The following is a 72,089-nucleotide window of genomic DNA, read 5'->3' on the forward strand; positions in this document are numbered from 1 at the left end:
TGGGCAAGCTAAAATCTCCAGCACCCCCTCTGTCCAACCAGTGCTTTGTGTCCCTGCCCAAGTAGCTGACACACACACACACACACTTTGAGATAAGAGGTTATGCAACCACACAAACACTTCTGGAGAAGGCTGGCACAGGTTCTTCAGCTGTGCCCCTTTTACCCAGACTGTACAGTAGTACCAGCTGCCACCACCCAGCTAATATTATCAGCTACCCAAAGGTCTTTAAAAGGGTGCCCAGTTATTACTGTGCAATATTATTATCCAATTGGTAGATGTGGCTAAACAGTCAGAGCTTATTTGGAGTGACCTGGACAGTAACCTCTATAAATATGCAATGTACTCTAGAGCTTAAACTATCTCTACACAAAACAGCCACAGTTACTAGGTTTTAAAATATTTAATAATAAATAATTAAAACCAAAAGACAATACTTTCTACTACACAGTGCTAGTCAAAAGAGTTTAGGGATCACATGAAAATACTTAAAATAAATCAGTAGTACAGTTCTGACATCACAGAAAAACACTTAGTCTAATCTTTATAGTTCTAGCTATCTCTAAAAGAAAACACACTTCTAAAATAACGTACTTATAGAGCGAGGCAGAGTGCTGTGAGTTGGATAGTCAAGGCAAAAATGCTTAATAATCTCTGGTTCTCACTGTTTAAATAGAAACTGCAGTTCTGATAAAACATTACATCATCTTTTACACTTTCCTTGTGTTCCCATGCTGACAGAAACTGCATTTACATTCTTCTACACTTAGAGCAATAAAGGACATTCCACATGTAAATTCTGGTCATTAACTTTGGCCTTAAAACAATAGGCAGGAAGCCTTCATCTAGCCTGACTGGAGCCGACTTGTAAAACGTCAAAGACGGTGATGAAATAATTTTAATTTCAAAGGACCAACAAGAAATACTTGACTTAGCTTTCTTTACAGCAGATGGCAATGTTGCCACATTGTTTTAAGTTTGACATTCATATTTACAAATGATAGAATTATCTGCACAATTCTGTCTGGCTAGGCTGGCAGCCTTCACTCATCTCTACTAGTCTTCACCCCCCCCCAAAGAACTCAAGCTAGTTTTTCAAGTGACCCTTGAGAAATACCGCTTGAGAGGGTTAGGTCTATCTGAGCATACCTATCCCATTCCCTGTCTTGAGAGCCCATCTGCATTGGCATTGCTACTCCCACTGACACTGACATATATGCTTGCAACCCCAGGCTCCATCTTAGCAACTTGGCATTTTGCTGACTGGATCTGTTTAACCATTTTAGAGGGTTGTGATCTGTCATAACAGTTATTTTTTTTCCCATACAGATAAGGCTGAGGTTTCTGCAGTGCTCACACATTCCTTTTCTACAGCTGCATAGCATTCCCCCATGGGTAGGAGCCTACAACTGAGATAAACCACTGGGTACTCTTCCCCCTCTGAAGAAACCTGGCTAAGTACAGCCCCCACCCCATGGTTCGAAGCATCCACCTTCACAACAAATTCTTTGCTGTAATCTGGACTGGCTAACACAGGGGGTCCTCCCAAAGCTTCTTTTAGCTTCTGAAATGCCTGCTCACATGCTGGGGTCCACACTACCTTATCTGGTATGTTCTTCCTTGTCAGATCTGTGAGGGGAGCAGCTATGGTACTATAACTAGGGACAAATTTTCTGTAGTACCCTGCTGTCCCTAAAAATGCCCTCACCTGCTTTTTAGTAACAGGTGCAGGCCATGCCTGAATAGCTTCCACTTTGGCAGGTTCTGGCTTTATCTTACCACTCCCCACTCTATGTCCCTGGTAGGAGACCTCTGCCATACCCACCTGACATTTGCTCAGCTTAATGGTCAACCCTGCCCTCTGTAGTCTGCCCAGCACCTCCCTGACATGCTGAAGGTGCTCTGGCCAGGAATGGCTGTAGATGGCAATATAATCTAGGTAAGCAGGGAAATCCCTCCTGCTCCTGCTAGGATATTATCTACCAGCCTCTGGAAAGTCACTGGGACATTCTTCATCCCAAAGGGCATCTTTGTGAACTCATACAAGCCAAAAGGAGTCAAAAAAGCTGACATATCTCTAGCAGTGGGAGTCAAGGGCACCTTCCAGTAACCCTTGGTATGATCAATGGTTATAAGATACTTAGCCCTACCCAGCTGCTCTAGGGCCTCATCTGTCCTAAGCATGGGGTAAGCATCTGTCTCGGTGTGACTAATTTCCTGTAGTCCACACAGAACCTGGTGCTGCCATCCTTCTTTGGCACCAGCACCACTGGGGAGGCCCAGGGACTGTTGGACTCTTGAATCACCCCTAGTTCCAACATCTCATGTACCTCCTCCCTCAGAGTCTGTCCAACTCTCTCAGGCACCCTATAAGGGGCCTGCCTAATAGGCCTTTGGGATCCTGTATCTACCTGGTGCTGCACCAGGTGGGTGCACCCTGGTTTCCCGATGAACATGTCCCCAAATTCCTGCAACATTGCTCAGATTTCTCGAACCTGGGTAGGAGAAAGCTGCTGGGACATTTCTACCTCTTCCACTGAGGTGTCAGCCCGAGCCTCACTGAGGAGATCAGTCCCCAGATCTCCTTCAGATTCCTCCTGCAATCCACTGCAAATGCTCAGCACAAGGCCTCCCTATCATGATAAGGTTTCATCATGTTAACATGGTACAGTTTGTGGCCCTGCCATCTGCCTAGCAGTTCCACCATGTAATTAACATCACTTACCTTTCTTACCACCTTATAGGGACCCTCCCAAGCTGCTTGCAGTTTGTTGTGTTTAACAGGAATGAGAACCATTACCTGCTGCCCCACAGCATACTCTCTAGCTCGAGCATTCCTGTCATACCACATATTTTTCTCTTGGTGGCTTCTGCCAGGTTCTCCTGGGCCAAGCCCATGAGTTCCCTGAGCCTTTCCTGAGGTTTAGGATGTACGCCACAACAGACTCCTTGTGAGATTCACACTCACCTTCCCACTCATCTTTAATTAAATCTAGAGGTCCCCCTCACCCTATGCCCATACAGCAAATCAAAGGGTGAAAACCTTGTGGATTCCTGGGGAACTTCTCTATAAGCAAACAACAGATGGGGCAAATATTTTTCCCGCTCCCTCTTAAACTGATCTGCAAATGCCCGTAGCATGGACTTGATTGTAGAGTTTAACCTCTCAACAAGACCATTAGTCTGTGGATGGTAGGGGGTGGTCTTCATGTGCTTCACCCCACAGGACTTCCACAGACAAGCCAGCAGGTCTGACATGAAATTGGCACCTCTGTCAGTCAGTATTTCTTTTGGGAAACCTACCCTGCTGAAAATCTCTAACAAAGCATTTGCCACCTTCTCTGCCTCAATGGAGGACAAAGCCACTGCCTCAGGGTATCGTGTAGCATAATCCACTACCACTAGGATATACTTGTTCCCTGTGAAACTTGGGGTAGTCAGAGGACCCACAATATCCATAGCTACCCTCAGAAATGGCTCCTCAATCACAGGCAAAGGCATCAAAGGGGCTCTCACCTTGTCTCCTACCTTGCCTACCTTTTGGCACTGCTCACAGGTCCTGCAGTACCCTGTTACATCTCTGGAAATTCCAGGCCAATAGAAGTTCTGCATAATATGCCTCTTCATATGTTTTATGCCCATATGACCTGCAAACGGAATATCATGGGTTATGGCTAGAAGCGCCAGATGGTAGACTCTAGGCACTACCTACTGCTGTACTCTCTCACCTTGTAGCCCTTCCTCAGGGGTCCATTCTCTGTACAGTAACCCTTTGTCCCAGTATACAGATTTCCCCTTCCCTTGAGAATCAAGTGCCTTCCTAGCTACCTGCCTCAAGCCTTGCAAGGTAGGATCTGAGAGCTGAGCCTGTCTCAACTCTGTCCTTGTAACCCTTCCCAGCTCCCCTTCCACAAGAAGTCTGGCATCCTCTGACAGTGGTGCCTCACTGTCAGCCTGGGTACTACTACTCACCTCTACCTTTGCAGTCACTCTGTCCAAGGGACCATCAGTACCCACAAGTAGCTGTGGCTCACCTTCAGTTTCACTGCTACAGAGTAGTTCCCTCCCTGAAGTAACCACCTCACCAGTCCTGGCTGCAAGTATGCAGTCTGTCTAAGTCTCCCCCAGGCTACCAGACCCACATGCTTGTCTCCTAGCCTGACCGTTTGTAACTGCATAAGCACATGGTACTGTCTCATCCAAATCCTTCAATATCAGGACGTCTGCAGGATGGTAGTTTAGTACCCCTGTTGTCTCAAGACAACTTACTACTGGCATTTTGACTTTCCCATTTACTGGCTCCCTCAACTTTTGTTCCCCACCTTGCCTCCATGGACACCTGTATGCCGCATGGCCCCACTGGTTGCATTCAAAACGTTTAACTCTAGCTCCTGGGTGTGTACCTGGGCTAGTGGCTTTCCCTGCTCCTGGCAGATTTTGTTGGGGCAGTCTGTGCTACCCACCATGGGTTCCTTTAGACCCATGAGCAGTACTGGGGGTCCCCTTCCTGTGCAGGGCTGCCCTGCTTGCCAGGGATAGGTCTCCCTCCTTCCCCAACTCATCTGAAGTAGCACATTGTCTATCAGCTAACCAGACCCTCATGTCCTCAGGCAAAGTGCTAAGGGCTTGTTCCCTCACCAAAAGGTCTGCCAGCCCTTCAAAAGTGGTGACCTGACATCCACTCACCCACCTATGGAAATAAGTGCTCAATTCAGCAACATATTCACACACACTTTTATCTACCTTGCGTCTATACTCACAAAATGTTTTCCTATATGTTTCAGGTGTTAGCTTAAAAAGTTTTAAAAGACATTTCTTTGCAGCAGTATAATCAAAACATGCAATGTCAGACATTTTAGCTAATGCAGTTACAGCTTTACCATGGAGTAAGGGGGTCAGGAACTGTACCCAAAGCCCTTGGTCAACTTCATATTGTTTACATACCCTCTCAAACATATGAATGAAACTATCAAAATTATCTCCCTCTTTAAACTGCAGAAGAATTTTACAGACATTTTGTGCTTCTGGGGTCCAGTTACTCCTTTTCCCATTACCTCCATGACTCTGGTGAAGAGTCAGCATCTCCTTCTCATGCTGCATCTGTCATTCTTGTTCCTCAGCTTGCAGATGAAACACTTTCTCATTCTCCCCAGCCTGCAAATGTCGCAGTCTCTCATTTGCATCTAATTCCACACGCCTGGCCTCCAACTCAAGTCTCTTTAGCTCCAGCTGGATTTTTAAGTCCACTGCAGAAAGATTAAGCTGTCCATTCTCCGAGGGAATTATAACTCCTCTGCCAGTCTGATTGTCCTCCTGGTTGATGTTTTCTGATGCAGCTGTAACCAAGGCTGCAATCAGGTCTGCCTTAGTTGGGTTTCCATGCACCAGTCCCCTAGCCTGGCACATCTCTGCCAGCTGGCTCCTTGTCAGCTTTCCATACTCCTCTGCTGACATGCTGCCTGCTCCCCCTGACTAACTAAGCTAACAAAAGAAATAAAACAATTGTGATCTGAACTCTGAGTATTCACTGCGTGGCTGTTTTAGAGTACAAAACACCTTCAAAGCTCACTGTACACAAGCTACATGATTCACTCTACCCACACCACTACAAGCCAATTAGTATTTGCCAACTAATTAATATGTGATGTGGATATCCCACCGCTGTCAAACAATTAATATGTGAGGATATCCCAACCACTGCCAAACACAAATGTGAGGTGGATATCCCAACCACTGCCACCAATTAATATGTGACGCCCGTGCCCTTGCCCAGCAATCAAGGAGCCTCAATCCTCACCATTAACACCAGTCTCATATATGAGGAAAGGATAACCAATACACACAGTAAAATGCAATTTCCCTTAAGAGCAAACAGAGATCACAGTCAGTCCGGGGCTGGTCACTCCCTTGTTGCCCAGATCCTCAATAAGATTCCCCACTGGCACAGCTAATAGGGTCCATATCTCAGCCTAGCTGGGCAAGCTAAAATCTCCAGCACCCTCTCTGTCCAGACAGTGCTTCGTGTCCCTGCCCAAGTAGCTGACACAAACACACACTTTAAGATAAGAGGTTATATAACCACACAGACACTTCTGGGGAAGGTTGTCACAGGTTCTCCAGCTGTACTCCTTTTACCCAGACTATACAGTAGTACCGGCTGCCACTACCCGGCTAATATTATCAGCTACCCAAAGGCCCTTAAAAGGGTGTCCAATTATTACTGTGCAATATTATTATCCAATTGGTATATGTGACTAAACAGTCAGAGCTTATTTGGAGTGACCTGGACAGTAAACTCTATAAATATGCAATGTACTCTAGAGTTTAAACTATCTCTACACAAAACAGCCACAGTTACTAGATTTTAAAATATTTAATAATAAATAATTAAAACCACAAGACAATACTTTCTACTACACTGTGCTAGTCAAAATAGTTCAGAGATCACGCAGAAATACTTAAAATAAATCAGTAGTACAGTTCTGACATCACAGAAAAACACTTAGTCTAATCTTTATAGTTCTAGCTATCTCTAAAAGAAAACACACTTCTAAAATAACTTACTTATAGAGCAAGGCAGAGTGCTGTGAGGTGGATAGCCAAAGCAAAAATGCTCAATAATTTCTGGTTCTCACTGTTTAAATTGAAACTGCAGTTCTGATAAAACATTACACCATCTTTTACACTTTCCTGGTGTTTCCAGGCTGACAGAAACTGCATTTACATTATTTTTCACTTAGTGCAATAAAGGGCGTTCCACATGTAAATTCTGATCATTAACTTTAGCCTTAAAACAATAGGCAGAAAGCCTTCATCTGGATGGACTAGAGCTGACTTGTAAAACATCAAAGGCAGTGATGAAATAATTTTTATTTCAACGGACCAACAAGAAATGCTTGACTTAGCTTTCTTTACAGCAGATAGCAATGTTGCCACATTGTTTTAAGTTTGACATTCATATTTACAAATGATAGAATTATCTGCACAATTCTATCTGGCTAGGCTGGCAGCTTTCACCCATCTCTACCAGTCTTCACACCTACCACTGGCCTAATAAACTATGACATTAAAATCCTCATCAAGACAGACCTGTAGCAGTCTGGCTTGTCCAGATAATGTCTAATGAATCTGGCTGCCTTCAATGAAATACTAACATAAGCTGTTGACAGCAGTCATAGTGTCCACATGGCATAGTTGAACCTGGAATAGGCCTTTGGTACCATACTCCATGCTAGCATAATTAGAAATATAAATACATTTCAAATAGATCTATAAGTGGTAGGATAGATAGCAAATTGGCTAAAGGACAGAACCCACACTATATAGGTAGTAGGTGCCTCATCAAAGAATATGATGGTAAGCAGGGGTGTCCAGCAGAGCTCCATGATGGGACCAGTTTAGTTTGGCATTTACTTTTCTGATCTTCATACCATGAACCTTGACCTCTGGTTGGCTGTAAACAGTAAACGAGGAGGCATTGTCAAGTCACCCATCGACACCCAAGTCCTTCAACAAGAATTTACACCTGCAAGTACCTAGTGTACTAAATGGGCTTAAATTAAATGCTAAAAAGTGTTATATTATCAAATTTGGTAAACCACCACCCCTTTCTCCAGTACATAATGTAGACAGTACTCCACTCCAAAATGAGAATATTTTTAGACACCTTGGACACTGGATTGCTAATTTCCTTTTCTTTGATCATCATGTAGTGATGGTAGTCAGAATGTCCTTCCACTTAGCATAGCTGATTGCCAGGGGAATATCATCCAGATCCAAAGAAGTCATCGTCCTTATTTTCAGCATTGATTAGGTCAATTATTAAATACAATGACCCCTTCAGAATGTTACCTTGTTAGACATATCAAAAACTAGAAATATTCCAAAGGTTCCTAACTAACAAGATCACTAGCTTAAAACTATAAGCTCTCCTGTATTCAGTATTGTATAGATTCCTGGGGGGAGATCTGTGCCTTGCCTTCTGAGCCATTATTGACCCCGAGGACCTGGATACTTTGTATCTTCACAAATCAAGTCATCCCACACATATCAGAACAAGGGATCTAAATCTTTCTCACCAGACAAATAAAACAAGGTGGAGGGAGAAATTCATTAGACAGTGCTTTCCCCATCTCTGGAATAGACTGCCACTACAAATTAAGCAGTGTGATACATTACCTTCCTTGAAACGGGAACTAGATATTTGGATGGGTGTCCACAAATTCAACACTGGCTTAACTGGCCTAGCCATTTACAGAGAGGAGGTTCAGTCTGAGGGTCACTACTGGCTAGGAGTAAATGGTTGCAAGACTCAATTGCTTTGTATTTCCTATGATCCTATGTTGAGAATTGGTCATTTTTTAGTATTTATTTGCAGTAAAATGTAGTGGATAAGTTTGCTGCAGTGAGTTATTGTTGTTGTTATTGTTATTATTATTATTATTATTATTATTATTATTATTAACCATCATCAGTGATGGGTTCTTAAAGGAGTACATGCCCTTTAGCTATCCTAAATATGCATTCATGTTGCTCTGTATTTCAGAGACCTAACTAGGGAAGTAACAATGTTTCCCTTATAGTAGACATGTTCATATATTTTTTTCTTTATCCTTTTAGTTATGTCCGTAACAGAGTTATAAATTTTGAGGTTTTGAGAGTCATACTGGCAGCCCATTTATTAAAGATGGCACTTTAAACTGGGTGAGCATATTAAGGCAGCTGACGAAGTTGTTTATATTTTATGTTGCTTAGGTTGGACTCCAAAAATAGATATAAACAATAATAGTGCAAAAATAATTATTTTATATGCTACAGGGTTAAGCTGGCTAATGGATAAAGCAGTCCCTTTATCATCAAAGAATAATTTATTAACGGAGTCTAAAAGCCATCATAAAAAATTAGGATTCATTAGGATATACCAGACTATCATAAACTCTACATAACAAATAATAAATGTCTTCTGTTAAGTTAATTAGAGATAAATAAATAAATCTCAAATACTATTAGAAAACCAAATCAGACCACTAAACTATCATTTAAGCCAGAGGAGCTAAGCGGGTGTTGAAGAAAAGTAAAGGATATATGACTGTATGTATAACATCGATCATAAGGTTGAAACAAATGCTCTATACAGATACAATAAGGATTGTATTTGTAGTTTTCTTTTTTTTTAATTCTTTACATTGGAACAAGTACTTTTTAATGCCAGGAGGGATCCTGGGGACTAGGAAAGACCATGGAGAACTTCACTGGCAGTTGAAATTGGACACAGGTTCTCCACCTGGCTTAATTGATCATATCTGATTTATGAGTGTTTTAAAAATGCAAGCAGCAAAGCTGTGCATTTCTGATAGGGTTTTTTTTTTTGTTAACACAGCTTTGAGCTCTGATTTGGTATTCTGAGAATATTTTATATTTATTCATTTATTTATCTAATTAACTTAACATTTTAATTGTATTACTTGTTTTGTAGATTTTATATTTTGTTATGTCCTAATGAGTTCTAATTTGATTGTGAATACTTGCAAATTTGTTTTTTTATTTTATGGGGAATTGTACCACGTGTTTTTGAACCAGTGGTATAATAGGAAGATAGCATATTTTGTTATTCTAATGAAGTCTTTGAATGCGTAAGATGAAAGCGCTTAATTTTTGAATAAATTGTGTAATTTCAAACACATGGTGTCCTTGTGCATTGTGTACAGTTTTGGTTTATTTCACTTTGGTTTACTGCCTACTGGACCATTTTATTTGGTTATTTATGTATCCCATGCTAATCTTGAAATCTGACAGTCTGCTGTCTGTAGTATATTTGCTAGAGGAATAACACTGAAGAATGATCAATGATAATATTTTTGGGAATTGATTAAAATGAATGAGAATTAAATGTAATGCTGCTAAACACTAGGAGTCTAAACATGAAACTGCACTCATTGCAAGCATTCTTAAACCTGGAAGATGCTGACATCTGTGCAGTCAGAGAAACCTGGTTCAAAGCTGCGGAGAGTACCCCAGCTGTACCAGATTACATATCCTGTCATACATTCAGACCCTAAACCGTGGGCAGCAAAGCAAAAGGAGGTGGAGTTGCAATATACATAAAAGACATACACACGTCCAGGTTTGTCAAACAGTATGATGCACAGTAGATACACCAGGAGCAGTTAACCATTCTTTGACTCAAGATGCCCTCAAGCCACCTATATAGACCTCTTTGAATCTATCAAGATTCAACCCTTTACCCTGATCCTGCATGACTTTAACTATCCAACCATATTATTGGAAGAACTACTTATGCCAAAACACAAAGATTCCTTGATTTTGTCACTGCAAATGCCTTGGACCAGCTGGTCGACACCCCCACAAAAGGTGATAATATCTTGGACTTGGTATGAACCAACATGAGTAACCATTGCCGCATCCCTACAGTGTCATCCTCCCTGGTAAGATCCAACCATAAAGGGGTCACTTTTGAAGTCACCATCTCCTCCAACCCCCCCCCCCCCCAGCTAGGGTCAAAGAAAAAACTTCTCCAAAGCTGATTACAACCTCATGAGGGAAGGTATAAACAGCTTCAGAGCCCCCTCCTCCTCCATAGGAACTGGCACATATGTCCAAATCGACACCAAAGTACTATACTATACAAGCATTTATATGGCCACATGGAATCAGGAATACCGACAGGGCATAATCATCCTCCTCAAGAAAGAGGAAATCTGTCTGGAGGATATCTGCATTAAATAAACTCTATAGTAAAAGGAAGAAATTGCTGTCCAGGAACAAGAAGAAGCAGGTGCCTAATTGGAAGCAATCTCTCCTTAGCCTGAACAAGCAAATAAGAGCAGTAGTCAAATCCTCCAAAGCAAACTTCGAGTCCAAACTGGCGACATCTTCTAAAGACACTCATAAGGCCTTCTTCACATATGTCCACAATCTCAAAGGAAAAACTCAGATCTGCTCAAAACATGTGGTCAAGGACACCACATACACAAATGCCATAGATATAGCCAACCTGCTGCAGACAGGTTCAGTGAAAACTTCACCCCATCTCCCCCCATCAGTAAATCAGGACATCCCCAGTACCTGCCCCCCTCCCCTTATCTCTAGGGAGCCAGTCATCACTGCTGTCTCAAAGGCAAAACATACAGCCTCCGTGGGACCTGATACCATCCCAGGCTGCATCCTGCATGAACTCAGGCAGGAACTTGCAGCACCATTAGGCACCCTATTCAACCAAAGCCTTTGTCCCAGCCAAATGGAGGACAGCCACTGTCATCCCTTTGCACAAAGTTGGCGTGTCCATCAATCCAGGAAATTATAGCTCCAGCAGCCTAACTAGCCTGATCTGCAAGGCCATAGAACAGATTATCATGTACCTCATTAACAAGGACATTGGCAACCTCCAAACACTTGACTTCACACAGTTTGGTTTCATCAAGGGGAGGTCATGCCTGTTAAATTTGGTTGACTTCTTTGAGACAGTCACCAAAGCCATGGATGAGGGGACGTCTGTGCACACCACCTACCTTGACCTGGCCAAAGCCTTCGATACTATTCCCCACATGGGTATAATAGATACACTCTGTCAACTAGGCATTAGTCCTTATGTTACCAGATGGGTAGCAAACTGGATAGAACCCACCTAGTCAAAACAGGGGAAGCCACCTCAAGTAGTAGATCTGTAAAGATTGGTGTACCCCAGGGATCAGTCTTGGGATCTCTGTTGTTTGGGATATACTTTTCTTAGGTGCAGGCCAAAACCAGTGGGCTATGACTGACCAAGTTTGCAGATGACTGCAAGCTGGGTGCTGTCATCAATTCCCCTAGTGATGTGGACATCCTCCAAGAGGGTCTTACCCAAACAAATATCTGGTGCCAGAAACATGGCCTCAAACTGAATGCCAAAAAATGAATCATCATCCCCTTTGCAGAGAGTGAGGTCCCCACAAATTATCACATTAATAACAAGGTCCTAAGCATGCAATCAGTTCTGAGGGACTTGGGCACCCAGGTTGATAGCAAACTGATGTTTGACCACCAATATTGCCTCCATTGTATAGAAAGCTTTCTACATGGCCCACCTCATTAGTAAGGGTATCTCATCCAGGGACAAGGAGGTCATAACATCCCTGTATTCTTCCCTTACAAGACTCAGTATTGAGTACAATGCCCCTTTCGGCATGTACCTCACAAAACACATGCAGCAGCTGGAGAGACCACAGAGGTTCCTCACCAGGAGAATCCAGGACCTCAGACATCTACCCTACACAAATAGGCTAAAAGCCTTGTCCCTCTACTCCATTTCATACAGACTCCTCAGAGGTGACCTCTGTCTGGCATACAAAGCAATCTGAGACCCCATCTTTATGGGACTGCTGCATATCTGCAAGTCAAGCTCCACTCAAGTAACCCACACACGTGACCTCAGCCTGGTCTGTGACATCAATAAGACTTGTTGGAGGGACAGATTTGTGTCCCAGAGACTCCCCCTTCTGTGGAACAGACTCCCTCTCCACATCAAGCAGAGTACCTCATTAACCCTTTTTAAGCGCATCCTGGATAACTGGATGGGGAACAGAAAATACACCCTGGGATTATACCTGTGTCCCTGCTGGACAGGGGCATCGGGTGCTGACTTGTTGGAACATGGGCTAAAGTCTTGGTTAGGCTTGTAAGGGCTCAGGGCCAATACCCTAATAACTTCTGTAATCCTATGAGAACTGTAAATTGCTGGAGGTAACTATAATGATTCATTTCAAGGTTCTTAAATATCCAAAGGTAAATGTTTATATATTCAAAATCAATGTTGAATATCTTGCATTCAAATCCAATGTTGATTTTTTAGTGCACAGTTTGTCATACACTCACTAAAGAAATATGCTTATAATATGAATAAAAGATGAGAAATTACATTTATTATGACTGCATAATGTTACAGTGGTATGAAATGGAAAATGTTCCTCTGACATTATAGTAATTAACTGTAATAATGAACGTACTAGGGGCACAGAAATGGATACATTTTAAGATACAAGTATCATGCAGCAGATAAAGGATTTGCAGTTTAATTCTTCAAGTCTATGCTTTTAGAGATGGAGTAAGGAAGTGTCAGTGAGATTATTGGAAGATGATGATACTGAGGATATGGCAGCCTGAGTGGTGATGATAGAAGGAACATAACATAGTGCAAAGCATAACACAGATGGATGGAGGCCAGTTCTGATAATTTTATCTTACTGACAAGAATCATAAGAAATGGTGGTATTAAAACAGAATTGACAAGTGGTTGATGATCTTAATACATATAATATAGTAATAAAAAATAAATGCCCTGGCAGGCCTGTTTGTTATCTTCTGATGGACAAACTAGTCAAAATGTTTGAAGATTTCAATGGTATGACCGACTGTTAGTCTGAATATACAGGAATTCTGTGACATGAAAGATAAATGGAATATAAGCAGTAAAATAGGGATGTACTAAGTATATCCTGAAAGAAACATATTCCAAATGAGCATTGCGGACACACATGGATGCTTTAGTGGAGATTGTGTTATCTTGCAACAGTATAATGTCTATGGGCAATAAGATGAATTTTCTGCACCTCTAAAAGAGGACTTAGAGAATGTTGGGTAAGAGTACATGCTGTACTTGAGTATCACAGTCTGAAGACATGATTGATAAATGAGGAGTATGCAAGAATGTGCAACTGAACGGGTAAAATAGATTTACCATGAAAGAATGAATGGTGAAGATGCAGGATACTGAGGTTTTGGAAATGGTTGCAAGGATTATTGTTATTTTGTACTAGTTTATTACTATCCATCTATGACTTAAGTTCTTAATTATTTTATTACAGACATGGATTAGATCAGTGATGGTGAATCTTCTGGGCTCGGCATGTCAAAAATTTGGAAAATACCTATCTTGACTCTGCTGGCATGTCACCCCCTCCCACAAACAAAAGAGAAACAATTCTTTGCACATTCATTAATTTAAAAAAAAAATACTGTCCAATCATGTGTGCTGCTGTGTATTATAAAAGTAAAATAAAAATCAGTGACTTACAATAGAGAAAATGATATGCACACACTGATAATTGGGCTTAAAATAGTGCACCAACAATTATTCTACTTTTAACAGTAATTTTGAACTGAACTGAAAAAAATATGGAATACATTACATTTGATTTGATTAACATCAATTAATGACATTTTTGTTGTTCAGTTTTAATAGATAAATGCAGCTTTACATATTTCTTGAATTTTTGTTCATTCGGTTTCTTTGGTAACTCGGGTGTTGGTGAACACTGGTGTGTCAACTAAAATGTCGTGGTGGGTCACGTTTGACACACGTGTCATAGGTTCACTATCACTGGACTAGATCAATAAGTACATTCTTATTTTTATAACATTTTTTCATTTTTGTGCAGTAAGAGTTAAATTTGGTAATATGATATACACTTAATTCATGGACATATGAATCAATGACTTGAATAAAGTTAACACACAGATATGAAAAGTGTGATTTTAAACAGTAGTAAGAAGAAGATCTTCATAATGGGTTTATATAGTAAAATATAATGCTGTGTTTAACACCAGTGAAGTTTTCAGGTGTGATTAGGAAATGAAGACTAAAACATTAACTCTAAAGTATGTGTGCTTATGTCTGTTTTAAATTTCTCCAAATATTTAGGATTTGTAATACAGTTACAGGAACCCACCTCAAAGTCAGGGTACAATTACAGTTCCTGAAACCAGTATTGCTTCAGTCTTTGATATTTAACAAGAATGCTTATTTCAACACCTGCAGCATACCCAGAACTGCCTCCTTCTTTTTTGTATAAAGTTACATGTATTAGTAGCATATTTAATTATGCTTGAAAGTTCTGTTTACTAGCCCTATTGTTACACCTACTATTGCAACTATCTTGTTATATTTCTTCAAGATTGCTGTTTTTACCTGGTATTTAATGATTTTGCATGTGCAAGTATGCAGAACACTGTAATCACTAGGTGTAGCTATTTAATTAATTACTCTTTTATTCTTTTTTTCTTCTGCTTTCTTGGCTTACTTGCTTCTGCTTTTTTGACTCTTGATATTGGATAATCCCATGTGATCTGAACAAATTCTTTTTCAGTAATTCTTTGTGATTCATATGTCTAATGTATCCAAACTACATGTATTTGCACTGTCCCTATATATTATTGTGCCTTTCAGTATGCAGACCCCCATTCATGAAAGTAATAATAACCAGCAACAAGATGTGCAACTGTTTCTACTTCAGTAAAACAGAACCTACATCTATCACTTTCCTTAGCCATTCATGTGTGAAGTCTTGATCGGAATCTAGTTGTTCCAGCAGTGCTCTATACTTGCTACTATTATTGTGTGTTTTTCGATTTTCTTTCTTTCTTTCTGGTCATATTCTTTACATCCTGCTTTTTGATTTTTGGCAGTTCCTACTACTACTTATTTTTTTTGTGAACATCTGATTGTATTTCTATTCCTGGTTGTTTCAAAAACCTTTCAGAAATGCTTCTGCTAATCTATGCTAGATCATCTTACTTTTGTTTTCTCCGTGGTATATCTTAGACTGTTTGGATCTGATGATGTCAACAAATAAGTATGCAGCTCCATGATTGCAGACCCCTACAAATAGTCAGCTTCAAGGAGGCATGTACCTTCTTCAGACAGACAGATGCATAATCATAACATGCGCTGTGATGTTCATATACTTACTAGAATATTCAACAGCTGTATATAAGAGAAACAATAGACTGGTAAAATTAGGCAACTACAGTCATCAGTCATTGGATGTGTAAATTACATGTATTAAATAAATCAGATAATATGTAAAGAGAAATATCAGTCGGTATTCAAGAGTCCAGGGTGTTGAATGCTACTCTTCAATAACTGCTCTGAGCAAGGACCATTTATGCATTGCTTTCTGCTTCACAGTGGGACCAGCCCAACCCAATCTCATCTCCTACAGATGGTAGAATTGTAGATTCCCACTTGTTAGAAATACATTTCTTAGCAACCACGAAGAGCAGATTATTCAAATGCCTAAAAGGGGGAGGTAAATTATGTCACAAACTCTAATTTTGAAATCCTAATTTGCCCTAGCCAAATAGGATGTATGCAGCTTCTTTAATAGATAAGAGCAGTCCCAAAAAAAAAGATGGACTCTATCTCTCAAGACCAGTGTCTGACACCTCCAACACTTTGAAATAACACATTGATACATGCTAGATATGCTAATCTTGTCTTTTGGCTTTTCCCGGTTAGGGGTCGCCACAGCGAATCACTGGTCTGCTAATGACTGGCAGTGGATTTTTACGGTGCCGGGTTGCCAGCCTGACACCCAACCTTCAAAGAAGGCACACCCATTCACGCACACACCTACCTGCATGTCTTTAGAAGTCAACTTGACCATGGGGAGGACATGCAGACTCCACACAGTAGGTGAGACCTTTGTAAAGTCTTATATCGTTTTAGGGACTGAAGACTGACTATCAAGATTATTGGAATCACCATTCAAAAACATTCTCCAATGCTGATATAATATGAGAAATAGGTATAGTATGTGGCATAACTGACAGGAGGAACCACAGGACCAGTAAATGTATCCAAATTCCTAATGATGGATAAGCCTGTTTGCCAGAAAGTGCTGTTGGAATGAATCATTTGGAAGGTAAGTTGTCACTCTAGTGTTCACAAGCAATACATACATTTACACTTTCCAACACAGTTCCTCAAATATCACAAAAGTGGTACACTTTAGTCCCCCACAATTCAGAAGTCCATTTTGACAGAAAATGCCATTGATTTAAGTAAAAATGAAGGTAGGTTGTTGGGAAGTGTACACAAGCACCAAAATGGATATATAAAAACATTGGAAATGAGACTTCTAGCCAAAAAAAATCTGACAATGTGTGAATGAGTTACATACCTTGTAGCCATTAATAGCCTAAAGCATTCTAAGCTGGAAAATGACATACCTAAGTTTCCCCCCTCATAAATCTTTCTTTATTTATTAAAATCTCCTTGGGTCTATGAGAATCTTATATAATAAGCTTATGGCCTCTTGGATGGCAAATCTTGAAGAGCTATTCTCAACCAATCAAGCAGCCCATCAGGGCTAGTCCTCTGTCTTAGTTTGATAAATCTTAGTGTACTCCAGCTTCTCTTTTTTATTTTATTTATGCATTTTATTTGTCCTTTCTTCTATAGGGTGCCCCTAATTTTTGCTTTTTTTTTTTTTTTTTTGATAGGCTGCTTCCCATGTAAGTCAGATTTCAGGTTATTAGCAATTATCTTGCTTACTAGCTTGGTATAGGGGATAGCTTCTATATGGGTGCTATTAGATGTTGTTATTGAGAATTTGTGTTTGATGTGTATAAGAGCTTCTGGGAAGAACAGCAGCAGATGTGAGTGTTTTTTTTTTTTATTTTTGGATTGCGTAGAAGTCGGGAATTACTGAGCCAGCTTCCAACTGATGAAAATTACTCTTGAGTGTGGTGTTTTAGAGTAATTATGTTACTAGCAGAACAGATTAATGTGGAGACATTAGGCAGAGTGTAGGCTGTTGGTCAATATGTTTTAAAGCAGTGGTCCCAGTATGGAACCTTGGGGAACACCTGTTTTTACTGGTAGGAAGGATGAGTAAGAATTACTCCATTTAACATACTGGAGTATACTGGAAAGGTAATTTGAGAACCAGTTAGTGGAAGTGTTTGATAGGCCAAGTGAAGAGGGTTGTTTTAGAAGAAGGCTAAGGGGAATAGTATCAAAGGCCTTGGATAGATCCAGAAACAAGGCAGAAACCAGTTGGTCTTTGTCTCTGGCTGGGTTAATAGTGTTGCTGAAGTTTAAGAGACCTGTGATAGTGCTGTGTCCTAGTCTGAAACCATGTTGTCTGGGGGTAACGAGGTTGTTAGTTTGTAAATGAGTCATTACTTGATTATGAATGCCTTTTTTTAAGGATTTTTAAAAGAGGGAAAAAAATAGCAGTGGATCTAAAGTTGTATATATCATTGAAGTTACCTCACTTATGAAATGGGATGATGTGAGATTTTTTCCATAAGGCTGGGACATGTTTCTTGTAAAGATTGATATTTTGTAGATATTTATATTGTTGAAGATTCCATTCTGTTTTATTATTGAGCCCTTCCAGGCTTTATCTCTGTTCCTCATTAATTTCCTGGTGGTAGGATTAAGCAAATGAGCAGGGTTTTAACTTAGTATAAAGTTCTAAATCTTGGTAACAAAGACCATGTCTGATCCTGAATTCCACCCAAGAAAGGGGTCAACCCCCTTCTAATAGCTGTTCACAGTATAAAAATGTATTAAATGTCTTGAAGGCCCTATGCAGATCCTGTGCATTGGGTTATCAATAGAAAGAACTTGACCTGGTATACAGCATAAGAAACACCAAATCATTCAGGAACCACTGCTAGGTTCATCTACAAGACCTTGAGTACTTATAAAGTATGTGCCTTATGAAAAGCCAGAATGGAGAAGACATTTGCCGCAGCACTCGGATTTGTCATAAAACATTAACCATTTATTAAAAATAAAAACAGATTAAGTGCTTTCTTTCCTGACCTGGAACTTCATCAGAATCTGTGACCTAATTACATGATGTTCTTATATACAAATCGTCTTAAAGAAACAGCTACATGTAATCCTAAATAATTGATCGTGTTCAGAACATAGACAAAAACTTTCAATAAATAATATAAAAAATTATTTAACTTTATATTTAAATTGTAATTAATTACATATTCAGTATTAGAAAATAAAAATTATGAGATAAAAAGACCTTCATTTAAAAAATGCTGTGCTTATAAAAACACTTGCATTGAGCTGGTTATAATCTGTGTAAAGCCATTGAAACCTCTTAGAGTTGTATTGATCTCAGTTTTAAGGCAGAGTAAATGGAAATTACCTTATTTAACCCTGACAAATTTATAGCATTTAATTTAAATTGCCACATGAGTTCTTTAAATTCTAACTTAGTTTCCAAGTCTCTACCTATATGGTCAATGGAAACTCTTTCTATTATACCAAATTTATATTTACACTGTCCTCTACAACTTAGAGAGTGCTTATACAATGCATTGCTGATGTTCTCAGTGATATCATACACATGCTCATTCATTCATTTGTACAGAACAAGTTCTGTCTTTCCAACATAAAAACAAGTACACCCTTCACATATAGCAATGTACACCACCCCAGAGGTTTTACAGTTATCTTTGGATAACTTAAGCTTACTATTTAAACCATTGTCCAGGGTAATTTGTAGTTAGTGCTTAATCTGTTTTTATTTTTATTAAATAGTTAATGTTTTATCACAAATCTGAGTACTGTGACAACTGTCTTCTCCATTCTGGCTTTTCTTAAGGCACATCCTTTATAAGTACTCAAGATCTTGTAGGCAAACTTAATTGTGGTTCCTGAGTGGTTATCAATAGAAATGACATCACTTGGCCAGCGAGATACTGATGTTATGTTAAAGGAAGACATAGAAGCTACAATCAAAGAGGTCAGCATCTTTGAGAGGGTCTTAACAATGCCTTTTTATATTTTAGCTTATCAAGTAGTTCACTAAGGCCATTCACATAAAACAAAAATAAAATATGTACTAAATTGCTGACTTCTCAGGGTTTATTAGCTGTCCAGACACTTTCAGTCATGTTCCAGTTGCTCACAGCTCCAGATCAGATAACATCAATCTGCACTGGGAAAGGGGAATGGAAAAGATGTTTGAGTTTCATCCTTAGCCTTATACCTACCCATACAAAATCCCCAAAGCAAGACCTTAATTTAGAACAAAAATGAATAGGAGGGCCACAAGCATGCCTTGGGAAGCATACAATATCAAGGGTAGTTTATGCCAGGAAATAGTGAATTCTAAGGGGCATATACAAATGTAAATACCTTTATCTTTGGCCACAGGATATAGACGTTCCCAAAATGTCATGACTTTCTATGCATGCTGCCAGCAAACCCTATAGCTGGAGACATGGGTATGTCACTTTGACCTTGGCAGATCTCTTACTGACTGGAAATAGAGGACATAATTTATTTTAACTGTCCTTGTTTTAATGGCATTAACATTATAACCTGAGACCTTCCCAGATCTCTTCAGCTCTCTAAAAAAGAAGTGTAAATTAATTTCTGGATTAGTGAGGTAAACCATAAAATCATCTACACATAAAGGATTGATTCACCCCAAAGAGGTACCTGTGAATTCAGAGTGCATTACGTATACTGAAAAAGGTATCAAATAGACTGCAAATAAAAGGGGGGGGGGGTTGAGCAGTCCTGACTAGTTCCACTACAAATTGGTATTGTTGAACACAGTCCTCAATTGACTTTCAATCTAGCCATAGTACATGTGTAAAAATTATTTAAGACTGCTATCAGCCTGACAGAGAACATTATCTGAGTGAAGGAATCCCATAAGAACCTCCACCTGACTCTCTTAAATACTTTCTTCACATTCAGTCTTGCCAGTAAAAGTGTACATTGCAATTACAATATGTATTCTTCAACTAACTGTACACTTATAAGTTGTCAACATTGTCCTGCCTTGGATAAAACCTAGTTTGGACTAAGTGCATAAATTTTGGTAGGGTTCTAGCAAGCCTTTTAGCAATTATTATTGTAGATATTTTATAATCATAGTTTGCAATTGAAATTGGTTTCTATGAGGATACCAACATGGGATCCCTGCCAAGTTTACAAATCATAACTATGACAACTTCTTGCCATGTGTATATGTGGGAATACCAGTCATTAAAATTGTATTTGCCAATATACAAATGACACTTCTGCACCCCACCACTTACATACTTTGACATGAATTCCATCCAAACATGGATTCTTCCCCATCGGAGCATGATCAAAGGTGTCCTTGACCACTTGTGGGGTAATTTGATACAGCAAGGCTTCTATAATTTCTTATTTAAGATTATTTAATGGTATGGAAAACAAGTAGTCTCTGAAATCTGTTAAATGAAGAGCTTATCCCTTCCCCTTCTGCATACAGTTTCTGGAAGTAGGTTACAACTGCTTTCATAACTTCTGATGGAAATAAAAAAAATGCTGTATCTGGGTCTTTAGTACTGATGATATGCCTGTCCACGGTTTGCTTACCCAGACAGAGATACAGATACTTAGTATTAGCAGGGGTAGGATTGAAGTGTACTAAAATTAGTACTTTTCTTGCCTGGTCTGCCTTATAAAAAACAAAAATGTTTTAGATCTCTAACTCTTTCATCACTACTTGCCTCCCATTCCCAGATAAGCTTGCATGACCAATCACTCTTTTTGAAGAGATTCTACCCATCAATGAAAGCTACACTGAATTCTACCCCATAGAAGAAGTCAGACCTCAGAAAAGGACCCACTGAAACCTTAAGTTTCTCCCGGTAGTTGAGTTCTACACCAGGACAATCCTCAGGGAACCATGCCCATGTATTAGTGAAGTTTGCAAACTCCTTTCTAAATTGGTCATCCTTATATAAGATCATATTTAACTTTGAAGGTTTAGGCAACACTTCTGTTGTGAGTTGCATTGTGCTTTCCAATGGCGTGTAGGTGAGGTTATCTTGGACCTGATATTGTAGATCTGTTTTTTTTTTTATTATAAAGTATCTATTCTGGAGAAACTTTCATAACCGGAAGAATAATGTGTATAATTGTACCTTGACAAATCTAAGGTTCTCTGCACAATAGTTATCCCAAACATAACTAAATTCTCTTGTACAATAAATTTAAAAAAATTATCTAGGTTCCTATTTTAGGTACACTCCCAGTGACCACTATGACAGATGTAATTTCCCCAATGTGTTCTTAGAAGGTCGGTGTTTAATAATAGTGTGAGTAACAACACTTTTAAATGTGCATTTATTATTACATTTAATAAGAACAGTTATCAAATGAAGAACATTTTACTTAAAAATTGGAAAATTTTAATGATAAAGATATTAGAAATTATTTAGGTGATAAATATAATTTATAAGAAAGGGAATAATTAAAAAATATTTGAGTGACATACTTGGTCTCGAATATTATGGGCAATGACAAAATGTGTGTCTTGTTCCTATTGCTCCTATATTTTAGAGGCTGAACAAGTTAATATTAATGGTATTAATGTGAAACTGCAAGGTAAATTTTCATGTAATTCCAAGAGAGTCGTTTACTGTCCCTTATGCTCGAGATGTTCTGTCTTTTATATCGGTAAGACCGAAAGAAATCTTAAGAACAGAATATATGAAAACATAAGGGATAAAAAAGCTAAAAAGGTCACAAATGCACTTGCCAAGCATTGTTTAGATAAGACGGATATTTTTTTTTAATTTTTTGTACTAGAAAATTTAATTATGAATGAAAGGAGTTGGTAATGGTCGTTAATGCTGGAAGGACGTGAGTTGCAATGGCAAATGCGGTTGAATGCAACTCACTGACTTGGTTTAAATGAACATGTCTCCATCTCCTGTTTGCTTAAGTTAAAAGCTTTAGAGAAATAATATCTATTTTTTAACAATTTCTCAACTTATTTTGATGTATTGCTTATGGATTGGATGTCTATTTCAAGTATAAGTTTTCATTTTTGATATGGAAGAATTTTATGAATGGGGATGGTTTCCTTTGATGTAATTGGCTGAGCTGAGGGTGTGTATAATCAGCTGTGATGACATTTTACCTTATGTTTAATTTAAAAGCGATGAGTTATATGTATTCCTTATCTGATGAAGTTTCTGAATGAACAGGGAAGAAACGCTTATGTGTTTTTTAAGTGTTTTATTGGATTGGTGAATTAAAGTGTTCTTTATCATATGTGGCTGTGGTCCTGCTTTCTACTGGATGGCATTTGCATTGCATAGTTTAAGATAAGACTCATGTCCCAAAGATAATATACTTTTCAGTACAGAATTAATGTCAAAAATTCCATATCTGAAAAAGATATAGTGAATCCCCTTTTCAACAAAATAGACTATTGTAGAAATTTTAATTTCAAGAATTAAAGAATATAAAACCTTTGGAATTAACTATATACACATCCCATAAACACATCTACCATAATGTAGAAACAAGGCTGTTTGTCAACTACCAGCCACTCCTCCTTCCCATTCATTACTAACAAGTTTGACTCAAGCCGTTGAGCTGAGCAGGTAAATGAAAAGTGATACAAGATTCAAATGCACAAACATCAAGTCTGTGTCATCATTCCAGGAAAAAAAAATATAGCAAAACTGTGAGAAAAAAAAAAACATTTCTCAACTGCAACTGCAATTATTAATTTGGAAATTGCTATTGAGCAAACTAGGCTGCAATAAGAGCTGTTTATCTATGTGAGCTGTGACTTAAACAAGAGAACTGGCATAATCAGTCTTCTATTTGATGCATGTCCCTTTAGTGGACAAAGCAGCACTTGTCTCTTTAGGAATACTGCCGTTACTGTTTGCTTCCACACTAGAAGATTGTATGTGTTTTGTAATGGCATCCTCCAGATCTGTAAAAGAGATTAAACATCCCAGGAGGGTGACTTTAACTTTTGTTGGCTAAAGAACCTTATGCTTCCATCTGTTGGTGTTGCAAAGTCTCATTGTTGAGTGAAATTCAGCCCACTGCTGTCAGTTAGCTTGTCTGATTGTGACAAAATTACCCAACAAGCTTGTTCCTGTGTGAGCTCTTGTGTAGTAAAAGTAGTCCAGTCTGGTAGTTTAGTTTTTATAAACTCCACACAACTGTTGCCCACTGCTTTTTCTGGTATCACGAGGAAGTGTAGATTCTTGGGTCAACTCCTATCTGCCATATCAATCACTTTTCTTTTAAAATCTCCATCACTGTCTCAGTGTTTTGTATCCACTGCTGGAGGTCCGGGATATCATAGTGTTCGTGTGTTAGAGAATCTGAATGTGCTGAGATCAACATTTCCTTGATTTTGAGATCTGAGCACTATGTAGTCAGCAAATGTTGAACTGATTTTTTGCAACTCTGACATCATTTAATTTGATTTACTGTACATTTTTCCAGTAATCCATCTGGAGTTGTGTGGGCATCTGCCCAAGCAGGGGATTGTGTACCTTGGCCATATCAGTATTTTGTTACTTCAGGGCTGCCACAAGTTTTTTCCTTCTCTTCCTGGTGATACAACAGGACATTCAACCCTCAGACAATACTTCAGCTCACCACAGAAGCACATCAAAATTGATTTTTATCAGGAAGGGAACAGAAGCTTTGGACTATGAGGGCTCAAGTGCCTCTGTCAGAACCAGAAACTCATGAAACATTTTTCTTATTTTCTTGGGATAGTAATATGCCTTTTATCATGACTCAGTTCTATAGTGGTTTGCTACTGTTTCATAATGACTGCAGGGTGAATGTTATTCATCTGTAAGCATTCTGTAATCCATGAATGTGGAAAGTTACTAGATGTTTTTTGTAATCCATCTATTCCATACTTAGGTTCTGTCCCTTCACACAACTCTATGTTATGGATTTATTTCAAAATAGAAGACCAATTGCTGTATATGATTTTTTTTTTAACCTAACCCCCTAACATTAAACAATCTCCTCTCCCCTACCCAACACGGCTTCCGCCCCGGCCATAGCACCATGACTGCCCTTCTTTCCTTTCTTGAAACCATAAACCTCGAACGTGACTCAGGCAAGTTTGTATCCACACTATTCCTAGATCTGTCAAAGGCCTTTGACACCATCTCACACACCCTACTTATATCCCAACTCTCCACCCTACACCTCTCTCCCACTACCATTGCCTGGTTTTCCAGCTACTTGTCCAACCACCAACAAGCTGTCCAATGGAAAACTTCAACCTCCCCCTTCCTTCACACACCCACAGGTGTCCCATAAGCTTCTGTTCTTGGCCCTCTTCTCTTCAACCTATTCATTAACAACTTTCACCAATCCATCCCAGACTCATCTATCATCCAATATGTTCCAAAGACATGGCAGTCATTGGGAGATAAATCTGTCCCTCCAGCATGTCCTATTTAAGTTGCAGACCATATTTAGGCCCCTTGAACAGGTATCCCTAGTTCCATTTGATTTACACATATGCAGCAAGTTCATTAGGTTTGGGTCTTGGATTGCTCTGTAGGCCAGGCATAGGTCTCCCTTAAGAAGTCTATACAATATGGAGTATAGTGACAGGGACTTTAGTCAGTATGTGTAAGGTACATGCTACAGCACCTTGATCTTCTTTAATACAAACCTCTGAGATCTTTACAATTGTTACAGGTGCACAGTACAGTACATGCCGAACGGGGTGTTGTACTCAATTATGGGCCAGATAAGTGCCAAGTATAGAGGGGTTATAATCTCTTTTGCTCTCGAAGTGATGACTTTACTTATCAAGTGTGCTATGTAGAAGGCTTTCCTTACTACAGTAGACACATGGTGGTCAAAGTTAAGGTCACAGTCAACTTGTGATCCCAGGTCCTTTACCTCTTTGTGAGTACTTAGGGTATTGTTGTTGATTTCATAGTGTGAAGGGACATTGTTTGTGTTGAAGGGAATGATGATGCATTTCTTTGTATTCAGTTTGAGAACGTGACTAATACACCAGTTGTTGGTCTGCGTGAGACCCTCATGGAGTATACTGGCATCATTTGGGGATTCAGTGATTGAACCTAGTTTGCATTCATCTGCAGACTTGTCAGCCACAACCCTTTAGTTTTGACTTGAACTTCTGAGAAGTATAAACCAAACGTCGGGCAGCACGATGCCAGCATACTTCTATGGGCTAGGCTTGTAAAGGCTCCACAGCCGTTAGGCTAGTACACACCTATGAGCCTTAGGGCTTCCAGCACTGAATCCTGTGGTACCCTGCTGGTAACAGGTCTGCTGGTTGATGCGGAGTCACCTACTTTGATAGTGTGTGTCTGGTTTGTGAGTTAGTTGGCAACCCATCTTACAACAAAGGGGTTTACATTCAGTTTGCTAAGTTTATCGGTAATGCCTGAATGTGAGATTGTGTCGACAGCCTTTGCCAAGTTGAGGTATGCTGTGTGCACAGATTTGCCGTTGTCAGTGGCCTTGGTCACATTTTCAAAGAAATCCTCCAGATTTAACAGGCAGGATCTGCTCTTGATGAAGCCGAATTGGGTAGGATCCAGGTTTGGAGGTCACTTATGCCTTTACTTATGATGTCCATAATGATATGTTCCGTGGCCTTACAGATGATGCTGGTCGGGCTTATGGGTCTAAAATTCCCCAGGTTTGTTGCTAGGCCACCTTTGTGAAGGGGAAAAACTGTTACTGTTCTCCATTCCACAGGAACAAAGCCTGTCATTAGACTATAATTGAAAAGGGTACTTAGTGGTAATGCTAGTTCATATTTTAGCCTGTTTAAAAGACAGCCTGGGATGACATCTGGTCCCATAGAGGCTGTGTTTTATGCTTGGACAAGGCTTTGAGGACCTGCTCTTCAGATATGTAGGTTGGGGGTAGTTTGGGGAAAGGTTTGTGATAAGTTAGTAAGGGATAATGGAGTGAAAGTTTCACCAAACCTATCTACTAGCAGGTTTGCTATCTCTGTGGGGTCAGTGTGTGTGATACCATTGGCCACTAGTTCTGCATATGCTTGGTTCCTACCTTTTTAGACTATGTATGCTATCCTTGGCTGTACTTGCTAAGTTTCCCTCAAAGGAACCCTTGGAGGATTTGACAAGATGTCTTTTTTGCCTGTTGAGGTTGAGGAGGGTGTTTTTCCATTGTTGGGGCCTTGCCTTTGTTTTCTTGGACAGCAACTTTTTGCATTTATTGTAAAGTTTGTTGATGCTGGATGTCCACCGTGGCAGCTTGTTTTTACTTGGGGCTCTGGCTTTGATTATTTCTGGTACAGCCAAGTTTATACACTTATGCTAGTGATTGTACAGGGGTTTAGTGTAAGCTTTGATGTAGTTACCACTTTCAGCTTGGGGTGGGGCTTGGAATACATTTATACCTTCACCTAGGAGGGTATAGCCTTGGTGAAGTTTTTTAAACTGATTTCACCATTTGTGAGCTCTAGTCTTAGTGCCAGCTCAAAGGTGACTGATTTGTGGTTAGTTTTAACTAATGAGGGTCTGACAGTTGCAGCAGTGCATCTGTTTGACATGTTGGTGAGGAAAAGCTCTAGAATGTTTGTTCCTCTTGTTGGGGTGTGGATAATTTGTTCCAGGCATTTGAATTAACAAGATCAAGGAACTTTTGTGCTAGTGAGTTAGGGCTAGCATAGGTTTCACAGTTGATAGTGGGATAATTGAATAGCCCCATAACCATTTTGTTCGGCGAAATTTGGATTGTCACCAGTTTGGTCAAGTAGGCTTCATTGGCGTCATGACATATGGAGGGGGATGTATAACTGTCTGTGACTTGAATGGGGGGTCTTACCCACTGTAACCTGGACCTGGAGTAACTCCATGGAGTTGTCCAGTTTAACTAGACAGGAGGTGAATTTATCTGTAATATAGATTGAAACACTGCCTCCTTTAGTTTTCATATATTCATTTTTCAATCTAAAGGTATGGAAGGCATTGTAGCCTTGCAAGGCTAGGGTACTGTCCGACGCCTTGAAATAGGTTTCTGTGATTGCACAGACATCTACATCTTCTAGTGATAGAAGTGCTTCCAGGGAGTGCAGTTTTTGGTTTACGCTGCTAGCATTTAGCAGCATGACCCTTATTTTGTTCTGACTGGTTAATTTCACATTGGTAATGTTGTTTTTGAGACCTTGCCTAAAAAAGGCACTATGGGGGAGGCAAGAGCCTTTGCCAGCAGCTGAATGCCTAGAAGTGCCAGGTGCAAACCATATCTAGCAAAGTAGCAAGGTTTGTAGACCATGGCTTCCCAGGCTGACAGAAACTGGATCCTCTTTGAACAACACCAAAAACTAATCCAATTATTGAAATAATTATTTTTTTATTTATATTGTGGCATAATTGTAGGTGAGGGTAGCATGCTGCTCAAAGCTAGGGACACACCTGCCTGGGACACATACTCAGAGAGCTCAATCATGTCTTTCTTCATATAGTCCAGTGGGATACATCTCAGGTCATTTAAACAACATGAACTATGATAAAGTCATAATGGTACTTGTTACAGAGAGACCTGAGTGCATGCATGATCTGACTAATCCTGGCACCGGACAGACAGCTGACGGTGACTCTCTCTTTGCCCATCCTGGTGAGTGGGACATCCATGTGTCTTACTATTAAGTCTACAATGACAAGAACATTTGTTTTTTGAGTGTTACGCCTTACAGGCTTGGTGGGTGAGACACTGGTGTTATGTGTCATGGGTGCTATGGGGACTGTGTTAGTTGTAGCAGTCTTGTGTTTTGGAGGATTCTGGTGCTTCAGTAAGTTTTTGGAGAGCACCTCCACATATGTAGATTTTCGTGTTTGATGCATACTATGTGTATGAGTAGCGGTACTATGTGCATATGTAGTGGTGGGTGAGTTGACAACCTTCTCCGTGCTGCTGCTTTGAGTGAGATAGAGCATGGATTCAAGATTCTTGGGGTAGATACATCTCTTGCATTCCATACTAGAGTGTCTTATTAGTAGAGAGGTGTCTGTGTACATGATGCAATTGCTAAACTGCCTCAAGAGACCCAAGTCAACAAGGTTAGCATGAGAAACAAGAGTAGTCCAACTGTTCATAATGCTAGGTTGAACACTGTTGCCAGAATAGATCACAGAGGAGCTCAGTGTATGGATATTTCTGCTTGTGTTTTAAGGAAAATTTGTTGAATTTAACTGTCCGGCTTTGGTGAACAGTAGAGTGGCAGTGTGTGGTGCTGAGCAACATGCAAACAAGCAGAAACCTGCTCAAATTATGGACCTAAATTCCAGAAGCTAAAAACTTGAAAACAAAACTTTAAAAAGATTCAAAAGGACCAGTGAGGATGCTTATTCCAAGCCCCAGACCAGCCTCCCTTTACCAGACAGGTCCCAATCAGCACAATCCTCTCACTAAAGGGAAGATAGGCCCCTTCCAATCCAAGATGGCCTGGAAAGCATGCTCAGAACAAATAAACCACTAGAAATTGTCCCAGAAGCAACACGCCTGTATCTGGACTATGCTACAGCTACTAGCTACTCTAGTTTCAGTGGGAAACATTAGAGAATGTTTAACGAAGCAGAAAAATAGCAGTGAGACACTAAAAAAATGTTTAAAACAGCAGTAAATCAGCAAGGAGGCTCTAAAGAATTTTTAAACAGTTAACAGATCAGTTATTGAAACAGTGCTTGGTGGGAAAACCAGAACAAGCAGTCCACATAGCTTTAAAACAGTGAAAAATACCAGTAGATACTTAACAAACAGTGAAAACAGCAAAAAAAACTTTGTAAACAGTGAAAACAGCAATAAAATTTGATTTAATAGGCACGGTAAAGCAGACAGTTGCACTATAACAGTATAGTTTAGTACACAGTAAATAAATACATTATAAAAGTAGGCAGCAGGCAATAAACAATGCAGTAAATAGTATAAATAAGCAAACAAACTAGGCAATTATGTTTTTTTTGAAGCACAGAAGCCTCTAGTCATCTGGTATCTCAGCTCAACCATCATTAACTTTCAAGATCAAAACAGAATTTGCAAAAGTTCATTATAGGCTCTGGCACTTAGAGAATGCTGCAACAGGAAACTTCAGCAACACAGTCAGCTAACAGCCCCTCTGTCTATTTTAATGAGACCCCAGTAAGATTTCCTGTAGTCTTTTACCGCAGATTTTAGAAAGAAGATGATTTCTTATTTCCACAGCTGCTTACTTCCACAATTGCATACTTCTGAGAAGGGCAATTCCCAAATAAGGTAATATTTGACAAAGAACAACATTTACAAGGATGAATAGGCTTTAAGCACTCCAGATATGTTCACAGCAGTTAAATCCCTTTTAAATTTCATTATAGCAAGTGTACAATTTTGTATATCAAGTTTCATGCATTTCTTTCAAATACCACATATTTACGGAAAAGGTATGTACAAGGAAACTGGTTTTACTTTTGTCTTCTAAATTATTGCCTGCATTTTCTTAATACTTAGTACCTTTTTCCTGTTTTCATTTCCTAAGGAAAAGTTGCATTTTCCAGCTTCGTATTGTATATTTTTCATCCTTCCTGGACTCAAGGAAGATTTATTAAGAAACCTTCTAGGACTGAATTAGCTAGTAAACAGTCCATTTTAAGTTACTCTTACCAAGTTTCTTCTTTTGTAACACTGTTTCTACATTTTGATAAAACAGCAGAACTGTTTTGCCAGTTCTAGTTATCATGTGTTTACCCTGGTAGATAAGCCTACCATTTTGATTGTTCTTTGGGCTACTGTGTGCCAGCGTTTCTTGATGGTGTTGTACTGATTGGGTACTCCCTGCCAATATTTTTTGCACTAATAATGTTCTGATGCTGTTCACAGTTAAAATTTTGCATGACCACTGTTCTGTTTTACGTTTTGCTTCAATGGCCAGAAAGCATTTACTATGAACTGTTGCTAGAATTGCTAATTAGTCATCCCTTGAAACTATCAGCTGACGTACCACTTTTCCTTCTAGGTCCCCTTTAAAAGTTCATTTTCTAACAGTCTCTCAATCTACTGGCAACAGGCTGCCCTATGGCAGGATAAACTATCCACCTACTACATCTCACTCTTGGAGTCCCCCAAGGCTCTGTTCTAGGTCCCCTTCTATTTTCAGTCTTTATTAACAACGTTTATACTGTCATCTCAGATGCAACTTGTATCCAATATGCTGATGACTCTACTTTGATCTGTTCAGCTTCCTCCCCAACAGACCTGCTGACCTTATCCCAGAAAACATTCAACACAGTCAAAAACTGATGAACATGCAAAGCAAACCAGATGTAAACACAACCACCATGGAGTCCCAGGCAGATTCAACCAAAATCTATTTAATAACACTGAGCGCTTTCATCTAGTTTTACAAAGACTTCATCAGAGTTAGTCAAATAGGTGAAAAGAGCTCACATAAATACAATAACCTTAATTAGTCACATGACCACACTCCTACAAATAATTAATTAAAACAAATTTAAAAATGTTTGTTTTAATTAATTATTTGTAGAAGTGTGGTCATGGAAACATTTTGCTCTAAGAGCTTGATGTGAACTCAAGATACTGTTTGTACCCCTTGCCTGTCCAACTAGCTGTGAAGTTTTAGACTGCCCCCTATGGTTTCCCTTATACTCTTTTGTAGTTGTAGGTACTCCTTTCTGTCTGCCCTGCTGGCTAGATAGAGGCCACCGCATTTTTGTATGTCCTCATCAGTATTATACTTGGGTCTATGTTATAACAACAAACGATCAAAAGATCGAACGCTGTTATATCGACCACGAAAGAATGAAAACAAAAAAGAGTGAACAGCCAGAGCAGCAAATGTTTTCCCAGGGAAAACATTTGCTGTTCCCAAAAAAAAAAAAACACACTAAACACTATTTTAAGTGGGGGACTTTGCATCCCCCTACTTAAATATACCAACTCCAAAATCAAACTACAGTGCCGAAAATGGCAAAGTGATGGAAGTGGCCAAGCAACTTCTTTCCCAGGGAAAGAATTTGCTTAAAAGCCGCTTCATTTTGCATTTTCGATATTTACTGTTCGACAAAGACGCATTTGACATAATGCATCTTAGTTCTTCTGACAGGAACCCATATACTCCCAGTCTGTTAACCAAATTCTCCTATCCTTAGACAAAGTAAAGAATGCCTGCTTTCTTATCATAAGGTCTCACAGTATTTTAAAAATAGTATTCTGACATCCACTGAGCCACCTATTGAAGTAAGTACATATTTTGTAGTACAGTCACTAATATTATCTACTGATTTTCCTCTGTTCCTCTAACATTTTCCTATAAGTATCATGAGTATGTTTAAAACCTTCAACTAAGTAACTGTTTACCTCTGTCATAATTGCAACAGTCTGTATCAGACGTAGGGGATTATAATCAGGTCTTAAGATATTGCCAGCTTGTTGTGTGTTTGCAAAATGGATATCAAGAAATTCACCTAAGGTGTGAAGCCTGAAAGGTGAAGTTTGTTATCCATTTCAAGGATATATAGCAAGTTATTATAATGAGAAAAACTTGATGATAGCTGCTTAGATGTGTTACTAGTTTCTGAATGTAGGAGTGTGAAGTGTTTTACAGCTTTAAAAGCTGTAACAACACACAGTAGTGCCACAGAGGCAATAGGCACAAATGAAATATATGGTCAAACAATGCTTTTATGCCATTTTTTTTGTCTCAGCCTGAAATATATTACAACTTTTGAGGTTATAAAAACGTTTCTCGTACTGTTCCTCTTTTTCTTAAAGGCTTTACTGGGCAGCTGGTTTATTCTTACTTATAATTTATGAATCACAGTAAAGGATTACTCAGCTTGCAGTCACGTTAAATCAGCCTACATGATCAATAGACTTTTCACCCCTTGGGCATGTTCACTCCTGGGCTGGAATATGTTCTATCAGTCCAGGCCTTCTGCCTCGAAAGCACCTCTAAAAAGTTAAAACCACTTTTAGTATGCTCTGTAGATTTATATCTCTGTCTAAAACTTGTGAGTAGCACAGCATTTATTGGGGCTAGGCTAGATATCCATCCATTACCAAGTGTGCATTCTTTCTGCTCACTTTTGTCACTTACGACTTACTGTGGAAGAAATGCCTGCTCACAAAACTCCCTTAGGTCCTAAATGAATGATGCCATTGGTCTTGGCAGGCGTACCAGCAATTTATACACTGACCTTGTCTCCTCTGACCTTGGGCCTAAAATGTAGGATAAACTTTCTCATACACTCAGGAATAGTTCTCAACACACTAACTTAAGTTATAAAAACTCTGAATATTATAGTGTTTAAGCAAAATATTCCTACTACTTATAGTAGCCAGCAGTATTTGACATGGTTCATTCATAAAGAGTTTCTCAGTCAAATAGCAGACTTTGTATTATTTTTGTACATCATTTATTAACAATCCCTGAAGGTATTCTCACTTGAAGTTTGCTGATTAGATCTGCAGCTGTGGATGAACTTGAATCCCTAATATGTACCAGCTTTCACTGTGTGTAAAAGTTTTCTTTCTTCAAGAGTATAAGGGAAACCAAAGAGGAAGTCTAAAAGTTCACAGTAAGTTGGACAGGCAAGGGGTAAAAACTCATTCAAGCCTATAATGCCTTTTTAGTAAACTTCCAGTTCATACCCATAGCTCCGTATGGCATCCAGAACATTTTTGTCTCTAGTTTCATTTACTAAGTAGCTTACCAACTAATAATACGTAATGTTAGAAAGTGCAAGGACTTATTAACAAAATTACACTATGTTTGTTAATCTAAGATATATTGCAGTAGAGAAGCTAATCACTGTCCATCATTTATTATCCCTATTTTCACATGTATGTTCGTATTTTCATAATTGAGAGCCCTATGTGTTACTGAGGGGTATGGTGTTATATGCTATGGCGGGAGACAGAAAAATTCATTGTCAGTGTCATTTTATATCATACTATGTTTGATATATTGCTAGTTGTTTGTTATTAATTATGAAAATAAGCAATATTTCTATATGTACTTAATTCTTCAAAATCAAGGGACTTACAAACTGTTGCATAACATCACGTGAAACCTTAGATGTTGTTGAAGGAAACTGTCTTTCAAATTTGCGCTGTGAATTTGCACTGTAAGTTGTACATCTTAAGAAATATTTCATGTTATTTATTCTTCAAGTTATATAATTAAGCCTACGTTTTCTTATTTCTGTAAGTATCTCAATAAACATGCACGCATAGAGAAGTTTTGTGTTGTCATGGAAAATTATGTCTGGTTAAAAAAAACATTCTGACAATATATGTGCAGGTTACATAGTTTCCAAGATATGATAAATTGTTTCTGATGGTTTTGCAAAAAATCTAATTTGGGGATTATAGTATTTATCGATAGACTATGAATACACTCACTATTAGCCCTGCAAAGAATACTTCTTACTGACAATACTGCAATTTGTACAGTTTAATAGCTTTTATTGTTCACAAAGTATTTACTTTGGTTTATCTTATCTTTTTAAATTTATCTTTCAGAAAATGCTCTGGAATGCAAGGTGTGTGTTGGCTGCTAGAGATGTGCCATTCCACAATGCTTAGGTGTTAATTAAATAAAAACATTGTATCTTCTGAAAGTATGTGTTAAGCAGAGGCACTCGAAACATCAGTAAAATTGTATGTTACTGCTAGGAATATAGTTTACTCTGAAATTTTTTCAGTGGATGTTCTTTTGTAGCTAAAGATGAGCTGAGATAGAAAATGTCATTCTGCGCTATGCATACCTTATACTCAGAAATGCCTTTTTTGGGGAATGGCATGGTAAAGGACTTGCTTCTTAAAAGATCTGAGAAAAAGAAATCTGAATTTCATTTTTATTACCATTACAGACACTATGTTATTCAATTCATAGTATTTTATCTGTAGTTGTAGAAACAAGCATTTGCTACTGGTGCCAAATAAATAATTGCTCACAAAAATATAAGAGGTAGTTTGTAGACTGCAGGGAGAACACGTGTGCATTTCTTTTTTGCATATTCTGGGTTCCCATGAGATCTATTTCAGTGATATTTTCCACTGGCAACTCCCACTTATTCACAAATTGTTTCTGATATATGTATAACATCTTTTTTAACCTAATTTAATTTATTTAGTTGACCATGCTAGTCGCACTAGGCTAGAGGCCTATTTTCAAGGAGACCTGAGGTGGTATTTCTACTACTAGTGACACTTTGGCTATGTCATTGGGGAATTAGCCCTACTCTTTTCTATAGGTGTGGCGGGATCTTTTACATCTACTGGAGCTATCACCAACTTAAATAGATTAACAACTCATCCGAAGGGTGGCCCACTCAGGAGTGCAGAACTCCCCTGACACTGCATTTTCAGAAATCCAGTCACCTAGAGAGAGTGTGTGTGTATAACTTAACACTCAGAAACATGAAATCAGAAAGTTAGAGTCAAATTTTATCAACATTATTTTCCTCATTGAGTTTGTTTTAAAATAATTTTCAGACGCAGTTTTATTTTTCTCATACTGATTATTAAAGTTTCCTTTCTTCCTAAATATTATTACGGTTGCTTGTACATTATTAATTTTATTACTGTTATTAGTTCGCTAGCACTATGCCATATTATCGTGATGGAGTGTAGTTGCATGTAACACAGTAGAATGTGCCTAAGAGTATATTAACTACACCCTACCTGTTAGGGGATGACAGACTTTTTTTTCTTTAAAAGCACTACATCTCCCTTTAGACAGCGCTGTTGCCCTTACAATGAAAAAGATTTTCCTGTTGTTTAGCTAAACCAGTTGTTTTGCTTGACCTTCACACTACTGAAACCTTCCTTTAATACAACAATAACAAAGGAAAGCTTTGATCTGTTTCCTTTTGCTTCAGTGACAAGATGAAGTAGCGGGATGATCATGCTGGAAAGAGCAAGGGAAGACTATATTTAAAAATAAAATCTGCCCCCGATAAAAATAAACTACAGTAGTCTGAGACTTCAGAGAACTAAACACTAAATATATGTATGCGGAATTAACAAGCTAAAGCTGTCCAGGCAATGCACAAATCTAATAAATCTTTTCTGTTTCTGCTGCATAACTGAATCTGTTCTGAAGTAAGAAACAGTAATAGTATTTGTTTGTATCAGTAAATACACAAAGCAGGAATTCTTAACAAAAGTGCATTTGAAATATATCAGTGCTTAAAACAACATAAAGGTAGTTGGTCTGCAAATTTTACCATACAGCCCATAACGATTTAACAATTTGTCAAAACACTAATTATATAAGTGCTGCTTAATCTACATAGCTTTACCACCTATGTGATTCTAGCCATACTGAGAGCTCAGTATCTGCATCTGTAGTACCTATTATGTTATTTGCAATCAGTTGAAGTTGAAGGCTGAAGCATGCAAACATAAACTTGGTGATGGCTAAATGTTTTGCTTTTGTTTTCTCCTTTTCTACCACTGGAAATGTAACAATAATAATATATGGCATAGCTGTAGTTCAGTGGTTGTTGTAGACCAAGCGCCGTTAGCCGCATCGACTATTGCTAGAAGTGCATAGCTGGCAATACAAAAATACAGATCCATGTCCTCCCTGTGTGACAAAAGCCATTCACTAGACATGCAACCTCGCATATTATCCACCTACCACCAGTGGCTTAAGTTCATTCCAAAACCTCGGTCACCAGTAATCCATAAGACAATGCCACAGCATCAATTACCACTAGGCTAACCTTCATTGTCATGAGCTAAGTGAGTAATATAAGTCATGTTCTGATGTAGTGACTGAAGTTATACTTGCACGGTTACAAAAGGTTGCAGTAATGCTACTACTTGGTAGTTTTATTACTGATTCTACTATGTGTGTTTGCCAGTTTAATTTGTCTCAGTTATACTAAAAAGTCTGGGACATTGTAATAGGTCTTTGGTGAATGAGTTATTATAAAAGCATAGAATAAAATAAAATCATAATTTGTGACCTACAGGCAAATCTTACTCTAATTTCCAAAGGTAATGAAGAAAAAAAGGGGGGGGGTCTAGAATATGTATGTTTTGGACTGGACTGGCTTCATGCGCAGGATTGTTTATTTGCATATAGTAAAAGGCTATGTCTCCCCAAAGCCATAAAATGGATAAAGAATATATTCAAAATGGATGGAGAGAAGGAAAACAGAGGCACAACTATTCTCTGACAACAGATAAAGCTTTCATTTAAAAAGTACCTAATTAACATAGTAACAATAGTTTTTGTGTCCTTGAAGTAATTTTGCAAATCTCTTTCCCTATCTCAAACAACTATTCAATTATATGGATTGTTAGCTATGTTCAGGATCTGCATCTTAGCTAAGCAGGATAAAACTGAAATAAAATGTTGATATTTTAAGCATAATGTTATTTATGATTAGTTCTATGAAGAAAAATGTTATGGATATGTACCATGGATTTAAATCCTGTATTCATTGTAATGTTTTTTTTTTCTGTAAAGGGTTTTTCATAAGTTAGGCACCATCTCAAAGCAATATGAAATGTTTAATAAAACTATTGTTGGCTTTTACTGTATTGAATGTTTTTTGAATGAGTGTATATTAACAAAAGACCTCAAGTGTGTATAATGCCATTGTTAACAGGAAATGTTACTGGTTATTCAAACAGCAAGCCTCATAATCAAAATCCAGTGACAAAAATGTAAAGGGTATAGTGTAAATGGAAGCTAGTCCTACCCAGCAGAGGAGAAAAATATTAGTTTACTGTAAAATTAAACAAGAGTTGTAGCAGGTTGTGCCTTTTCTACTGTTTTATTGCCTTATTTTCCTGTGTTTGTGAGCTTATATTGTTGATTGCACTTGTGGGCTAAAGTATTGCTTAAAAGTAACTAACAGGCTAATACACTCAAGTGTACCAGCCTTTGATAGCAATTTAGTCGAAAACAAAGCATTTACTGCATTTTTTCCTGTCTGTTTGAAAAAAAAAAAAAAAAAAAATATTTCTCCTTTCCTAAACTTTACTTGTTAGTTGTTCCAGTGATCAGATTTTGCTGATCCCTGGGCTTTGTATTTGGTTTCTGTGTTCCTCCATTTTCTTGTGTGGCCAGAGGTAGTTTCTTTACTCACCAGTGGGAGTGGGGAGTACTGAGCTGCTTGTTGTCCTCAGAGGAGTGGTTAGAAGCAGCAACTTGTAATTTGTTGGCCATTTTGGGTCATTTCCTGTTTTTTCCAGCCCCCTGCTATAAAGCACGCTTTGGCGGGCTTTTCTGGCATTAGAGAACTTGGCATAGCTCCTCGTGGTCCCCTGCAGAGTTCCTAAGCCAGCAGAGAGCAGAAAAAGCAACTTTCTTGATCATAAGTATTTTTTAAAACTTTTTGTTTGCATTTTTCGATCTTTTAAGCTTTTCGACTACTGTTTGTGCCTTTTCTACTGTTTTATTGCCTTATTTTCCTGTGTTTGTGAGCTTATATTGTTGATTGCACTTGTGGGCTAAAGTATTGCTTAAAAGTAACTAACAGGCTAATACACTCAAGTGTACCAGCCTTTGATAGCAATTTAGTCGAAAACAAAGCATTTACTGCATTTTTTTCCTGTCTGTTTGAAAAAAAACAAAAAACAAAAAAATATTTCTCCTTTCCTAAACTTTACTTGTTAGTTGTTCCAGTGATCAGATTTTGCTGATCCCTGGGCTTTGTATTTGGTTTCTGTGTTCCTCCATTTTCTTGTGTGGCCAGAGGTAGTTTCTTTACTCACCAGTGGGAGTGGGGAGTACTGAGCTGCTTGTTGTCCTCAGAGGAGTGGTTAGAAGCAGCAACTTGTAATTTGTTGGCCATTTTGGGTCATTTCCTGTTTTTTCCAGCCCCCTGCTATAAAGCACGCTTTGGCGGGCTTTTCTGGCATTAGAGAACTTGGCATAGCTCCTCGTGGTCCCCTGCAGAGTTCCTAAGCCAGCAGAGAGCAGAAAAAGCAACTTTCTTGATCATAAGTATTTTTAAAACTTTTTGTTTGCATTTTTCGATCTTTTAAGCTTTTCGACTACTGTTTGTGCCTTTTCTACTGTTTTATTGCCTTATTTTCCTGTGTTTGTGAGCTTATATTGTTGATTGCACTTGTGGGCTAAAGTATTGCTTAAAAGTAACTAACAGGCTAATACACTCAAGTGTACCAGCCTTTGATAGCAATTTAGTCGAAAACAAAGCATTTACTGCATTTTTTCCTGTCTGTTTGAAAAAAAAAAAAAAAAAAAAAAAAATATTTCTCCTTTCCTAAACTTTACTTGCTAGTTGTTCCAGTGATCAGATTTTGCTGATCCCTGGGCTTTGTATTTGGTTTCTGTGTTCCTCCATTTTCTTGTGTGGCCAGAGGTAGTTTCTTTACTCACCAGTGGGAGTGGGGAGTACTGAGCTGCTTGTTGTCCTCAGAGGAGTGGTTAGAAGCAGCAACTTGTAATTTGTTGGCCATTTTGGGTCATTTCCTGTTTTTTCCAGCCCCCTGCTATAAAGCACGCTTTGGCGGGCTTTTCTGGCATTAGAGAACTTGGCATAGCTCCTCGTGGTCCCCTGCAGAGTTCCTAAGCCAGCAGAGAGCAGAAAAAGCAACTTTCTTGATCATAAGTATTTTTAAAACTTTTGTTTGCATTTTTCGATCTTTTAAGCTTTTCGACTACTGTTTGTGCCTTTTCTACTGTTTTATTGCCTTATTTTCCTGTGTTTGTGAGCTTATATTGTTGATTGCACTTGTGGGCTAAAGTATTGCTTAAAAGTAACTAACAGGCTAATACACTCAAGTGTACCAGCCTTTGATAGCAATTTAGTCGAAAACAAAGCATTTACTGCATTTTTTTCCTGTCTGTTTGAAAAAAAACAAAAAACAAAAAAATATTTCTCCTTTCCTAAACTTTACTTGCTAGTTGTTCCAGTGATCAGATTTTGCTGATCCCTGGGCTTTGTATTTGGTTTCTGTGTTCCTCCATTTTCTTGTGTGGCCAGAGGTAGTTTCTTTACTCACCAGTGGGAGTGGGGAGTACTGAGCTGCTTGTTGTCCTCAGAGGAGTGGTTAGAAGCAGCAACTTGTAATTTGTTGGCCATTTTGGGTCATTTCCTGTTTTTTCCAGCCCCCTGCTATAAAGCACGCTTTGGCGGGCTTTTCTGGCATTAGAGAACTTGGCATAGCTCCTCGTGGTCCCCTGCAGAGTTCCTAAGCCAGCAGAGAGCAGAAAAAGCAACTTTCTTGATCATAAGTATTTTTTAAAACTTTTTGTTTGCATTTTTCGATCTTTTAAGCTTTTCGACTACTGTTTGTGCCTTTTCTACTGTTTTATTGCCTTATTTTCCTGTGTTTGTGAGCTTATATTGTTGATTGCACTTGTGGGCTAAAGTATTGCTTAAAAGTAACTAACAGGCTAATACACTCAAGTGTACCAGCCTTTGATAGCAATTTAGTCGAAAACAAAGCATTTACTGCATTTTTTTCCTGTCTGTTTGAAAAAAAAACAAAAAACAAAAAAAAAAAAATATTTCTCCTTTCCTAAACTTTACTTGCTAGTTGTTCCAGTGATCAGATTTTGCTGATCCCTGGGCTTTGTATTTGGTTTCTGTGTTCCTCCATTTTCTTGTGTGGCCAGAGGTAGTTTCTTTACTCACCAGTGGGAGTGGGGAGTACTGAGCTGCTTGTTGTCCTCAGAGGAGTGGTTAGAAGCAGCAACTTGTAATTTGTTGGCCATTTTGGGTCATTTCCTGTTTTTTCCAGCCCCCTGCTATAAAGCACGCTTTGGCGGGCTTTTCTGGCATTAGAGAACTTGGCATAGCTCCTCGTGGTCCCCTGCAGAGTTCCTAAGCCAGCAGAGAGCAGAAAAAGCAACTTTCTTGATCATAAGTATTTTTTAAAATTTTTGTTTGCATTTTTCGATCTTTTAAGCTTTTCGACTACTGTTTGTGCCTTTTCTACTGTTTTATTGCCTTATTTTCCTGTGTTTGTGAGCTTATATTGTTGATTGCACTTGTGGGCTAAAGTATTGCTTAAAAGTAACTAACAGGCTAATACACTCAAGTGTACCAGCCTTTGATAGCAATTTAGTCGAAAACAAAGCATTTACTGCATTTTTTTCCTGTCTGTTTGAAAAAAAACAAAAAACAAAAAAATATTTCTCCTTTCCTAAACTTTACTTGTTAGTTGTTCCAGTGATCAGATTTTGCTGATCCCTGGGCTTTGTATTTGGTTTCTGTGTTCCTCCATTTTCTTGTGTGGCCAGAGGTAGTTTCTTTACTCACCAGTGGGAGTGGGGAGTACTGAGCTGCTTGTTGTCCTCAGAGGAGTGGTTAGAAGCAGCAACTTGTAATTTGTTGGCCATTTTGGGTCATTTCCTGTTTTTCCAGCCCCCTGCTATAAAGCACGCTTTGGCGGGCTTTTCTGGCATTAGAGAACTTGGCATAGCTCCTCGTGGTCCCCTGCAGAGTTCCTAAGCCAGCAGAGAGCAGAAAAAGCAACTTTCTTGATCATAAGTATTTTTTAAAACTTTTTGTTTGCATTTTTCGATCTTTTAAGCTTTTCGACTACTGTTTGTGCCTTTTCTACTGTTTTATTGCCTTATTTTCCTGTGTTTGTGAGCTTATATTGTTGATTGCACTTGTGGGCTAAAGTATTGCTTAAAAGTAACTAACAGGCTAATACACTCAAGTGTACCAGCCTTTGATAGCAATTTAGTCGAAAACAAAGCATTTACTGCATTTTTTCCTGTCTGTTTGAAAAAAAAACAAAAAAAAACAAAAAAATATTTCTCCTTTCCTAAACTTTACTTGTTAGTTGTTCCAGTGATCAGATTTTGCTGATCCCTGGGCTTTGTATTTGGTTTCTGTGTTCCTCCATTTTCTTGTGTGGCCAGAGGTAGTTTCTTTACTCACCAGTGGGAGTGGGGAGTACTGAGCTGCTTGTTGTCCTCAGAGGAGTGGTTAGAAGCAGCAACTTGTAATTTGTTGGCCATTTTGGGTCATTTCCTGTTTTTTCCAGCCCCCTGCTATAAAGCACGCTTTGGCGGGCTTTTCTGGCATTAGAGAACTTGGCATAGCTCCTCGTGGTCCCCTGCAGAGTTCCTAAGCCAGCAGAGAGCAGAAAAAGCAACTTTCTTGATCATAAGTATTTTTTAAAACTTTTTGTTTGCATTTTTCGATCTTTTAAGCTTTTCGACTACTGTTTGTGCCTTTTCTACTGTTTTATTGCCTTATTTTCCTGTGTTTGTGAGCTTATATTGTTGATTGCACTTGTGGGCTAAAGTATTGCTTAAAAGTAACTAACAGGCTAATACACTCAAGTGTACCAGCCTTTGATAGCAATTTAGTCGAAAACAAAGCATTTACTGCATTTTTTTCCTGTCTGTTTGAAAAAAAACAAAAAACAAAAAAAAAACAAAAAAATATTTCTCCTTTCCTAAACTTTACTTGCTAGTTGTTCCAGTGATCAGATTTTGCTGATCCCTGGGCTTTGTATTTGGTTTCTGTGTTCCTCCATTTTCTTGTGTGGCCAGAGGTAGTTTCTTTACTCACCAGTGGGAGTGGGGAGTACTGAGCTGCTTGTTGTCCTCAGAGGAGTGGTTAGAAGCAGCAACTTGTAATTTGTTGGCCATTTTGGGTCATTTCCTGTTTTTTCCAGCCCCCTGCTATAAAGCACGCTTTGGCGGGCTTTTCTGGCATTAGAGAACTTGGCATAGCTCCTCGTGGTCCCCTGCAGAGTTCCTAAGCCAGCAGAGAGCAGAAAAAGCAACTTTCTTGATCATAAGTATTTTTTAAACTTTTGTTTGCATTTTCGATCTTTTAAGCTTTTCGACTACTGTTTGTGCCTTTTCTACTGTTTTATTGCCTTATTTTCCTGTGTTTGTGAGCTTATATTGTTGATTGCACTTGTGGGCTAAAGTATTGCTTAAAGTAACTAACAGGCTAATACACTCAAGTGTACCAGCCTTTGATAGCAATTTAGTCGAAAACAAAGCATTTACTGCATTTTTTTCCTGTCTGTTTGAAAAAAAACAAAAAAACAAAAAAATATTTCTCCTTTCCTAAACTTTACTTGCTAGTTGTTCCAGTGATCAGATTTTGCTGATCCCTGGGCTTTGTATTTGGTTTCTGTGTTCCTCCATTTTCTTGTGTGGCCAGAGGTAGTTTCTTTACTCACCAGTGGGAGTGGGGAGTACTGAGCTGCTTGTTGTCCTCAGAGGAGTGATTAGAAGCAGCAACTTGTAATTTGTTGGCCATTTTGGGTCATTTCCTGTTTTTTCCAGCCCCCTGCTATAAAGCACGCTAGCGCTTTTTAGTGCGATTTAGCTGAGCTGCTACCGTTGCACACTAGGGCAGCCGGTTACAGATTTAAACTATTAGGGCTACCTAAAGTTCACTCTTCAAATTTTCCCTTAAAACTACCTTCCTCAAAGTGTACTACTGTTCTATTTAGTGTATCCTCCAACTATAAATTATCTCTACTTGACTCCCAAGTAGACTATTCTCTATCCGTATAGCTAAGCACTTGCTCCTACAGTACTTATCACCTCGATACAGCACTCTTGTTATAGAAAGTACCCCAAAAAAAGCAGACCCCAAAAAAAGCAGACCCCATTTCTCGGTCACTCACATCCCCAAAACCTTTTTTTAAGTTTTTCTGTCTATTCCTTCTAGCATGTCGAGGGATCAGTTGCTAATATCCTCTCCTGCTCAGCTGGTGAACCTGGGATTATTGAGGCAATGTTACAATTGCCTCATGTACACAGACAACCCTCTCCTCCTCCCACAAAACACAAATACATGCGAGAGATGCAACTATACGGCCAAACTGGAGGCTGAGCTCTCTCAACATAGGACTGGCAAGACCAGACAGGAGGAGAAGGAAACCACACACACTATAGACCCAGTCTCACATAATACCATCACAACCTCAAATCATACACATAAACACACAAAGACATACTCGGAGGCTCTGATCAAAAATCTACCAAAACAGCAGAGGCCACCAAAGCAGACACCCAAACAACTGCCACCTCAGAACACAACACCCGCATCACATAGACCACACAGTCAGAGTGTCAAGCAGTCACAGCCCTTAAGGCCAAACACTATGCCAGACACACTAGTCATTGGTGACTCCATAGTCAGACACACTGATGTCCCGCTCACCAGACTGAGTAAGGAGAGGGTCACAGTAAGCTGCCTGTCGGGAGCTAGAATCCGCCACATAACGCATGCACTCAGGTCTCTCAACAGCAGGTACAAGTACGACTCAATCATTGTCCACGCTGGTGTAAACGACCTGAGACGTACCTCCCTGGACTACATGAAAAGAGACATAGAGGAGCTCTCTGATTATGTAGCCCAGGCAGGTATGACCCTGACCTTGAGCAGTATCCTACCTTCACCAAGAATGATGCCACAATACAGAGATAAGATGATCAGTTTTAACAATTGGCTTAAACTCTGGTGTCATTCAAAGGGGATCCAATGTCTGTCTGCCTGGGATGACATGCTGGACAAGCCACGCTGCTTCGCAAGGGATGGCTTGCACTTGTCACCCTGGGATTCGGATTTTGGCAAAGGCTCTTGCCACCCCATAGTGCCTTTTTAGGCAAGGCTCAAATTCTAAACCTACCACCCTAGAACAAAACAAAGAAAAAACTAAGGGTAATGCTGCTCAATGCCAGAAGTCTCAACCTCAAGATGCACGCACTTGAGGCCCTTCTCAGTATGGAGAACATCGATGTCTGTGCTGTGACAGAAACCTGGTTCAAGGCTCCTGAGAGCACCCCAGCACTATCAGGTTTTACCTCATATCATGCGTCCGCCACAAAACCCGGACAATACCAAGAAAGGAGGAGGGTATCCATATTCATCAAGGACAACCACACCTCAAGATTGGTGGCATCGCACGATGCATCGGAAACCATCCAGGTGCAATTAACCATAGGCAAGACTGCTATGCAAATTGTAGCATGTTACAGGCCACCTCGCAAACTCAGGAACCTCACATGGCCTTCCTGAAAACACTGGAGGGATAAATGTATCTCGAACACCATCATACTAGGTGACTTCAACTACCCTAATATAGACTGGGAACACTACTCAAGCCCAAACACTCTAGCCCAAAAGTTCCTGGAATTCATAAACTCAAATGCCATGGAACAACTAGTCACCATCCCCACAAGAGGAGAGAACATACTTGATCTCATCATCACGAACATGGGAGCACAATGTTCAATGCCAGAAGTATACCCCTCACTGGTGAGATCTGATCACAAACTAATCTTGCTGGAGGTCCTCATCCCGCCCCCACCCGAAATGAAAAAGACCACAGTAAAGAACTTCTCGAAAGCCGACTTCACACTTCTAAAGACTAGTGTGGTCTCCTTTAAGGCCCCTGAGCCGGCGGTTAACATTACTCAAACCGCTGAATCACTTACAAATGCCTTCTACCAGCACCTGCAGGGCTGCATGGATCAGGCAATCCCAAGCAAAACAAAGACTCTTTGTACCAAAGGCAAGCGTCCAGTCTGGTGGACCCCAGCCATAAACAAATTCTACAATAAAAGGAGGAAGCTACTACAAGATAGAGCAAAATCCTTAAAAGGTAAGACACCGCTGATCACTATAAGTAAAAAGCTAAGAGCTCTCATAAAATCATCCAAAGCTAATTTTGAGAAAAAAATAGCTAAGGACTCTAAAGACAACCATAAAGCATTCTTTAGCTATGTCAGAAACCTAGGAGGAAACTCCCAGATATGCTCAGAATTAGTTCAAAATTATGTGAAGATTACTGATCCTACAGACATTGCCAACATACTGGCTGACAGGTTCAGTGCGAACTTCTCCCCACCCTCCCCGCCTAAAGAAGAGATATCTATACCAAATGATTGCAGCCCCCCAAACATCTCCAACGCTCAGGTGAGAACTGCTCTCTCCAAGGCAAAGAACACAGCATCCATGGGACCTGATGGTGTCCCCGGCTGTGTGCTCCATGAACTCAACAAGGAATTAAACCCACAGTTAGGACAGCTGTTTAATCTTAGTCTCACCTCCGGATACGTACCCAGGGAGTGGCGCACAGCGACTGTGGTCCCACTCCACAAAGGCGGTGCCTCCACCGACCCTGGAAATTACCATCCCATTAGCTTGACAAGCCTGATCTGCAAAGCCATGGAAAGGATCATAATGGATCTCATAAATAAAGACATAGGGAATTTGCAGACTTTGGATCAAACCCAGTTTGGCTTTGTCAAAGGCAGATCATGCCTTTTAAACTTGGTTGACTTTTTTGAAACAGTCACCAAGGCCATTGACGAGGGAAAGGCAGTCCATACAGCCTACCTAGACCTGGCGAAGGCTTTCGATACAATACCCCACTCGGGTATCATTGAAAAACTCATCAACTTAAATGTAAACCCATACATTACAAGATGGGTTGCAAACTGGCTGAGTGATAGAACCCACAGGGTCAGAGTTGCTGGCGCCATGTCAGACTCTAAGCCTGTCACAAGTGGTGTCCCACAGGGCTCAGTCCTGGGCCCACTCTTGTTTGGCATCTACTTTTCTGAAGTACAAGCAAACACAGGAGGGTTATGGCTGACAAAGTTCGCAGATGACTGCAAACTGGACGCCGGAGTTGAGAACACATCCGACACAGATATCCTTCAGAAGGGTCTCACAGAAATGGATAACTGGTGCCAGAGCCATGGCCTCAAGTTAAATGCCAAGAAATGCATAGTCATACCCTTCGGGAAAAATAAGGTTACCCCTAGCTACCATATAGGTGGCAATCCCCTGAACACAGAAGAAGTTATTAGGGACCTGGGAACCCAGGTTGACAGTAGCCTTTCATTCGACACTCATATTGCTAAAGTAGTTAGGAAGACCTTCTACATTGCCCACCTTATCATGAAGGGATTCACATCTAGATCGAGGGAAGTCATAGTCTCCCTATACCCATCACTCATCAGACCAATGATCGAGTACAATGCCCCATTCGGAATGTATCTGACCCGACACTTGCAGCAGCTGGAGAGGCCACAAAAGTTCCTCACCAAAAGGATGAAGGGTCTCAAAAATCTGTCTTATGCAGCATGACTGAAAGAACTCCAGCTATATTCAGTTGCGTACCGCTTACTCAGAGGTGACCTATGCCTGACATACAAGGCCATGTCAAACCCAGATTTGATGAATATGCTTCATCTCAAAAAATCTAGATCCCTCAGAGCCACAAGGGCGGGTGACTTAAACCTCGACACGGTTATTAATAGGACGTGCTGGAGGGATAGATTCATCACCCAAAGACTCCCTATGCTGTGGAACAAAATCCTGGTTTATGTGAGGCAGAGCACCTCGCTGGCCTTGTTCAAGAGGAATCTTGACCAATGGATGGGAGATCGCAGATACACCCCAGGGATTACCTCAGTGTCACTGCTCGACAGGGGCACAGTTAAATAATGGGCATAGTTTCTCCAAACTAAGGGGTGGCGTAAGCCACAAAACTATGGCTAGGCTTATAAATGCCCTCGGGCAGATAGCCTAGTATGAACCTATGAACCTATGAACCTATAAGTTCTTGGATGGCAAAATGACTGTACACTACATTGCTTCTTCCTTACCTTAAGATACACATATAATGCAATCATTTTGGTGCCTTATCATTGCAATAGCCGCAGCGGTTCATAAGAGCAGATGCTGAACATTCTGTAATAATGACTTCAGCATGAGTAACGTATCATTTATTAATTCTGAGATAATTCAGAAGACAAAAATATTTCAGTGAGAGGACCAAAATCCTTGATATATATATATATATATATATATATATATATATATATATATATATATATATATATATAAAATAGCTCATAAGTAAATGCATATGGAAGTGAACACATTAAGGGTTGTCTCATTTAACAAATGCTATGAGAATAATCTAGCATTTTCTACTCAAACTCAGCATGTCAAGTTATAATAGTAAACTAGTACATAATCTGTCTACTAACATTTAAAATGATGCTTAAGTTCTGAAGCTTAAGGAGCATCCCCACAAGTGTGGTCAGAAATATTAAAGGTTCTTGGGCAGCACCAGCCCCACCCAATACATATGCACACATAGCCCAAGCCATGGCTGAAAACAGTCCCAAGACCAGCACACCTACTTGATTAAAAACATTTTTAATAACTAATAGGTGTATAGGTCAGTACTAAGCTAACTGCCCTTGTGGGCAATTTTTTAAAAGCCTATCCAATTATCTCATTTGAAAACCAGACCCTGCACCTTGACTTTGTAAGGCAAACACCTTAGCCATTATGCCAACTACCAACCCCCTAAAAAGTAAATACATTTGTTAAGTTTTAAAAATGGTTATTTTTAACTGTGGAACACAAGCACATACTTATTTATTGTGTTTTTAACTGAGTTATCCAAATATTCGTCATGTGAGACCAAGGGAAAATAAGGTTCAAAAACTGAAATAAATCAGGACAGACGCATTCAGTAGGAGAACAATGCAAGCAAAATAGGGGTTAAGTGTAGTTGGAAACCTCGCTGTTGCACTGTACAGTTAAGTGATGCTCAAAATATCTCTACTAGATCATCGATAGTTTGTGTGTACGAATGTTTGTGCTGGATGTGTTGAAGACTGACTAATGCATTATACTAGAAGGGGAAGGAGAAGGCAAATATTAGGAAGGGATGGGGGGGGGCTTGATACTCTATAACAAAAAAAAAATGTGTATTTTGTGACCCTTTATGCGATGGTTGTTTGAGTGAGTGTTGATTTTTGTGTCAGTGTTGCAAGATAAGAAGTTTTCTAGTAAACGTAGTATTATATTTACATATAGACTAGACGAGGTTATACATCTAGGTAGGTGGCATTGGTTAATGATTCACTTTAACTGTAAATTAAGTATGTTGTTCACTATCCTGTATTCAGTATACCCTTTCAAGGAACCTTTGTTATAAAAAGTAACTTAGGCAAATCAGTCCTTAAAATAATTTCTCTGGTCTTCTACAAAATTGCCTTTAAGCAAGAAACATATTTCTTGACTTTCCTTATGAAGCCTGTTTTAATAAAGTTGCTCAAAACTTTCATTAATATTATAGAATGTAAATGGGTTCTTTATTTTGTCATTTGTACTGTTTTGTAATTAAGTTTAATCCTTGGAAATCCATGCTACTTTATTACTATTTTATTTTTAAAATATTTGAAATAAATGCTTTTGAATCTCTTTAATCTTAAAATGCAGTTTTGATATTCATGGTAACTGGTACACATTTAGTGATATATCTGAGTTTTGAGTACACATTTAGTGATATATCTGAGTTTTGAGTACACATTTAGTGATATATCTGAGTTTTGAGTACACATTTAGTGATATATCTGAGTTTTGAAACAGCACGTGACGTATGGGAAGGTATTGTCAGTATTATCTAATTACATACCTGTGTGGTTGTAGTCTGTAACAGCGAACACTCATTTTGTCTTTATTTTCAGTCTGCCATCTGGTTTCTGTGTATGATTGAGGTACAGCAGGGTTTGGGAGTTTGCCCTTCCCCCTTTGTTATATGATTTCAGAGCTGGTATATATAGTTAATGGGGTGGAGATGTGGGGGGGGGGTTGACCACCTGCAAAAAACATTGTACTTTTTTTCAATCTTTTTAGATTTGATCAACAAATATCATTCATTTTGTATTTGCTCTTTGGATCATTTGTTTGATAATAAAGCTGTCTGCATATCTATGTGTCTATCTGTCTATCTGTATATCTATCTATATATCTATCAATCATCTGTCCATGTATCTCATTAGCTAGCTAACTAGATGTCTCTCTAAACAATAGCCATTAGTTCAAAAATCAGCTGTAAGCTTGTTTTCTGCTGTTTGCACAGCAGTAGGCAGTGTCTGCATTTGTGTTTCAGAAACCTGGACATTATGCTGATTGAAACTAAACATCCATCTCTGAAAACAACCTGATCCTCTTATAACAAAGTAAGTGTGGGTTATAAATCAAACAGAGTTAAATGATTGCCCATGGTGAGTCTCGATCAAGTCTTATTTACATGACTATAAGTTATATGACTTTATTTATAAGAAAGCATGAAATAGTATAGTTAGGCAAAAAGAACCTGCAGACAGTGTAACAATAAGATGATGGGAACTTAACACGTGTTTACGTATACTCTTTATTGATTTATTTCATTTTTTGTTGTTGTTGCTTATATGCTCTAAGCAAGAGAATTGCTATTTTGGGGGATACAGCTCTAAAAATATCACAGATGACCCAGCCATCCTGCAGGAAAGTTTGTCTGAAAAATAATTGGTGCCAAAATCATGAACTGAACCTAAATACAAAAAATGCATCATTATATCCTTTGGGAAGTCATTTACCCCTGGGATCTACTACACTAACAATATGCCCCCAGGAATTGACCTAGTTATTCAGGGTATAGAAACTTATGTGAACAGTGACCTAACTTTCAACCAACATGTGTTCACTGTAATAAAAAAGTCCTTCTATGCTGTGCAGCTTATAAACACAGGGGTTGTTTCTAGATCTAGAGATGTCACTGTCCCCCATTTACTCAGCACTTATTAGGTCAATCACTGAGTATAATGGCTCCTTCTATATTTATCTGTCCAGACACATGCAACAGCTGAAATGCCCACAGTAATACCTTCATAATACAAAGCCTAATCAGTATGTACAACATGAACTGGTTCAAAAGCCTGTCACTAGACTAGATAGTCTACAGACTGCTAAGAGGTGACCTGTGTCTGACATATAAGGCATCCTCTGTCCCAATACTAATGGACCTACTGCTATCAAAAAGTCAAATGTCATCAGAAATACTCAGTCTAGGGATTTAAATCTCTTCTGCAACATCAACAGAATGGTTTGAAGGAACAGGTTTATCTCACAGAGGATACCACTGCTCTGGAACAAGCTCTCCATCCACATAAAACAAAGCTTATCCTTATCCATATTTAAGCCCAGCATAGATCTATGGATGGGTAACAGAAAATTTACCCCAGGATTGTCCCCTGTACTACTAATGGACAGCAGCAGCTCCTAAATTCTTCATCTGATGCATGGGTTCCCTCAAATTTTCTGTGATATGATCCTAGTTATTCTCACTGAGGTAATATATAATTATCAATCATGGGATGGCTAAGGCCAACCTAACACCAAATGGGTAGGTTAATTCAAGCACAAAAAGGGAAAATGTATATGCTTAAAATGGTCCACAAGTGCAGCTAGATTAGTACTTACCTATGAACCTGTGAACAAAATATTACTACTGACTGAATAAGACAGAATGAAATTAAAACTTATAAATTCATAAGTTTGTTCAATAGTCATTCATTTTTGATTGGAGTTGTTTTAAAGGAATATGAGCTCTTTAGTGTTGAATTTCCTTACCTTCCAATAATCTAATATTAGTTTGAAGGGATTTAGTGGCCCAGTTTCTGCTGTCTTACTAAGAAACTTGTCTCATAATCATGGAATATTTTGAATTGTTCATTTATTTCATTTGTCAGAATGTTTGTTGGCTAGTTTAAACTTCAGTCCAAAACTTATAAGTATGTTTGGAGAGTTACACTGCTGTTCGTTAATGTCATCCAGAACCCATTCAAGGAAGTTGGGTTTGCAAGGCAAAGTTCACTTCTCAGAAGTCTATTAGCAGTATATTGACATATTTCAAAATAGCATTTATTTAATGAATGTTATTGTACTATTTTGTTCTTGTATGGATTTTAGCAGGTTAACAGTGCTAAATTCTCTATTATAAAGCAGAGTGTAAATGCAACTAAACCATTACTCATTTTTCTCACCTACGACATTAAGCTTCTATTATAATTAGACCTGTCAATTGTTAACACCTCTTTCTCCTCATTAAAGTTACAATAGTTATGCAAACATGCAACACAGGAAAACATTATGTTTACCACTGTAACCCTCTCATACTAAAAAAAAAAAAACATCAATTGCCTTTTTTATAAAGCAATATAGATAGGCAAGAAAGTACATGCATTCAGACACAGGTGCCATCAGAAAACTACTCCACAAATTAAAATCTGCTACTTGTGTTCTAGACAACATCTACCTGCAAAGTGTATCAACCTAGCTGCTGATTCCCTAGAAACCCTATATCCATCCTCATTAATTTCTCCATAAAATAAAACTGCATCCCAACCCTGTGGAACAAAAAATCCTACATCTCATTGCTTTATAAATGTAGAAATGCTACAAAACTCTCCAACTACAGACTTATTGCAATATGCCCCTTCTTGCTGAGATCCTTGAAAAATGTTTCCAAACACAGCTTCTCAGACACATTGTGGCTCATAATTTTTTATTGCCACACAACATGGCTTCTACCCAAATCACATTACCACTACAGCCCTTCTCAGCATTACATCTACTATTCACTGTAACAGAAACCTAGGTAACCTAGTCCCTAGTGCTCTTCTTGACCTCTCAAAAGCATTCATCACAGTCCTTCATTCTAATCTAATACAAATATTTTCATCTCCAGAACTCAGAACCTCGTCACTTACTTTGCTTAAAAACTACTACTTCCAAAGGGCACAAGCTCCCTGTACCAGTTAGTGTCCTCCAAGGATCTAGACCTGATCTATTACTCTTCAATCTGTTCATAAAAGATCTTAACACAGCAAGAGAACATACCACTATTGTGCAGTATGCTGACAACTCTGCACTCATTTGTGTGGATAACAGCCTGGACACACTCCAAAAGAAAACCCATGAATCCCTTATATATATTAAAACAGATCTACTTCAGAACACCAACTTTTCACTTATCCGACTCCTACTTCCCTGAGACAAAAGGACCGAAAACTGCACAACACCGACATCCGAAACACTGACTTTTTACACGAGATAAGTAACCGCTTGGCCATCCCAAATAAAACAACAAAACTAAACCCACCGATGTGGGGAGCTTTGCCCCTACACACCCCCTATGTGGAGAGCTTCGCCCCCACACCCCCATAGCTAAATATACCAACTCCAAGATTGCACTACTGTGGGGGGTAAGGGACAAAGTTCAACAGTATAACCAAGTGGTTATTTATCTCCCATGAAGAGTCAGTGTTTCGGATGTCAGTCTTGTGAAGATGTCAGTCCTTTCATTCAGGAAATTTCAGTGTCGGGTAAGTGAAACTTAGGTCTACTGAAGTAGACCCATTGAAACATAGCTAACCAATTCTCAATGTTTCCCAAATCAAAAAATATATATAAATGAATCCGCTTTACTCTTAAGCAACTCATAGAAAAACACCTTTACCATAACCTTCTCAAATAATACCAGGTCTGACCCGATATCCCATAGTAATCTCTTAAGTGTCACTATTTCTAAAAATCTGAAAACTGACATCCACCTGAATGAGACAGTGAAGAAGACCCAATAAAGACTGGACACATTATATAGGACTCATCATTACTTAATCAGATCTGCTAGACAACAAATACCATCAACATTCCTTCTCCCCATGCTCCTGTAAGCATCTACAGTACTGATTAATCTACTGTATATGCAGTCTGAAACAAACTTCTTCAGCAATGCTATAACAAAGTTTTGAAATTCGCAACAAACAAACCTTATAGGACACACTATTGTCTGGCACTCAAACTCCTTAACGCCCTAGCCTTAGCTCTCTAACAACTAGTTATATCCCATTATGACATCTATAAACCAGAACAATGCCCCATCTTAAATAACATCAGTTTGCTCTATTCTCCTACAAAATATCTGTACTCCAACAACCAATAGCTCTTCTGAACAACAAAGGAGAACAACCTCAAAGTCTGTATTCCCCTTATGTATCTAAACTATGGAACTTGATATGATGATGTGAGGTAGTGCCAGCTGTGCCAGGGGGAGTAGGGCAGTGCATCTTTAACATATGCCAACATAGCTCGCTGGGGGTTGTAAAGAATTATATGTCATTTGAATATGGAAATGATTTGTATTGATGTTTGTGTTAAAATTGTATTTGTAAAGTTGCTTGTGTTAAAAATGTATCAGCAGTAGATCCTGCTGGACATTAAAAAAATATACATATATATCAGACTGTATTGATGTAACTGATGAAATGTATATATTTTAACAGAGGATACAGCAAGCAAAGGGATTAAGCTCAGGCTTAAGGAAAATAGCCTGAAAATAAATTACTTGGTTTAGGCCATAAATATTTTATCTCATGGATCTGAATGCAGCCAGACACAATGTCTCTGAAAAGCCTGGGCTGGGATCCTGCTCTGTTGTCCTTAGTGGTGACCTAATTGCTACCCTGGAGTGCCAGAGAATGGCTTCTTAGTTTTTCCAGTCTGCAAAAAGCCTTGCCTGGGATCCTGCTCTGTTGTCCTTAGTAATGAATGAATTGCTACCCTGGGGTACCAGAGAATGGCTTGTTAGTTTCTGCAGAAAGGGTGGAAGTGTGGGAATTGATTTACAGTTTGCAGATGCTGTAATCAACCTTAGCTAAAGTTTTATGTGTGTATTGTGACACATCAGTGCCAGATCCTGGCTCATTTCCTAGTGAGAGGGTAGTGTGGAAGCCACAGAGTCAGGTGAGCAGATGTGATGTTATGCTGTAGCCAGCAGTGAAATTGTATTTTAATACTAGTGAAAGATCTGAGGTGTGCACATGTTTTTTGGACCTGACAAGACACTCATCCACTTTCATCTTGCCTTGATTTAGTAAGTAAGTAAGTAGGGAACACTAATTCTTCAGTTAAAAAATATAGTGACATTAGATAAATGTTGTTTTTTTTCTGCATCTGTTTGAGTTTTCCATCTGTATTTTCTTTTATATTTCCTGCTACTGAAACTCTGTTGTTTATTGTAAATAGATATTCAGTATTATAATGATTTCCATTTTTATTATTTATTATTAAATATATCTAAACCTTTCATTGCGGCTTTTCTTTTAGAAAATATTTAACCTTTGAGAGTACTTGCATTTATTTAGTGGCACTGTGGCTTCATGTTCCTGAAGGTGTTGCTGCTTGGTTAAATACTTCCATTTGTATAAGTATTAATTTTACTAAGTGTAATTGGGTACACTGGTACGAGCCCTAAAGTAGCTGGCTTTGGGTGTTCTGGTGGCAGCCAATCTACCTTATAGCCTGGGTGGAGGTGGTAGAGCGGGTAAGCTGTGCCAGCCTTTCCCAGGTGGGTGTATTTTTGCATGAAAATCAAATCTCAAAGAGAATGTGTGACAGCTACTTTGAACAAGGACACTGAGAGCACTGATTTTACAGAGACCATGGAGGAGGACTTGGCTTAGAACACCCGGCTAAGGTCTCAGCTCTGTAGTGGTCAGTGGAGAGTCTTATTTGGGGCCTGGAGAGAAATTCCAATCCAAGGACTGGAGTGTGCATTCTCTGTGTGCTCTTAAGGGAAGTTGTACCTGGTGCAGAAGGCTGCATCTCAAAATACTGTGTGTGTGTGTGTGTGTGTGTGTGTGTGTGTGTATGTGTTTCTGTGTGTGTGTGTTTCTGTGTGTGTGTGTGTGTGTGTGTGTGTGTGTGTGTGTGTGTGTGTTTCTATTTTTCTCACAGTGAACATTCCTCACTGGTGAGGTTTGAGACTTCTTGATCACTGGCCCAGAGGAGGGACGTTGCATATCGGTGGCAGTGGTGCAATATTAATTGAACTTCTGTAGTCTGTAAGAAGTTGTCACTAAAAGTGCATGTACTCTCAGCAAACACAGGGTAAACAAACAGACTTTCATGGTTCACAACAGTTTCATTATTTTTTTTAGTTTAGTTTAGTCAGGGAAAGCACGCAAAGATGTTAGCAGAGGATTATGGCAAGCTGACAGTGGACCAATTGGCTAAGGTGTGCAAATCCAAAGGACTGGTACGTGCCAACTTGTATAAAGAAGAAATGATTTCAACCTCAGTCACAGCTGCAGCACAGACCAGCAAACAGAAAGGCAACCAGCGTGGTGATGGGGATATGCAGCCCTCAGAAACAGGACAGTTCACCTTTTCCTTACAGGATTTAAAAACCCATCTGGAGTTAAAGAGACTTGAACTGGAGGCAAAACATATTGAATTAAAGTCAGTAGAAAGACTGCAGCATTTGGAGGTCAAAGAAAATGAGAAGCAGCATCATGCTGACCCTTTGATAGGAACATGGAGGTATTGGGGAAGGGAATAACCAAACCCCAGAAGCAACAAAGGTCAGTAAATTTCTTCCACAGTATACAGAAGGTGATAATTTGGATAGTTTTATTCATATATTTGAAAGAGTATGTAAACAGTATGATGTTGACCAATGGCTCTGGGTATGGTTCCTGACCCCGTTACTCCATAGTAAAGCTGCAACTGCTGTTTCTAAATTGTCTGATACTGATTGTTTAAATGATGACAAGGTTAATCAATGTTTATTGGAATGTTTTAAGTTAACACCTGAAGCTTACAGAAAAAAATCATGAGCATAGAAGTAGGGCAGATGAAAGTGTATGTGATTATATGGCTGAGCAAAGCACTTATTTTCATAGGTGGGAGAGTGGGAGTCAGAAAGGCTGGCAGACTTTTGGTGAGGGAACAAGCCCTTAGCACTTTGACTTTGGACATGAGAATCTGGTTGGCAGACCAGGAGTGTAACTTTGCAGATGAGCTGGGTAGAAAAGGGGATCTCTACTTGGCAAACAGAGCACCACTGCACAAGAAGGAGATATAAGGAAACCCATGGTGGGCAGCCTAAACCACCCCAACATAGTCTACTAGTAAAAGTTGAAGTCACTAGTCCAGGTACACAACCAGGATCAGGGTTTATATGTTTTAAATATAACCAGAGGGACTATGTAGCATACAGATATCCACTGAAGCAAGGTGGAGAACAAAAGGCAAGGGAGCTAGCTAGTGGGAATAACAATATGTCAGTGGCAAGTATTCTGGAGACAGCAGGAGTACCAAATTATCACAGGAGTTTGCATCCTGTCTTAGTGGATTAAAAACAGGCCACTGCCAGGAGCGACACCGACTCTGACATAACCATTATGAAACCTGCAGTGGTTAAAGAGGAGCAGTATTTGCTTGGGAAGTCTACTCCAGTCAGAGCTTTAGGAGGGACCCATTCCAAATACCTTTGACCAGGGTTCACCTTGACTGGGAGGGTGGAAAAAGGAAGCAAGCAAGTAGGTGTGTTTGAGGATATCCCTGCTGATGTCTTGATAGGTAATGATTTTCATAATGCAATACCTTGTGTGCATGCAGTTACATGCAGTCGGGCTTGGAGGCAAGCATTTGGGTTTGGTAGCCTTTGGGAGACCTAGAAAGACAGCACACCTGACCACACCTGAAGCAGGGGCTGGTGATGTGGCTATTTCAGGGAGCTACCCTGTAGCAGTGAGCCTGAAGGTGAGCCACAGCTGCTGATAGGTACCAAAGGCCTGAATCTAATATGTAACATAAACAAAACCTGCTGGAAAGACACGTTTGTCTCCCAGAGGCTGCCCTGTCTCTGGAATAGACTTCCCATATATGTAAAATACAGCACCTCACTGACTCTCTTCAAGTGCATCCTTGATGAGTGAATGGGAAACCACATATTTGTCCAAGGAGTTCCACCTGTGTTCCTCATTAACAGGGGTGAAAGGTGCTGACTGAGGTTTCTTTTAGGGATAAACTCTTGGCTAGGCTTGTAAGGGCCCCAGGGCCATTAGCCTTGTAACCTCCTATGATCCTATGATGTTTCCAAGGTGACTGCAAGGGCAGAGGTGAGTGGTAGTGCCCAGGCTGACAGTGAGGCACCATTCTCAGAAGATACCAGACATCCTGTGGAAGGGGAGCTGGGAAGGGTCACAAAGGTAGAGTTGAGATAGGCTCAGCTCTCAGACCCTGCATTATGAGGCTTGAGGGAGGTAGCTAAGAAGGCACCTGATTCTCAAGGAGTCTGTATACTCTAACACAGGATTACTGCATAGAGAGTGGAGGTAGGGCTAGTGGTTGAGGTAATACAGCAGTTGATAGTGCACATAGGCTACAGTCTGGCATTTCTAGCTATAGCCATGACATCCTTTTGCAGATCATATGGGCATAAAGCGCATCAACAGACGTATTATGCAGAACTTTTATTGGCCTGGGATTGCAAGGGATATAGCAGGATACTGCAGAACCTGTGACCAATGCCAAATAGAAGGCAAGGCAGGAGAGAAGGTCAAAGCTCCTTTGATGCCTCTGATAGAGGAGCTGAGGTAGCTATGAATATTATGGGGTCCTCTGTACCCCAAGTTCCACAGGGAAGAAATATGCTACTAGATAACCTGAGGCGGTGGTGCTGCTATCCTCCATTGAAGCAGAGAAGGTGACAAATGCTTTGTTAGATATTTTCAGCAAGGTAAGTTTCCCAAGAGAAATAGTGACTGACAGAGGTGTTGATTTCATGTCAGACCTGCCAGCTTATCTGTGGGAGTGCTGTGGGGTGAAACACCTAAAGACTACCCCTTAACACTCCCAGACTAATGGTCTCGTGGAGAGGTTAAACTCTACACTGAAGACCATGCAAAGGGCATTTGCAGAGTAATTTAAAAGAGAGTGGGACAAATATTTGCCCCATCTGCTGTATGCATACAAGAGAGGTACCCCAAGAATCAACAGGTTTTTCACCCTTTGAGTTGCTGTATGGGCAAAGAATGAGGAGGCCCTTGGATTTGATTCGAGATGAGTGGGAGGGTGTGTGTGAATCCCACAAGGAGTCTGTTGGGGCATATGTCCTAAACCTCAGTACAAGACTTAGGGAGCTCATGGGCTTGGCCCAGAAGAACCTGACAGAAGCCCAACAGCAGAAAAAAGGTCTGGTATGACAGGAATGCTTGAGCTCAAGAGTATGCTGTGGGACAGCAGGTTATGGTGTTCATTCCTGTCAGACACAATAAACTGCAGGCAGCTTTGGAATGACCCTTCAAAGTGGTAAGAAAGGACAGTGATGTTAACCTTCAAAGTGGTAAGGAAGGTCAGTGATGTTAACTATATGATAAGGCAGGAGGCAGGGGAACAAACAGTGCCATGAACCATCTTATTTGGGGTCTGGAGAGAAAGCCCATCCCCAGGAATGGAGTGTGCATTCTCTGTACAGAGGGTTGCATCTGAAAATACTGTATGTGTCTATTTTCCTCACAGTGAGTGTTCCACACCTGTGGCAGTGTTGACGATTGAGGCTCCTTGATCCCTGGCTGGGAGGAGGGATATCAGAAGTTCGCACTTATTACCTCTCAGTACTAAAACAATTGATAAAACTAAGTCTTTCAAGCTTCAGTTCAATCAACATTTAATGGATTAATGGCTATGTCTGTGCTAATCCAGACTAACCTCTACTCTGTTTCATAGACTCTCTCTCATGGCCTTAATTATTTTCTCCCCCAGCTGACTGTCCCCATCTTCATGAATTCACATTCTTCAGAGGCACTATCTCTGATCATATGCTGTTTCTTATTTATAGATTTTGCATTTCTCTGTAATGCTTTCTACCATCCTCAAAGTTATGTCTAGGTAATAGATACTTATCTCCTTATATCTGTATATGACTTCTAGCTAGCATGCTCATAATTTTCCTTTAATTTGTTAAATATGTGTATTTTTAATTAATCACATTGATTACACTTGTGCTTTAAGAGAAATGCCAAATCCCATAATTATGTAATTCTTACCTACTGCTATAATTTCTTTTTGCATGTTTATGTTGTTTTACTGTAAGGTTTTCTCCCCAGGCCTATGCTGAAAAGAAGTATTTAAGCCTTCGGTAGTGTGATAGCCTAAATGTTGCCAAAATGCTGTGAAACATAATCTCAGAGCATGTAAATTAAAAAAGTCCCCCCACATACTGTGAAAATTAAATATACCAATTCTGAGATTGTACAATACCAGAGAAATGGCATATTGTCCAAACCCAGTATTATGTTGACTCACAATGATGTTCATGAGCTTTCCTGCAGATCAAAAGCAACAAGCAGGAAAGCTGATGACTGAAACAGTAATCGACTAATTTATGTGTTATCATCTGATATATAAATGGTTCCATGCATTTGACTGAAAAAAATGTTGAAAAACAAAATGGCTAAAATACAAAATCTTGAAAATCTTATTTCCCCTTTTCCTCACTGTTGTGCAGTCACTGAGTAGGTATATATAATTTGCAGGGGGTGTATGATTTCAATATTTTTTAAATAAACATGAGAAACATATATATATATATATATATATATATATACACACACACACATATGCACACATATATCTATTCATCTGTGTGTGTGTGTGTGTGTGTGTGTGTGTGTGTGTGTGTGTGTGTGTGTGTGTGTGTGTGTGTGTGTGTGTGTGTGTGTCTCTACATATATATATATATATATGGGTCGACTTGAGATATATATATATATATATATATATATATATATATATATATATATATGGGTCGACTTGAGATTACCGAAATCTGATTAGACCGACGTTTAAAACACTGAGCCGACAACACCGACACTACACAAAACTGACACCTCACATACCCAACACACACAATACTGACACTACAAAATCCTGACAAACCTCCCTAAACGTACAGACAACAACACACACAAACAACATACAAAAGGAAAAACACAATATTCCAAATAAAAGTACCTAGTTCCCCTCACTCATACCCCGCTCACCATTGAAACTAATCTAAACCCAAACACTAAGACAAAACATACACTACAAATAAAAAACCCTAACATACATACCTTCACATTTCACATTTTTGCAGGGGAGCTATGCCCCCCCCAAACCCCCCTGCAAATTATAGATACCAACTCTGAGATTGCACTACAACGTTTCCTGTTCCGCTCAAGTTGGACTGTCAAGCATTCGGAAGTCGGCATTCTGACATGTCACTCGTTTGACACGTCAGGCTTTTCAGCTCAGTGTTTTAAAAGTCAGTCTACTGAGATTTCAGTAATCTCAAGTAGACCCATATATATATATATATATATATATATATATATATATATATATATATATATATATATATATATAGATGGGATACAGTTAGAATCCCAAAGCACAAAAATGCCAGTACCAAAAACACTGACCACATAAGGTCTAAACACAAAATCCTGAGTGATTTAAAAAAACAACCTCTCTTTGTAGTCTTTAATCAACTCAAATTTCAAAAGAGCAGAGGGGGCGTACTAAAAGTTCTTTTCAGGACTACTAACGTGTATATTTTTCTTCCCAGTTACTTGGGGAGGCTTGGGATACAGACTCCACCAATGAAGGCTGCTACAGTCCTTTATAAAGTTACCATGTAAGATACAAAGTTAGCCTGGATGGGGGGGACGAGTGTATTTAAGTGCAAATGATCACATTCTGAATGAACTCCAAGGAGTGCTGGTAGTTCCAATTTGAAAAGTGGATGGAGTAAAATTGTTTGTTCTAATCTGAAATAGATGTGACCTGTAAAATATCAGTGTGATGATTCACCTGCAAACCATGTAAACTCTTCATTTCAAACAGAACAAAGTTCTCAATGTGGAAATGGCATTGCTGAGAGAAAATGAACTAGGTACATTCACAGTGGTCATTAGCTGAAACGCAGTATAGAACTTCTTAAAACTAGTAAAACAGGAATGACAGAGGCAGTGCCCTTTGGAAAAGCCAGTAACTAGGCAGGACCAATTAAAAGTCCATTGCCTAACATGGAAAGTCAGTCATGTAGAAGACAGATCAAGGATGGAAAATATTAGGCTTTTGGGGGCTGCTGTATTGAATGTGCATAAAAAGTTAGCAGTTCAGTTAGAGGCAGAATTTAATAAAATAGTTGACAGGCCCAAAGCAGACCTGTAAAGGTACAGTACACATTGTGACAGGTCTGATCCATATTTAAGTTCAAGACAGGTGGTTATGAATCCACCACAATTTGTGAGGATACTGTGCTTTCTGGCTTAGGTTTATATATTAAAAGCATAGCCGGCCTTGGGCATAGGCCAACTAGGTGGCCGGCTGGGGCATCGCTCTAGTACAGGGCACTTTTCCAGTGTTTATTTGGTGCAGATAGACCAGGATGAGGGCACTGGGTGGTGTGGTGGTGGGCATTGTAGAGCCCTTTTGCCTAGAGCACCAGTTGACCAAAGGCCGCTCCTGATTAATAATCCTGTTACCGTGCATGTAGAAAATAAAGATGCCTAAGGAGTTCTTGGGTGGACTGTGTTGACATCATTTGGCTTGAGCTGAAATTATATAGAGATCATTGCAAGCTGTTTCTCATGTGTGTGCCTATTGAAACCTGGCAGTTACATAAGGAACTGGAAGAGACCAGAGTTAAGTTAATCGAGCTACCACACCAGGAAGCCACACCAATGAGTTTGTCATTAGTTCTTGTGCAGGTGCTTACTGGAAAAGAAATAAAAATTATCAACACCTGGTATAAATGAAACAACTGAGGCATGACTACTGCATGGAGAAACCATCCATACACAGGAAGCAGCTGTGTCTAAAGGGCTTCCACATACAGGAACTCACAGGTCTGCTCCACCTCTCAGTCAGCAAGGTGACTGAGCAGCAATGTTTTGGGGTGACATCATGCAAGAGATCCAACAACTAGAGAAGGGTGCCTGCTAATCTATGAAAAGAGGTTTCACTTGAAGGAAGCCTATAGGCTGAGGTGCCATTATAAATTTATGGACATCAAAAGTAATTAGGACCTTAGGCTATGTATTCAGAGGCACATTGCTGAAATAAGAAAAGATGGAGGCTGTGGCTATGCTGTACAGTAAGCAGAAGTTTTCTTTTTTGTTACAAATAATTTCTTCTTTCCATATCTCTTGCTTCCTACTCTGTTCTCACTTCATTCACCTGGCCTATATTTGGGAAAGAGCTGTTGTACAGCATGCTTCCAATGGGCGAGATTAAGATAGTTGAATTCATTGTGGAAGATTAATTTGTGTTACTTACGTGGATGGCCTCTACCTGAAAGGCAGGACAAGGCAAGATTGCAGCTGCGAGAGACATTTCTCTCAAAGTGCATGAAGGCATGTAGTTGGATATACCTTCTAGGTATTAACTTAAACTACTTGTAGAGATGCTTAGCTATTTGTGACTTTGAGGGCAGCATTACAGTTGTCTTTTTTCTAAATGTCTTCTTTGTAGTTATCATGAAGAATATAACCCATTCCTATTTTTTATCCATCCATCCATTCATCCATCCACAACCCCTTTTTCCCTTTTTTACATATGGGGTTGGGGCATCACTTCAACCATGAGATTTATCTAGATCCAAGGCTTACACCACAGTGTGACTAGCCCTATGGCAGTAGTTCTTCCACACCACACACTCACATGCACACTCACACCTATGACCAGTTTAGAGTATCCAGTCCGCCTACTGCATGTCTTTGGAATGTGGAGGAAACCCACAGAAACACAGGGAGGACTTGTAGACACCGTACAGAAGGCACCCTAGCTGAGAATCAAACCATGGAACCTCCTGCTGTGAGGTGACAATGCTATGTAAAGATCAATCTTTACCCTTTAATCCATTTTTGAAACTGGTTTCAAAGTTCATTTTCAGACTTTATTCTTAAATGTATATATGGTAAATGGCATTGGACAGTTTTGTGAACAGGATTTAGGTCAGGTGAGAAATGTGTTGTTCATTAAATAGCTACCCATGTTTAAGTTGGCCTCAGTCTGGATTTATGCTGGTCATATTCATAGAAGACATCATAATATGTGGCTGTTGCATACATTATTTGACACAGCAAAGTCATACTGTAATGTGTGTACTATTTTTTGTTCAGGCTGAATGGAGTGTATCAAGAGACTGAAGCCTTCTTTGGGATTTTTGGACCTTAGCATATCAGACTCGGGTAAGTCTTAGTTTTAGTAAGGCTATGACAGACAGGGAAATTGATTTGATAATAAAAGAATAAAAAAAAAGGAGGAAACATCTAAGGTAGATCGTATGCCAACAGAAGTATATAGCAGAGATAGAAAAAGGTTTAAGAAAGGATCTATGGATTAAGGTAGTTATGTTAGCATCACCAGTAAAATGCCAGAATGCTGGAAGAAAATTGCTGTCACAGTCATATGAACACCTGGGAAAGACCCCATGCAGTTAGGATCACATAGACTGATTTGTATACCCAATCATAATTATAAATCATTTACAGTGTTTTTGGTTAAAAGGTTATGCTGTCTAAGCTTGTACACCATAATGAGATTGAGTTTGTCTCTGGAAGAACAACTTATGACAATTTTATTAAAACTTCTTTATTAAGTAAAACTGCAACCAGATCAGCTAAGCCATTATTGGTGTCTAGTATGCATACAGAAAAAAACATTTCAGTGTATACTGGACTTTTCTGTTTGAAGTTTTTAAGCATATGTGACTCCTTTTGCAGTTTATGGGTGCTATCCCCAGTAAAATGGGGGTACAGTAAAGTCTTACTGGGCATAGTACCCACAACCCTGCTGAACATGGGTCATCATTAATAAATGCAATCCTGGGTATTGACTAGAGTAATCACACTGGGATGAAACAACTAGGCTTGAAATGACCTCCAGGTCAGTAGCTTAGTAACCTCCTATGATTGCATGTATAGGGATGCAAATTATATAATAAAAGTGGGTACAAGTGTTTCAGGGGTGTTGGACAGAAGCAGAGCTATTAGACAAGGATGCCTGCTTTCTCCATTATTATATGCATTATATTTAGATCCACTAGAAAGTGATTAGGAGAGTATGCTTTTTAAGGGGTGCACACTAGCAGGTAATCTATACAAAATCTCATTATATGTTGTTGATCTCTCGGTGTATCTTTCTGATGCTGATTAACAGTTATGCTTAATGTTCTCAAAATTAAAGAAATCTGCAGAGATTCTGGGATACAAAATTAGCACACAAAAAACAAAATCTACACAACTTAATTATAGACCATGGCCAGAAATAAAGAGGAATTAACTATTTTAAAGGACTCTAATTATATAGTTTACCTGAGCATAAAACTACAACATCAGATGAACTAACAGGTCTACAGCTTTTAGTTGAATTACATTTGGTTGAAAATTATTTCAGGCAGCCCACTTCAACAAAAATGCATTTCACTGAAAACCCATCAGTAAAAACTAGTTGCAAAATGTGGGGGGCTGCGTCCCCCCCCCACACCCCCAACTTTATATTCTCACTCCAGGGTCACACTGCAGTGGGGCAGGGGCTATATTCCATTTTTGACCAAATGGAATTCGACTAAATGAGCTTTCAGTGAATTGGGCTGCCTGAAATAATTTTCGACCAAATGTAATTCGACCAAAAGCAGTAGACCCAAACTAACATATAAGAATATCTTAGACAAAAGTTTCAACTAACTGATAAGGTTGAAAGGGATATGTTTGGACATGATGCAAAAAGTACAAGTTTTACACAGTTTTTTTTTTTTTTTACCATTGTTTCTCTATACTGCACAAGGTCTACTTGTCCCCTCCAGCAAGTTTTCTCTGTAAATTAAAAAAAAAAGTACATATTTCCTTTGGCAAGAGAAGAAACCAGCAATTAGTTAGAACCTTCTAGGGTTATCCCTGCAGGAAAGCCGGTAGGCAGTCCTTTTTTTAATTATACAGAAAGGCAGCAAAAGCAAACTTTTTTTTTTTTTTTTTTATTGTTAAAAGTGGATTAGTGGATTTTAAGATTGCCTGGAAAGACATAATTTTAAGCAAGATAGGAGGGTTAAATATGCTGTATATGATGCTGATTAGGAAAAAAAAGGAAAAAAAATGCATGTAATTCTGGAATGAAATTAGAGATTTTAATGGTAGCCACGCTGGTTATGAAGGAGTCAAAAACAGATGGATGAAGAGAAGAGAAGAAACATCACCAGTAAGCATAAATAATCAACATGGACGTGAATAAATAATTAAAGCATTGTCAAAATTGATTATATTAGGAACAGATGATTAATGCAGGAAACATTTGAACTGAAAGCTGAAGTTAGATGTGAGGAACAGAGTTGCCTTAAAGAGCTGAATGGACTGCTGATTACAGTTCTTAAACAAGCTAATTTTCACTTTGTGAAGAGAAAAGATTGCCCCCTGAGTGTTAACTGACTAAGGCAATGAGAGATTAACCCCAAGTTGAGAAGGGGATAGTTAGCCTAGCATAGAAAATTCTGGTGGGTGTCATGGAAGTAGAAATGAAAACATTTAGAATGGAACTAGAGAGGAGTGTTAACACACGCATTACAAAAAAAAAGCTGGGCAGAGTTAATTTCTATTCCTAAATACAGTACTAGGTCAAGAAAATTCATATTGTTTGGGTGACTATACTTGTTTAAGCATTTTTTATATGTTCAGGGATGACAAGGATGCTTCCTTCTGTCTCTCCTTATTGAGGAGATGTAAGAAAGGTGATCTGGGATGCATATATATTTTGGACAACAAAATTATTAATAGTTGCAGAACAGAATTTCAGAATAGATGTGAAGGTATATGGCCTAACCAACTTAAAAATTTATAAAATAAATTAATTTCTTTATTTAGGGACTTAAACTTTTTGGGCATATCAGGAATTGTACTGCTTAATCTTTTGATTTTAGCAGCAAAGAAGGCGGTAATATAAAAAAAATGAAAGCAAATTACAGCATCAGTAAAGGATGCTATGACACATCTAAGATTTGGAACAAACAGGGCGGCCACGGTGGTGCAGTGGTTAGCATTGCCGCCTCACAGCAAGAGGTTCTCTGGTTCGATCCTCGGCTCGGGAGCCTTCTGTGCGGAGTCTGCATGTCCTCCCTGTGGTCGCGTGGGTTTCCTCCGGGTGCTCCGGTTTCCTCCCACATCCCAAAGACATGCTACAGGTGGATTGGACACTCTAAATTGGCCCTAGGTGTGTGTGTGAGTGTGCCTTCTGTGGAAGGTTGGGCGCCGGGCTGGCAACTCGACACCGTAAAACTCCACTGCCATTCAATGTGCGGACAAGGTGATCCGCTGTGGCGACCCCTAACCGGGAAAAAGCCGGAAGAAGAAGAAGAAGAAGAGCACAGGGTCCTAAGGTTAGACAAAACTTGCTGAATAAATGAATGCCATTATCTTTGAGTAAGTGAAGCACTTAACTCAATAAAAGGAAATTGTAGAGTGAAATGTAACTTGTTAAAATGTATTTATTGCTTGGTTATTTACAGTTTATGTGGTGCCGTGGTAGAAAATTCTTTAAAAAAGTATTTATGTATTTTTCTTATTTCACAATGTTGACACCTTTTTAAAACTGTATTTAAGATCTGTGAAATGTGCAGTATATGTACTTCCAGTGATGTAAACATGTGTAATCTTGTGACCTTTTCTCCAAAAGTGAAAGGAGAAGTGATGTATTTTAAAAGTAAAATGTAACTGCTTGTTTGGATTATTTTTCATTTGCTAGGAAGAACCTCATTGTTTATAATTAAGTCAAGCAAAGCTTTGGAGTCAGGATGAAAATGAACCATAAAAAATCGGTTACAGGCTAGCAGCTTTGGAGAATTGGAAAATCAGCTATTAGTACACAAACAGTCATCATGGTATTTACTGATAATCTTTTATTCTAATTTATGAATACAGGCTAATTTAATCTGATGTAATGCAAATGTGTCTGTTTTGTAGGGAAGGGAAGGGGAAGGAGACAATTGAACATCCTTGTAAATACTGTTCTGTCTTGTATTATTTTTCAAATTTAGAATAGTTAAGAGCAGCAGTGGTGGTGCTGAGGTAGTGTTGTCGCCTCACAGTTAGACATTGCATGCTTGATTTTCAGTTAGAGCGTCTTCTGTGTGTCAACATGCATGAATGGGCGTTCCTTCATTGAAGGTTGTGCATTAGGCCCAGCAAGCCAGCACGTAAAAGTCTACTGCCAATCATTAGTGGACCGGAGTTCCGCTGTGGCGACCCCTAACCGGGAAAAGCCAAAAGACAGTTTTTAGTATCTCTTCAGTAAGAGAAAGGCTGGCACAGTGGTGCAGCAGATATCATTGTCACCTCAAAGTAAGATATTCTCTGGTTTGATTCTCAGCTGGGGTGCCTTCTGTGCAGAGTCTTCTTTTCCTCCTTGTCTTCTTATCGGTTTCCTCCGTGTGCTCCGGTTTCCTCCCATATTCCAAAGACATGCAACGGGTAAATTGGACATTGTCAATTTGTGCTAGGTGTAGGTGTCAGTGTGTGTGGTATGGATGAACTACTGAGGCAAGGCTAGCCACCTGGCAGTGTAAAACTTGGCTCTAGATGATTGTCACTGTTGAAGTGATATCCCGACCTCATGTCCAAAAATGGGAAAAGGGGTTGTGGATGGACTATATTAATTTTAGTTGTATATCAGATTTTGTTTAAATATTCTGTCTGCATAACTGACTATATGTTTTTATTCCTGTGTACTGCCCTGATCTCTGTATATTTAAGCTGTATCAGCATCGTTTTTGTATATGTATTGTTATATTATTAGATGAGAAAAGGGTTACTGTTATTGACACTGTAGGCTGGTAAAGTTGTGGCTTCTATCTCAAATAAGCTAGACTGCTTCTGCATGCTACCAATGAAATATTAATCTGGAGTGTTAGGTAAGTGGTGTGTCTGGGTCTCTAGCCCTATCTAGAGTGCTAGTTGTACTACCATGCCAGGAAGAAGGCTGTAGATACAGGAGAATTCTGACAATATTCCCTGTGAATTGTGTGTGTGTGTGTGTGTGTGTGTGTGTGTGTGTGTGTGTGTGTGTGTGTGTGTGTGTGTGTGTGTGTGTGTGTGTGTGTGTGTGTGTGTGTGTGTGTGTGTGTGTGTGTGTGTGTGTGTGTGTGTGTGTGTGTGTGTGTGTGTGTGGTGCGTGTGTGGTGCTAGGCCAAAGACTCAGCTCTGTAAGGGATCAGTGTGTAGTCCTTGTCTAGGTGTAATGTTATCCTAGATATACCACTAAATAGTATATTTACTAAAGATTACAAATTAAAAATGGATGTATTTATGCAAAAGTGTATGTGTGATTCTTTGACAGGAACACAGGTATTAATGTTTTCCACTATGGACAACTTGAAAGATTTGAGCACAACTAACATTTGGTTAATGGATGATACTTTTTAGCAAAAGGCAGTATCTGCAAGCAGTTATACAATGTACACGGTTACATGCTTTGCTATGGAAATAGTAAAACGGTGCCATTAGTATATTGTCTAATGAGTAGGAAATCAGTGAAGTGTACAATTATATGTGGCAGTGTATCTTTTACTTATTATCAAAGTGCTATTTGACATGTAATGTGAAGTATGTTTTTATTGACTTTGAAATAGCTGCTATTAAGAGTGTTCAAATTAACATAGATGGTGCTGAGTGTAAAGATTGCCTTTTTCACTTTGGGCAGAATATCTGGAGAAAGGTACAATCCCTTGGATTATCTACATTGTAAAGCAAATCCCCTACCTTTCATTTAGCAGTTAAGTAATTGGTATCAGTGTCATTTTTGAATTAGGATGAAGTTAGAGTGGCTTTCAGTAATATCAGCAGTAGATCCCCATCTGTTGATATATTTTGCCAAGTAGTATGGGCTAAGTCATCCTCGTAAGTTTCGTACTAGAACTGCAATAAACTCAAGATTCCCTACACTGTTTCCATTTAAATGTTGGAATGTTTCCTATTTGAAATTGGTGTTCTCTTGTATGAACACAGAATTCTCTGGAAGCCTGACATCAATAAATAAGATGTGCCTTGGGGAGATGAGTAGTTAACATTCTGTCTGTAATGTCAGTGTTAGTTAGCGAATAGAACATTGTCGATGAGCTACAGTTGTAATTGTCAGCTGGGTGTCCATCTTCCCCTAAAAAGCATAAATTAATTGAAAGACACAAACAATTGCAGCATGTTCTTGATAATAAGGACTTAAACTATCTGTACTTTTATGAAAGATGTTGTCATGCTTCTCAAAGTATAATCTGTCTCTGTTGCCTACAACATCAATTTTATGTGTCACACAGGTTTGCATATTATTTTTATTATACACGGGTTTATGTTGATTGCCCAAGTTTTATGTCAGTATAGTTGGGTTAGGCATGTTATGTTTTATTTTATTATTGCATTATATGTTATACACTGCAATTCCAATACAAGACTTTGATGCATTGAATGGGCTCCACTATTATACAGCAGAGTATTTAATTTCCTGTGTAACACGTTTTACATTTCCGGGTCATGGTGTTGAGTGTGCTATTGGCTGACCATGATTTTCAATGATGTGTAATTTGATGTACTGCGGATTTGATGATGTTGTCTCAATGAGTAATGGTATCGTAAACTGGTAATTCGATGTTTTAAAATATATCCGCATTTAAACGTCTAATTTATTTAAAAACTGGGATCTCCAAAATAGACTTGTATGCATACAGGAGTATAATCTATAGTTGCTGGGACATTTAATATTTTATTAATACACATCTATGATATATTTTTAGGTTGCTAAATAGTGGGACTTTGTGTTCATTGTAATTGAACCATGTGATCACACTGGGTTCTGTTAAATAGTGTACTATGTGTTACCTTTTTCTAAAGAAATCTCAAAGTAAAGATAATATGAATGTGCTCATCATATGTAATCAATGTTTGGAGTGAGTGATATACTTTCTTTTTGGTTGTTTTGTTTTTGTTAGTTTTCTGTTTTTGTTTTTTATTTTTTATTTACTTTATTACTTGCTCCTTTTCTTGTTTATTTATTTATTTGGTTATCCTAAATGGCAGTCAAGTTAAATATAGCTAACTTTACTTTTTTTTTTTTTTTTTGAAATGTGATTTCATTAAATTTCTTAAACAGTGTTTTTAAGGAGGCAGAGCTCTCTTCCCCTCCTATTTGAGGGGAGACAGAGAGATAGATATATAGATACAGATACAGACAGACATACATACACACACACAATATGTAGATAGTGTGATTGGGTTACTCTTTTCTAAAGACCATTATGTAACTGAAAAATGCTTTTATACCTTTGTCATCTCTCTTCCTAATCTTTTATTTCAAAATATAAAGTAGAACCTCAAAACTCATTCATTATTTAATTGATAGATGACATCCATGTAAGTAAAATGTATTTGAAATGAATCACAATCAGCTCCATTCCTTAAATTAGAGAATGTTACATGTATTGAGTAGTAAGGTAAATATGAATTTTGTGTTACCAAAACCACTATAAAAAACAAAGTGAAGAATTGAAAAACATGGCTACAGTTCTGCATGATACAGCAATAGTTCAAAATGTATAACTGTCTCATAGAGCAAGTAAAGATTTATTTATAACTAAAGAGCTCAATAAGTAAGATTATGCAACAGCACACAATTTTCAAGGCATGAACTGCAAATGGCAAATGCCAGCAAGAAAGGGTCAGTATAGTGATGTAGCTGTGAATGGAAGGTATCACTGGAGATACTACATGTAATGTGGTACTCAGCCAAGGTAAATCATTACTTGTAGTGTAGTGTTATACAGGATCACACTGACAGTAAATACAAAGCAGCCTGCCCTACACCTATGACAGACAGGTGACATGTTGCAAACAGGCCCGCACTTGTAGCACATAGCTCTCTCTCTAAAGGATATGCAGGAAGATTAAAAGAGAAATTAAAGGAAAGAAAAATAATCCACAGTTATACTTAGATATGCTAATACATGTAACGCCCTATGGATTACAGAAGGAGGAAACTCTGGGCACATTGTAGGTTCTGAGAAGAGCACTTTTGGCTAACATCAAAGACTGAAACAATACTAATTTCATGAACTTTAATAATGACCTGACTTAGGAATGGAATTCATTCCCATCATGGTATTAGAAACCCAGAAGATGTGGAGATAGTAAACTGAGAAAACAGCCCTAATTATAGCAATTTACATAAAAAATACAGATGCACAGCCGTACAGCTAGAATTTTTGTTTGGAAATGTTTACTTAGGTATTTTTATACTCAAGTAGACTCCAGAGAATTTTTCCTCAGGTAGACAGAAAATGTTGGAGGTGTGATGGGAAAGAAAGAGGTAATTGGGAACATATTTTCTGGGAGTGTAATGAGCTGGCAGACTTTAAAGATTCCCTGCAGACGACTGTCACAGATACTGGGTGAGCAAATTGGTGTATCTAGGGAAGTGATTTTTCTGAGCTATGATACAGAATCAGAATTGCCCAGAGATAGTAAGGCCTTGCTGAATCTAATTATGGTAGCTGCCAAAAAAGCAATTACTAGAAAATGAAAATCAAATTCTAAACTAACTGTACTAGAAGTAGTGAATATAGTAACAGAGACAAAACAACTGGGATTGGGATCTTTAGAAAAGGGTAGGAGCAAATTACATAGAAAAAAATGCAAATTGTGGGAACAATACATACAGGGGAGGAATGAGGTTTAAAATAAGGCAGGATTTGAATGAGCTATGTAATGTCTGACTGGGTAGATTTTAAGTGATGTATAATGTTTGCAACTAAAATTATGTCACTATGGTTTGTGATGTAGAATGCTTATAATTAAGATTATGTC

The sequence above is a fragment of the Protopterus annectens genome, chromosome 17.part0 (genome assembly GCF_019279795.1).
Source record: "Protopterus annectens isolate FY-2018-M chromosome 17.part0, PAN1.0, whole genome shotgun sequence".
In the NCBI taxonomy this organism is placed as follows: Eukaryota; Metazoa; Chordata; order Ceratodontiformes; family Protopteridae; genus Protopterus; species Protopterus annectens.